Here is a 66,083-nt window from a genome sequence, read left to right on the forward strand (position 1 = left end):
GAATGTTATAAAGCCACATATGATACAGAGCCACATGAAGAGATATCAGGGCAGACGAACAAATGTTTAGTCAAAGAGGTGGTTTTAGGGAGTATTTTAAATGGAGGAAAGTGAGGTGTAGAGGCTTCAGGAGGAAGTTTAGAGCTTGGGATCTTGGAAATTTAAAGAATGACCAGCGATGGTGAGTGATTAAAATATGAAATGCTAAGGAGACTGGAATTAGAGGAGCACAATTATCTTGGCGGATTGTGAGGTTGAAAACAGGGATGGGAAATTTAAAATGTTGTTGCATTTTAAATCCAAGCCTTTGTAGGTCAGTGAGCACAGGAGTAATAGGTGAATAAGACTTTGTCTGAGTAAACACACAGGCAGCAGGGTTTTGGATGAGCTCAAGGTTGCAGAGACGTTGAATGTGAGAGGCTGGCCAAGAGTGTGTTCGGATAGTTAAGACTGGGGGAAACAAAGGAATGGATGAGAGTTTCAGCAGCTGATGAGCGGAGACTCGGATGGAGTCGGGCGATGTTACTGAGGTGGAAATTGGCCGTCTTGGTGATGATGTGGATATGTGGTTGGAAACTCAGTTTGTGGTGAACAGTCTGGTTCACTCTCAGACAATTGTCAGAGAACGAGATGGAGTCAGATTTTGTACTGGGAACTGAAGACAATGGCTTCAATCTGCCCAATATTTAAATGAAATACATTTCTATTGTTCCAGTACTGGATGTCAGTCACGTTGGTGCAGTGTGTGACTTGGAGGTGATGGTCTTCATCGACGCCTGCTACCCTGGTCCTTCTGGGTCGTGGCAGTTAGTGCTTCAGGAGATGCTGCCCAAGTTCTGGTCTTGTTTTAGGTCTATAAAAAATTTCCTCTTTCGTCCTGCCTCTCCCACAATTGCTCTCTGTCTCTTTCACTCTTCTCTTGTTTTTTCTATCTTATTACTCACGGTTGCCTAACCCAGCCGGTTGTGCATGCTCCATCACTAACTGTATTTCAGGCTGAGTGGAGAGATCTCCATTTGTTGAAGGATATGGGGAACTGGCAGGTAAATGGAGTTGAAGCCCAAGATCAGCCATAATTGTGTTGAATGACACAGCAGTCTCTCTGTTTGGTCTTCACATGTCATCATCTGATATTCATATAGAGTCAGAGTGTTGTGTCAGTCCAGGCTGGGTGGTCAGTTCCCTTCCCTGAAGGACATTTGTGAACCAGTTGGGTTTTTGTAACAATCCAGCCACTTTCATGGGAACGTTTTCCTCGTGCTGGCCCCACAAGTTACCAGATTCATTCAGCTCAATTTCACAACTGGCCTTTGTGTTTTTGTGGGTTCACTCATTCTCTTTTTTTCTGTTTTAAATCAATTTCACAGAGTATCAGAAGGTGAGGATTTGCAGTCGGGAAACTGAAACTGAAACAACACATCAGGATCTGACAGAGTTGCTCAATTTATCGGAAGCTGAATATTATGCGATTTTGAACATGGAAGGAGAAAGCATTGTTGACAGTGGTGAGAAACCATGGAAATGTGGGGATTGTGGGATGGGATTTGGATCCCCATCTGAACTGGAAACTCATCGGCGCAGTCACACTGGGCAGAATCCGTTAACCTGCTCCGTGTGTGGGAAGGGATTCGCTCGATCATCCAATCTGCGGTTACACCAGCGAGTTCACACTGGGGAGAGACCAATCAGCTGCCCAGAGTGTGGGAAAGGATTTATTCATTCATCCAACCTGCTCAGACACCAGCGCAGTCACACTGGAGAGAGACCATTCATCTGCTCCGAGTGTGGGAAGGGATTCAATCATTCCTCTCACTTGATGAGACACCAGCGGGTTCACACTGGGGAGATGCCGTTCTTCTGCTCTGAGTGTGGGCAGCGATTCACCCGATCATCAGGGCTGCTACAACACCAGCGGGTTCACACAGGGGAGAGACCGTTCACCTGCTCTGTGTGTGGACAGAGATTCACGCGATCATCGGGCCTGCTACAACACCAGCAGTTTCACACTAATGAGAGACCATTCTGCTGCTCTGAGTGTGGGAAGGGATTTACTCGGTCATCCACCCTACTGAAACACCAGATGGTTCATGCTGGGGAGAGACCATTCATCTGCTCCATTTGTCAGAAGGGATTCATTCAGTCATCCCACCTGCTGAGACACCTGATGGTTCACACTGATGAGAGACCTTTTCAATGCCAAGACTGCAAGAAGTGCTTTAAAAGTTCCGGAGAACTGATGTCCCATCAACGTGTTCACACTGACGAGAGACCGTTTAGGTGTTCTCACTGTGGGTGTGGGTTCAGGCAATCATCTAATCTCACTGTGCACGAGCGAGTTCACACTAGAGAGAGACCGTTTACCTGTTCCAAGTGTGGGAAGAGATTCACCCAATCATCTGCACTGCTGAGACACCAGCAAATTCACAAGTAACTACAGAGAATGTATTTTTCTGTTAATTGCATCCAGAATTGAACTATGTTCATTGGGTCTGTTTCTGCTGATGTTAATAAACTCCAGCCTCATGATAGAGTATTCTATTCTCGATGAAGTTCAAATAAATCAGGTTTGTGTTAAGTGCAGCATGTTGAATTTATTTAATATTCCTACCATAAGTTAATTCCTCGTAAAGGCTCTCCCTCTCCCCTGACTCCTCCATCCTCACCTCCAACAGCAAGTGTGAGGAGCTTGTGGAACTTCTTTGTCACTAAAATTGAGACAATCTGATCAGCTGCCTCTGCTGCTCCCCTCTCTTCCACTAACCCACCGGGACAAACTGTCTCTAAAGTTCTCTCATCTTAGGCCTGAACTCACATCTTTCTATAGTTTCTCTGGTATCTCTCCTCGAGCGGGTTTCCTTTTGTCTTCCCAGGTTGGATGATAACTTGAAGGCTCGTCCACACACAGCACAGATTCTTGGGTAAGAGCGGATAGATTATGGGCAGGTGAGGAGTGTAAGTTGTGAGGGGTTAAAATTGTGAGAGGGGAAGGGGCAGCCAGAATGAGGTAGGTGAGGTTGTTTTTCACTGACTTTTTCGATGAAGTCAGTGATGGCCTCGAATCTCATTCCCTTAACACCTGAACCATTGATAAGAAAAGAGGTGCACATGTCCATGAGCCTCTAACCCGATGGCAGGACTGCCCTGGGTGAGTGTCTGCTCCAAAATCATTGCTGACTTGGAGTTTGCAATCCCATTTCCTCAGCCCTTGCCCTCACTGGGAATCATGGCCATCTATTTAAGGGCAAATGTAGTTGCTATGAGTCTCCCGTCTGCACATCCTCTTCCTCAAAGTTCGTCACTGTCAGTGTTGGGGGCAGCACGGTAGCCTTGTGGTTAGCACAATCGCTTCACAGCTCCAGGGTCCCAGGTTCGATTCCGGCTTGGGTCACTGTCTGTGCGGAGTCTGCACATCCTCCCCGTGTGCGCGTGGGTTTCCTCCGGGTGCTCCGGTTTCCTCCCACAGTCCAAAGATGTGCGGGTTAGGTAGATTGGCCATGATAAAATTGTCCTTAGTGTCCAAAATTGCCCTTAGTGTTGGGTGGGGTTACTGGGTAATGGGGATAGGGTGGAGGTGTTGACCTTGGATAGGGGGTAGGGTGCTCTTTCCAAGAGCCGGTGCAGACTCGATGGGCCGAATGGCCTCCTTCTGCACTGTAAATTCTATGTAAATCTATGTAAATCCTCCCCGTGTGTGCGTGGATTTCCTCCCACAGTCCAAAGATGTGCAGGTTAGGTGGACTGCCCATGATAAATTGCCCTTAGTGTCGAAAATTGCCTTTAGTGTTGGGTGGGGTTACTGGGTTATGGGGATAGGGTGGAGGTGTTGACCTTGGGTAGGGTGCTCTTTCCAAGATGGGCCGAATGGCCTCCTTCTGCACTGTAAAATTCAGAACAGACGATTCCAGTTTCTGTGGAACATGTTTTCCCCTCTCTTTCCCTAAAAACTGTAAATCCCCGTCACAAACAATCTCCCTCCTCCCTGGGCTGGAATCCATTTCCATCTCACCATATTTGCTATTCCTTTACTCCACTCTCAGTTATCGTCTTGCCTTTACTCCGGCTGGGCTCAGTTCTCCAGCTCCTGCCACTCTTGTTCCGGTTCTCAAGCTAAGCCCAGCAGATCTCGGGTGGAACACAGGAGGGTGCCTCCTGTTCAATCTTATTCAGGCATTCAACATGGTGCCGGACAAAAGGCTGCTGCAGAAGATAAAGGTGCACAATGTTACGGGTAATGTATTAAGATGGATAGAGGATTAGTTAACTAACAGAAAGCAAAGAATAGGGCTAAATAGATGTTTTTCTGGTTGACGATCAGTGGCTGGTGGTGTGCCTCAGGGATCAGTGTTGGGACCGTTTACAATTGACACAGGTGATTTGGAGTTGGGGACCAAGTGTAATGTGTTAAAGTTCGCTGATGACACTAAGATAAGTGGTAGAGCAAAGTGCACATACAGTAAATGTGAGGTCATTTTGGAAGGAATAACAGCAAAATTAACTATTATTTAAATGGTAAAAAATTGCAGCCTGCTGCTGTGCAGAGGGACCTGGATGTCCTTGTGCATGAATCTCAAAAGTTGGTTTGCAGCTGCAGGCAAATGGAATTGTGTCCTTCATTGCAAGAGGGATGGAGTTTAAAAACAGGGAGGTTATGCTGCAGCTGTATAGGGTGCTTGTGAGGCCACATATGGAATACTGTGCACGGTTTTGGCCTCCTTACTTAAGAAAAGATGTACTGTACTTGAAGGGGTGCAGGGGAGATTCACTAGGTTGATCCCAGAGTTGGGAGGATTGGCTTATGAGGAGAGACTGAGAAGATTGGGACGATACACTGGAATATAAAAGAATGAGGGGGGAATCTTATAGAAACATATAAAATTATGAAGGGAATAGATAAGATAGAAGCAGGGAGGTTGTTTCCACTGGCGGGTGAAACAAGAAGGCATAGATTCAAAATAAGGGCGAGCAAATTTAGGATTGAGTTGAGAAGGAACTTCTTCACTGAAAGGGTTCTGAATCTGGAAATCCCTGCCCTGTGAAGCAGTTGAGGCTACCTCGTTGAATATTCTGAAGGCAAAGATAGATTAGAGTTTTGAACAGTAAAGGAATTAAGGGTTATGTTAAGCAGGTGGGTAAGTGGAGCTGAGTCTACACAAATATCAGCCATGATCTTATTGAATGGCGGAGCAGGTAGATAGATAGAACAGTACAGCACAGAACAGGCCCTTCGGCCCTCGATGTTGTGCCGAGCAATGATCACCCTACTCAAACCCACGTATCCACCCTATACCCGTAACCCAACAACCCCCCCCCCCACCTTACTTTTTAGGACACTACGGGCAATTTAGCATGGCCAATCCACCTAACCCGCACATCTTGGGACTGGGAGGAAACCGGAGCACCCGGAGGAAACCCACGCACACATGGGGAGGACGTGCAGACTCCGCACAGACAGTGACCCAGCCGGGAATCGAACCTGGGACCCTGGAGCTGTGAAGCATTTATGCTAACCACCATGCTACCGTGCTGCCGTAAGGGGCCAGATGGCTAACTCCTGCTCCTAGTTCTTATGTTCAATAACAGCAGAATCTGACCCCTGCAGTCACTTTTGAACTCACTGGTTCCTCAGCGGATGAAATGATCATTTAAATGCCCTCTCACACAGTGAGCAGTGGAATAGCTTGTCCATAGTCTGAAATCGCTAGTGTGTGTGGAGATTATAGTTTTCCCATGCACCAGTTGCCCCTGTCCTTTATGGGGTGTTGTGGGTTGGGAGATGTTAAAATTCTGATTGAGTTGCAAATGACACAAATTCCTATGCCTCCACCTCTTTCTCATACACACAAGTTCTCTCTCTCTGTCTTTCCTCCCAGAGAGGCCAGAGTCTTGTGTGTGTCTAAACTGGGTGGCAGGTTCCCGTCCATGAAGGGCATGTGTGCACCAGTTGGATTTTCACAACAATCCAGCCGTTTTCATGGTCGCTTTTTCTGATTTAAATTTGATTTGCAGGCTATTGGAAAGGGGGGATTTGCAGTTGGGAAACTGAAAGTAAACAGCAAATCAAGACCTGACAGAGATATGCAATTTAGTTTAACCTCAATATCTCTGGATTTTAAAAAAAATTTAGAGTACCCAATTTGTTTTACAATTCAGGGGCAATTTAGCATGGCCAATCCACCTACTCTGCACATCTTTTTTGGGTTGTGAGGTGATACCCATGCAGATACGGGGCGAATGTGCAAACTCTACGTGGACAGTGACACGCGGCCGGGATCGAATCTGGGCCCTCGGTGCTGTGAGGCAGCAGTGCTAACCACTGCACAGCCCTGAACATTATGATAGTTTAAGTGCTCAGCAACACACTTTTTAAAGTGAGGTTTTCTCTACTACCATTCCAGGCAGTGCATTCCAGACTCCCACCATCTAGGTGAAAAAATGTTTCCCCAAATCCCCTCTAAAACTCCTGCACCCCGCCCCCCACACCCCCCCCCCCCCCTGAAAATTATATCTCCTAGTTATTAACTTTTTCAACTATAATTGATCCAGAAATTGCGGAGGTGACTAATGAGTTAGATATAGATATATGGTACATTTAATCTATCTTCCTAGTTTTTGTCATGAATTTTTGAAAAAGTGGTTGCCAGTATGGGAAACTACTGGATAACAGTGGAGCTGGTAAAGTTTTGGGGATATTTTCTTGCAGTCAATGCATCAAGTGACAGCCCGGAACTGAGACAATGAATGTTTATATGGAGAAAACAGTGAAAAATCACCCGTGAATAGTCTCGATCCACCAACTTCTGGATTAATAGCCAAGCACACTAACCAATTGCACCACAAAGACTGTGACAGAAGATGCAATATCCTAAATGAGGGTGTCAGTAAGTTAAAGTTTCAGATTGCTGCCTCCAGAATGACAATTGTTCTCCATCAGTATTACTCCTCCAAAATAAATAGTGGGACATTAATTGTGGAAACATGGGAATAGTCTGATCCCACCCACTGCAGGTACATCCATGTCACCGGGAAGCAACTCTGCTACAACCGGTGCAGTTTCTTTTTGAGCCTTTCGGTGTCTTGTCTGTTACCAATGTTAGACTTGAAACAGTAGACAAGGATCAAGCGTTAAATTCAGTTCGTATGATTTATTAAAATTGTAAAACAGCCGGGAGACCGGGTCTGTTTTATCCTTCACGCAAGGAGTTAGACGAATTCTCTGTTTAGACGTGAGAGCACAGGTTACATACATTTTTAGACAGTCTTCTCACTCATCTTTGATCCTCTCAATATTCTATAGCCTAGCCGTTCCCTAACAAGTAATGTTTATTCAAGACCCTCAAGAACTCCATGGTGATGCTATTATCCTCAATGTTCCAGGAGTCTCCCATCACCTCCACAATTGGTAAAACGTCACGCTTCTAGATATTTGCTAGCCGGAGACTCCTTCATCTCATACGGGAGGAACTTATGGCATCAGATTTCTTCCCTCCAATAACGGCTAATGCCAGCAGCTTGAGTTCTTTCAAGAACAAAGACTCAATCTCCCCCTTACCACCTACCTGGCCATGCGGCGCCAACTAGCTTCTTACGGCGAGCCATTTTACTTACCCTCAACCATTTTACTTTTAATACAAAGGATAATATCGTCACCACTCCTAATTCGCAGAATATTTGATAATGGTGGTGCACTACAAATTATAGTTAAGGTTACACAAGGTGTGTCCTTCATTCATCCACGATTTTATAATGTGACATTCTACAGCACTCCTTACATATGGTTTAGTTAATACACAGTGTCCAATAATAATGGCCAAAACTTGTGTCATTATAAGTTAAAAAAATTTTTTTTTAAGAGTACCCAATTCATTTTTTTCTGAATTAAGGGGCAATTTAGCGTGGCCAATTCACCTACCCTGCACATCTTTAGGTTGTGGGGGCGAAACCCACGCAGATACGGGGAGAATGTGCAAACTCCTCATGGACAGTGAACCAGAGCCGGGATCAAATCTGGGACCTCGGCGCCATGAGGCAGCAATGCTCACCACTGTGCCACCATGCTGCCCTGTGTCATTATAAGTTAACCATATACTGTTACAAAGTCCAATACAGAGTTGAAAGTAATTATTTATTTGTAACACTAATAAGATAGATCATTACATTACATCTACTTAGGTCTCTAATATCACAGTCCTCTACGAATTGCTGATAGAAAAAGTGGAGCAGGCCAGTTGCCTTGACGGATTAACACTCCTGTGATAATTGTCCTTCGTTCACCTGGTCTCAGAATTTGAATCAATGGGTCTCATGAACAGGCTTCTGGTTTAATGAAAGCCTCATTCAGCTAGGCTACTCGGCTAACATGTATTCTGCAAACCCAACAAGTTCTATTCTCTAAAGTGGAGGACCATGTCTGTTGCCTCAAAGTTATTTCCACTAATTTACTAATTAACGCAATGTCAATTAGAGGGGTGCAGAGCTCTGACTTTGAGATGTGGCAGGTCCGGGAGTCTTCCAGCGTCCCTGATGGCTTGATCTGCAGAAAGTGCATCCAACTGGGGCTCCTCACAGACTGCATGGTTCGGTTGAAGCAGCAATTCGATGCACTTAGGAGCATGCAAGTGGTGGAAAGTGTCATAGATAGCAGTTAAATAAATGTGGTCACACCCAAGGTGCCAGCAGAGAGATGGGTGACCACCGGAAGGGGCAGACAGTCAGTGCAGGAATCCCCTGTGCTTGTCCCCCTCTCGAACAGGGATACCTCTTTGGATACTATCAGGGGGAATAGCCGATCAGAGGAAAACAGCAGCAGCCAGAGCAGTGGCACCACGGCTGGTACTGATGTTCAGCAGCGTGGGTCAAAACACAGAAGAGCAATAGACATAGGGGACTCTATAGTCAGGGGCACAGATAGACACTTCTGTGGACTTGAAAGAGACTCCAGGATGGTATGTTGCCTCCTTGCTGCCAGGGTCCAGGGTGTCTCAGAACAGGTAGCAGGCATCCTGAAGGGGGAGGGCAAACAGGCAGAGCTCATGGTACATATTGGTACTAATATAGGCAGGAAGGGGGATGAGGTCCTGCAGCAGGAGTTCAGGGAGCTAGGCAGAAATTTAAAAGACAGGACCTCTAGGGTTGTAATCTCGGAATTACTCCCTGTGCCACGTGCCAGTGAGGCTAGAAATAGGAAGATTGAGCAGCTAAACACGTGGCTAAACAGCTGGTGTAGGAGGGAGGGTTTCAGTTATCTGAACCACTGGGAGCTCGTCCAGGGAAGGTGTGACCTGTACAAGAAGGACGGGTTGCATCTAAACTGGAGAGGCATAAATATCCTGGCCGCGAGGTTTGCTAGTGTCACACGGGAGGGTTTAAACTAGTATGGCAGGGGGGTGGGTGCCGGAACAATAGGTCAGAAGATGAAGAAATTGAGGGAGAACTAGGGAATAGGGCCACTATGGCTCTGAGGAAGAGCAGACAGGGAGATGTTGCTGAAAACTGCAGGTCTGGTGGCCTGAAGTGCATATGTTTAATGCAAGAAGTATTACTGGTAAGGCAGATGAACTTAAGAGCTTGGATTAGTACTTGGAACTATGATGTTGTTGCCGTTACAGAGACCTGGTTGAGGGAAGGACAGGATTGGCAGCTAAACATTCCAGGATTTAAATGTTTCAGGCCAGATAGAGGGGGATGTAAAAGGGGTGAAGTTGCGCTACTGATTAGGGAGAATATCACAGCTGTACTGCAGGAGGACACCTCAGAGGGCAGCGAGGCAATATGGCTAGAGATCAGGAATAAGAAGGGTGCAGTAACAATGTTGGGGGTTTACTACAGGCCTCCCAACAGCCAGCGGGAGATAGAGCAGATAGAGAAACAGATTTTGGAAAGGAGTAAAAGCAGCTGGGTTGTTGTGATGGGAGACTTTAACTTCCCCAATATTGACTGGGACTCACTTACTGCTAGGGGCTTAGAGGGGGCAGAGTTTGTAAGGAGCATCCAGGAGAGCATCTTAAAACAATATGTAGATAGTCCAATTAGGGAAGGGGCTGCACTGGACCTGGTATTGGGGAATGAGCCCGGCCAGGTGGTAGAAGTTTCAGTAGGGGAGCATTTTGGGAACAGTGACCACAATTCAGTAAGTTTTAAAGTGCTGGTCACAAGGATTACAGTGGTCCCAGGGTGAATGTGCTAAATTGAGGGAAGGCTAATTATAACAATATTAGGTGGGAACTGAAGAACATAGATTGGGGGCAGATGTTAGAGGGTAAATCAACATCTGACATGTGTGAGACTTTCAAATGTCAGTTGAAAGGAATTCAGGACCAGCATGTTCCTGTGAGGAAGAAGGATAAATCTGGCAAATTTTGCGATCCTTCGATAACGAGATATTGTTGGCTTCGTCAAAAAGAAAGAGGAGTAATTTGTCAGGGCTAGAAGGCTGGGAACAGACAAAGCCTGTGTGGAATATAAGGAAAGTAGGAAGGAACTTAAGCTAAAAGGGTCACGAGAAGTAATTGGCAAAAAGGGTTAAGGAAAATCTCACGGCTTTTTACACGTACATAAAAAGCAAGAGGGTAGCCAGGGAAAGGTTTGGCCCACTGAAGGACAGGGGAGGGAATCTATGTGTGGAGCCAGAGGAAATGGGTGAGGTACTAAATTAATACTTTGCATCAGTATTCACCAGAGAGAAGGAATTGGTGGATGTTGAGTCTGGAGAAGGGTGTATAGATAGCCTGGGTCACATTGAGATCCAAAAAGATGAGGTGTTGGGGATCTTGAAAAATATTAAGGTGGATAGGTCCCCAGGGCCTAATGGGATCTACCCCAGAATACTGAAGGAGGCAAGAGAGGAAATTGCTGAGGCCTTGAGAGAAATCTTTGGATACTCACTGTCTTCAAGTGATGTCCCAGAGCACTGGAGAATAGCCAATGTTGTTCCTTTGTTTAAGAAGGGTAGCAAGGATAATCCAGGGAACTGCAGGCCGGTGTGCCTTACGTCAGTGGTAGGGAAATTACTGGAGAGAATTCTTCGAGACAGGATGGACTCCCATTTGGAAGCAAGTGGTTGTATTAGCGAGAGGCAGTACAGTTTTGTGAAGGGGAGGTTGTGTCTCACTAAGTTGATAAGAGTTTTTCGAGGGGGTCACAAAGATGATTGATGCAGGTAGGGCAGTGGATGTTGTCTATATGGACTTCAGTCAGGCCTTTGACAAGGTCCCTCATGGCAGACTGGTACAAAAGGTGAAGTCACACGGGATCAGCGGTGAGCTGGCAAGGTGGATACAGAACTGGCTAGGTCATAGAACGCAGAAAGTAGCAATGGAAGGGTGTTTTCTGATTGGAGGGCGGTGGTGTTCCACAGGGATCAGTACTGGGACCTTTGCTGTTCGTAGTAAATATAAATGATTTGGAGGAAAATGTAACTGGTCTGATTAGTAAGTTTGCGGACGACACAAAGGTTGGTGGAATTGCGGATAGCCATGAGGACTGTCAGAAGATACAGCAGGATTTAGATCGTTTGGAGACTTGGGCGGCGAGATGGCAGATGGAGTTTAATCCGGACAAATGTGAGGTAATGCATTTTGGAAGGTCTAATCCAGATCTAAGGGAATATACAGTGAATGGTCGAAGCCTCAAGAGTATTGACAGTCAGAGAGATCTTGGTTTCTAGGTCCACAAGTCACTGAAAGGGGCAACACAGGTGGAGAAGGTCGTCAAGAAGGCATACGGCATGCTTCCCTTCATTGGCCGGGGCATTGAGTATAAGAATTGGCAAGTCATGTTGCAGCTGTATAGAACCTTAGTTAGGCCACACGAGGAGTACAGTGGAGGCTTTAGAGAGGGTGCAAAAAAGATTTACCAGGATGTTGCTTGGTATGGAGGGCATTAGCAAGAGAGGTTGAATAAACTTGGTTTGTTCTCACTGGAACAAAGGAGGTTGAGGGGCGACCTGATAGAGGTCTACAAAATTATGAGGAGCAGAGACAGAGTGGATAGTCAGAGACTTTTTCCCAGGATAGAGGGGTCAATTACTAGGGGGCATAGGTTTAAGGTGCGAGGGGCAAGGTTTAGAAGATATGTAGGAGGTAAGGTTTTTACACAGAGGGTAGTGGGTGCCTGGAACTCGCTGCCGGAGAAGGTGTTGGAAGCAGGGACGATAGTGACGTTTAAGGGGCATCTTGACAAATACATGAATAGGATGGGAAGGGAGGGATACGAACCCCGGAAGTGTAGAAGATTTTAGTTTAGATGGACAGCATGGTCGGCACAGGCTTGGAGGGCCGAAGGGCTTGTTCCTGTGCTGTACTTTTCTTTGTTCTTGTTCTACTCCTGGGGATGAGCAGAGCAGAGAGGGGGGGGGGGGGGGGGGGGGGGGGCAGCCTCCTTAGGTTATGTCTAGTTTAGTTCAGCTGAATTAACACGCAATCTGTCCTGACCAACACAAAATGAAGGAACAATCCAAAATGGAGGAAAACCCAAATTCCAAATCCTTCACCGAATGTTCTGAAGGTCCAGAAGCTGATATATAAGGTTTGAATTTCTGATGTCCAGTAATGAGAATCCTTTCACTGTCTCACAAGTTAATTTACCTGATAACATCAGCGTCTTAAGGAAGGGAAAGGTGTCTTGACTGTCTCTGCTCAGTCAGACAGTTCACCCATCATTCTCCTCTTATTCCAGTTCCTAAAAAAGAGTTTCTAAAGTTTCACAAAGCTGGAGACTGGATTTTCTGGTTCAGTTCATAGGAACACGAGTAGGCCATTCAGCCCCTTGAGCCTGCTCCACCATTCAATGAGATCATGGCCTAACTCCATATACTTGCCGTTGGCCCATAGCCTGAATATCTTTGCTTCACAAAAATTCATCTCCCTCAGATTTAAAATTAGCGACTGATCTCACATCAATTGCCATTTGTGGAAGAGAATCCCGAACCTCTACCATCCTTTGTGCCTAACATCTCGCCCGAATGCCAAGCCCTAACTTTTACACTATGTCCCCCAGTTCTTGAATCTCCAGCCAGTGGACAGTTTATCTTTATCTACCCTGTCTTTTCCTGTTAATTGAAGATTGAAGACTTCAGTCAGGTCATGTCTTAACCTTCTAAATTATGGAGAAAATAGGATTAGTTTGTATAACCTCTCTTCATAATTTAACCCCTGAAGTCCAGGTATCATTCTTATAAACCTACGTTGCCCTCCCTCCAAGGCCAAAATATCCTCCCTCAGTTGCGGTGCTTAGATCTGCTCAGAGTACTCCAAGTGGGGTCTAACCAGGGTTCTGTAAAGCTGCAGCATAACTTCTGGTCCTTACACTCCAGTCCTCTAAATATAAAGGCCAGCATTCCATTTGCCTTTTTGATTTCTTTCTGCACTTGTTTCTGGCATTCTGAAGATCTATGCACCTGAACCCCAAAGTCTCTTTGAACGTCGACTGAATTGAGCTTCATACCATCTAGAAAGTATTGTGATCGATCCTTTTTGGTCCAAAATAGATAGCACCATGCTTGCTGACATTGAAATCCATCTGCTACATTTTTGCCCATTCGCTGAGTCGATCAATATCACTTTGTAATTTTATGCTGTCACGTGCACTGTCCACATTGCTACCCAACTTTGTGTCATCAGTTCCTTTTCCATTTCCCCACCTGTCAACTGACAATATTTGCCCAAATCTTCTCTCAGTCTTACATCATGTCCAGGGATGAGGTAATTCAGTTTTGTGGAGAGACTATACATAGGGATTGTAGTCTTTAGAGCAAAGAAGGTTAAATGGGGATTTCAAGGAGCTGTTCAATATTATGGGTTGGGGGCAATGGAGATGGGCGCTTTGATAGAGCAGATACAGAGGAACTGTTTCCACTGACAAGGGGCGGGATTGAAGATAATTAAAGAAAGACAGATTTGCATTTGGAAAGTACCTTTCCCAACGCGTGGATGTCATTGTTATAGTGGCCAACATGTGCTCCTATGTTTTATGGTCTATTCCTTTGTAACTGGGCTATTCCCAGACTCCCACATAAAGATGGGGTCATTCAAAAAGTAAAACCAAGCTTATCTAGTTGGTTTTTACCCCAAAATTAATACCTGAAACTGTGCTGGAGTTTATTAACATTAGCAGAAAAAGACCGCAATAAACATGGTTCTGTCCTGGAATTGATTTAACAGCAAAATCCAACCACTCTGGTTCTTTGTGAATTCACTGGTGTCTCAGAAGATGGGATAACTGAGTGAATCCCTTCCAACACCGGGAGCAGGTGAACGGTCTCTCCCTCGCATAAAGTTTTAAAATATATATTTTATTCACAAGCACATCAGCATAGCACAAAATAAACAAAGTACATACAGTTGGTTCATTTTTTCTCCCTTTTAAATCACCTCTCCAGCCCCCCCCTCCTCTCCAGATCCCCCCCATACCGCGACAAATAATTCCTCAAACACAGATAGAAACGGTCTCCAATGCACGTAAAACCTCTCGTCTCATCCTTTAAGGGCGAACTTTATCTTCTCCAGCCTAAGAAATTCATGCAAGTCGTGCAACCAAGCCGCGACCCCCGGCGGTGCTGCCAACCTTCATTTCAGTAGCATACGCCACCGGTTAATCAGAGTGATTGGGTGGCACGGTAGCACAGTGATTAGCGCTGTTGTTGTTTCACAGCTCAAGGGTCCCAGGTTTGATCCCCAGCTTGGGGCACTGTCTTGTGTGGGGTCCGTACGTTCTCCCCGTGTCAGTGTGGGTTTCCTCCCATAGTCCAAAGATGTGCAGGTTAGGTGGATTGGCCATGATAAAATTGTCCCTCAGCTGACGAAGGGGTGCGCGAGCGGCTGTATTCAGAATTACCTGGAGGTCAATGACACGGGGGAAATTTCGACAGCGGTGGTCTGGGAGACATTGAAGGCAGTGGTTAGAGGGGAGCTGATCTCGATACGGGCCCATAAGGAGAAGGTAGATGGGACAGAGACAGACCGACTGGTAAAGGAGATACTACAGGTCAACAGGAGGTATGCGAAGAACCCTGAGGCGGGCTTTTAAGGGAACGGTGGAGGCTACAGACGGTGTTCGGCTTGTTAACCACAGGGAGGACAGTAGAGATGCTGAGAAAGGCAAGGGGGGGCGATTTATGAGCATGGAGAGAAGACCAGCAGAATGCTTGCACAGCAGCTTGGAAAGAGGGAGGCAGCCAGGGAGATAGGGAAAGTAAAGGATGGAGATGGGAACCTGGTGGGAGACCCAGCAGAGGTGAATAAGGCATTTAAGGAGTTTCATAGTAGGCTGTATGGGTCGGAAACCTCACCGGGGCCAGAGGGGTTAGGCACTTCCGAGGAGGGCTGAATTTCCATAAGGTGGACAGGGAGCTGGAAGAAGGGCTGGGGGCCCCGATTGGGATCGAAGCGATAGCGGAGGGGCTGAAGGCTATGCAGTCGGGTAAAGCCCCGGAGCCGGATGGGTACCCAGCGGAATTCTATAAAAAGTTCGCTGGGATATTGGGGCCGTTATTTATGAGGACATTCAATGAGGCAATGGAGAGAGGGGTGCTTCCCCCGATGATGTCACAGGCCATAATCTCGCTAATTCTAAGCGGGATAAGGATCCGGTGCTGTGTGGGTCCGACAGGCCCATATCCCTATTGAATGTGGACACCAAACTGTTGGCCAAAATTTTGTCCTCTAGGATTGATGTCTGTGTTCCAGACGTGATTGGGGAGGAACAGACGGGGTTCGTTAAGGGAAGGCAGTTGGTGTCCAATGTAAGAAGGTTGCTAAATTGGATCATGGTGCCCCAGAAGGTATGGAGGTGGAGGTAGTGGTCGCAATGGACGCAGAGAAGGCTTTTGATCGAGGAGAATGGGAATATCTGTGGGAGCTACTGGGATGGTTTGGATTTGGGCGGGACTTTGTTGACTGGGTCAGGTTGCTGTATCAGGCTCCTGTGGCGAGCGTACGGACAAATAGGACGACATCGGACCATTTTAGGCTGCACCGGGGGACGAAACAGGGGTGCCCCCTCTCCCCACTGTTGTTCGCGCTGGCTATAGAGCCGCTGGCAATTGCGCTGAAAACCTCAAGGGGTGGGAAGGGTTTGGTCCGTGGGGAGTGGAACACAGACTCTCACTTTACGCAGATAACCCACTCCTGGATGTATCGGACCCAGTGGAGGGGATGGAAGAAATCATGAGGATTCTGGGGGAATTTGCCGGTTTTCGGGGTACAAACTAAATATGGGGAAAAGTGAGATGTTTGCGATCCAGGCAAGGGGACAGGCGGGACGACTGGGGAAACTGTCGTTTAGAGTGGTCGGGGGAAGTTTTCGGTATCTAAGCATCCAAGTGGCGCGGGAATGTGAACGGTTGCACAAACTTAATCTGGCCAGTCTGGTGGACCAAATCAAGGACGATTTTCGGAGGAGGGACGAGCTCCCGTTGTCACTAGCTGGGAGGGTCCAAACGGTGAAGATGACGGTCCTTCCAAGATTTCTGTTTGTGTTCCAGTGTCTCCCCATCTTTATTCTGCAGACCTTTTTCAAACGGGATAATAAAGTTATCACGGGCTTTGTATGGGCGGGTAAGGCCCCGCGAGTAAAAAAGGGATTGAACGGAGCCGGGAAGAGGGCGAGCTGGCGCTGCCAATCTTCAGTAACTATTATTGGGCGGCGAATATAGCCATGATCAGGAAGTGGGTGGTGGGGGGAGGGTCAGTATGGGAGCGTATGGAGGCGGCGTCATGGAAGGACACCAGTTTGGGGGCATTGATAATGGCGCCTCTGCCCTTCCCGCCGGCACGGTACTCCACCAGCCCCATGGTGGTGGAAGCCCTGAGAGTCTGGGGGCAATGGAGGAAGCATGTCAGAGCGGAGGGAGCATTGGTCTGGTCTCCAATCTGTAATTATCACCTGTTTGCCTCGGGAAGGATGGACGGGGGGGGGGGGGGGGGGGTTGGAGATGGCAGAGGGCAGGAATTGAGAGGTTGGGGGATATGTTTATAGAAGTGAGCTTTCCTAGCTTGGGGGAGCTGGAGGAGAAATTTGGATTGGCGAGGGGAAACAAATTTAGGAATCTGCAGGTGCGGGACTTCCAACCTAGATATGTCTCAACCTTCCCGCTCCTACCACCAAGGGAGATTCAGGATAGGGTAGTTTCCAGTGTGTGGTAGGAGAAGGGAAGGTCTCAGACATCAATAAGGAGCTCATGGGGTCAGATGACACTCAGACTGAGGAGCTGAAGCGCAAGTGGGAGGAGTTAGGAGGAGAGATAGAGGATGGTGTCTGGGCGTAGTAAGGGAGGAAGCAGGCTTTTTGCACTATGTTTATAGACTTATTTGTCGTTGTTGTCAAACCAGAAATACCTCAATAAAATGTTTATTATAAAAAAGGTTTTGTGGGGTTGCTGAGTTATGGGGGGGGGGGGGGGGGGGGGGGGTTAGAGGTGTGGGCTTGGGTGGGGTGCTCCTTCCAAGGGCCAGTGCAAACTCGATGGGACAAATAGCCTTCTTCTGCACTGTAAATTCTATGATTCTCGAGGCAAAGGGCACAATGTCAGTCCCCTTCCCCTCCTGCAGCCCCGACGCATCTAACATCCCAAAGAACACCACCATAACGTCCGGCATCATCCTAACCCCCACAAACCCTGACAAACTCTCAAACAGCACCTCCCAAAAGTTACCGAACTTATGGTTTGTCGCCCCCACCCTCTCCCACACCTCTCGCACTCATCTTCTACTCCCGGGAAAAACCATCCATCTGGGTCAGAGTCATATGTACCCTATGTACTATCTTAAACTATACGAGGCTCATCTTCGCACAGGAGGAGGCTGAGGAGATGCAATGCATTTTCTCGCTCCACATTCCCCACCCCATCTTGTTCCTCAACTCTTTCTCCCACTTCCGTTTCATCCCTTCCACTCGGGCTGAACCCTTCTCTCACAACCATCCACAGATATCCCCGATTTCCCCACTCATCAGGAACCAACAACTTCTCCAACCAATTGTAGTCCGGCAGCTGAAGAAACGAGGGCAGTTCCTTCCGTGCAAAATTCCTCACCTGCCAATATTTAAACTCCGGACCCGCAAACTTACCCTCAACAGGTCACTCTCCGCTCTATCCCTTCCTTCCACAATCTCATCCCATCCATTCCACCCGGTACAAGTCAACGGTTTCCACATAATGAGGTTAATACCGACATATGCACTAATTTAAAGTGCCTCCTCAACTGATTCCGGGTCTTAAATAAAGATTCCACCACTGGGCTGCTCGTATACTCCCCTGGGGAAAAAGGCAAAGGGCCATCGCCAGAGCCCTCAAACTGGTCCCACTACAAGATTTCCCCTCAAACCGGAACCAGTCCGCCCCCCCCCCCCCTTCCCCCCATTATCATCTTATCTTCACGGCATTAGCAGCCCAATAATAATGCAGAAGGTTAGGGAACGTCAGACCCCCTCGCACCACCTCCTCCTTCACCCATTGTAAAGTTTATGGTGTTCAGTGAGTTGAGATGATCACCTGAGCCCAGTCCCACAGTGAGAACACCTGAATTGTTTCTCGTCAGTGTGAACATGTTGATGGGACATCAGATTCTAGGAACTTTTAAAGCACTTCCCGCTGTCCGGTCATTTAAACGTCCCTCATCAGTGTGGACTCGTTGATGGGAGATCAGGTTCCCGGAACTTCTGAAGCACCTCTCACAGTCTGGACATTTAAAAGGTCTCTCATCAGTGTGAACTCGCTGATGAGACATCAGGTTCCGGGAACTTTTAAAGCACATCTCACAGTCTGGGCATTTAAAAGGTCTCTCATCAGTGTGAACGCGTTGATGGGACATCAGTTCCGAGGAACTTTTAAAGCACTTCCCGCAGTCCGGACAATTAAAAGGTCTCTCATCCGTGTGAACTCGTTGATGGAACATCAGGTTCCCAGAACTTTTAAAGCACTTCCCGCAGTCTGGACATTTAAAAGGTCTCTCATCAGTATGAACACGTTGGTGGGACATCAGGTTGCCTGAACTTTTAAAGCACTTCCCACAGTCTAGGCAATTAAAAGGTCTTTCATCAGTATGAACATGTTGATGAGACATCAGTTGCGAGGAACGTTTGAAGGACTTTTCGCAGTCTGGACATTTAAAAGGTCTCTCATCGGTGTGAACACGTTGATGGGACATTCGTTCCGAGGAACTTTTAAAGCACTTCCCACAGTCTAGGCATTTAAAAGGTCTCTCATCAGTGTGAACACGTTGATGGGATATCAGGTCCGAGGAACTTTTAAACCACTTCCCGCAGTCTGGGCATTTAAAAGGTCTCTCATCAGTGTGAACTCGTTGATGGGATATCAGGTCCGAGGAACTTTTAAAGCATTTCTCGCAGTCTGGGCATTTAAAAGGTCTCTCATCCGTGTGAACTCGTTGATGGGACAACAGTCCCCAGGACCCTTTAAAGCACTTCCCGCAGTCTGGGCATTTAAAAGGTCTCTCATCCATGTGAACTCGTTGATGGGACATCAGGTTCCTGGAAATTTTAAAGCACATCTCACAGTCCGGGCATTTAAAAGGTCTCTCATCAGTGTGAACCTGTTGATGGGCCATTAGTTCCCAGGAACGTTTAAAGCACTTCCCGCAGTCTGGACATTTAAAAGTTCTCTCATAAGGGTGAACTCAGTGTATCAGTGGGTCAGATCATGGAGTGAACCATTTCCCACAATCAGAGCAGGTGAATGGTCTCTCTCCAGTGTGACACTGTCTATGTATTTCTCGGAATGAGGGGTAATTGAATTCCTTCCCGCAATCCTTACATTTCAATAATTGCATCCCATTGTGACTGTATTTATGGCCTGATAGGTCAAATAATCAGCCGAATACTTGTCCACACAAAGAACATGTGTACGGTTGCTCCCCACTGTGAATGGTTGATTTTTCCTTCAATGTTCAAAATCCAATGATACTCCGGTTAGGATAAATTGGGCGACTATGTTAAATCCTGATGCGATGTTTGCTCGCAGTTTCCAAACTGCAAAGCCTTCCCTTCTAATACCCTGAAAAATTGATTTAAAACAGAAGGGAATGAGAGAGAACCCACAAAAACACAATGGCAAGCTGCGAAACTGAGCTGAATTAATCTGGTGATTTGTGGGGCTGGCACGAGGAAAACGTGGCCATGGAAATTGCTGGACTGTTGTAAAAACACAACAGGTTTATTAATTTCCTTCAGGGAAGGGAACCTGCCCGCAGTCTGGACCTACACAAGTCTGGAGCTTTGATGTAAGGAGAGGGAAGGTGGGCGAGTTTAAGAGATATGGGAGAAGAGGCAAAGGAGAGGAATTTTATATTTCAACAACCAGACAGAATCTCCCAACCCTCAAACCCCACGATCTAAAAAGATCAAGTTTGTGAACACCACCCACAAGTCATCTCGATTAGGCAAATCAAATTAGCGATAATGCCATAGGGGAGGAATTCCTGGAGTGTAAATGGGATGGTTTTCGAGACCAATACGTTGAGGAACCAACTAGAGAGCAGGTCATCCTAGACTGGTTGCTGTGTAATGAGATCGGAATCATTGGCAATCTAGTTATGCGAGGCCCCTTGGGGAGGAGAGATCATAATGTGATAGAATTTTTAATCAAGGTGGAGAGTGAAGTAGTTGATTCTGAGACTAGGTTCCTGAATCATAACAAAGGAAACTGCGATGGTATAATGTGCCAGTTAGCTATGATAGATTAGGAAACATTACGGAAAGGGATGACAATGGCAAACATGAAAGGAGTGCATGGGTGAAGTGCAACAATTGTTTATTGTTTAAGACGGGAAAGGTGGCCAATCTGTGGCTTACAAGGGAAATTAGAGATAGTATTCGATCCAAGGAACAAGCATACAAATTGGCCAAGAAAAGCAACAGGCCTGCGAATTGGTAGCAGTTTAGAGTTCAGCAAAGCAGGCCCAAGAGATTGATTAAGAAGAGGAAAGTAGAGTACAAAAGTAAGCTTGCAGGGAACACAAAAACTGATTGTAAACGTTTCTATAGATATGTAAAGAGAAAAAGATTGGTGAAGATAAATGTAGGTCCCTGACAGTCAAAACAGGAGAATGTACAATAAGGAACAAAGAAATGGCTGAGCAACTAAACAATACTTTGGTTGTCTTCAAAAATGAGAACACAAATCAGATACCAGAAATGTTGGGAACACAAAGTTTAGTGAGAGGGAGGAATTGAAAGAGATCAATATTAGTAAAGAAAGGGTGTTGGAGATATTGATGGGATTGAAGGTTGTTAAATACCTCATAAGGAAGTGGCTCTCGAAATACTGGTTGCATTGGTGGTCATCTTCCAGGATTGTATAGACTCTGGAACATTTCCTGCAAATTGGAGGGTTGCTCGTGTAACTCCTCTATTTAATAATAGAGGTAGAGAGAAAATAGGGAATTATTGAACAGTAAGCCTGACGTCAGCAATGGGGAAAATTCGTGGTTCCATTATCAAAGATTGTATCGCAGAACACTGAGAAAACAGTGGCAGGATCGGACAGAGTCAGCATGGATTTATGAAGGGGAAATCATGCTTGGTAAATCTGTTGGAATTCTTCAAGGATGTAACTAATAGAGTTGACGAGGGGGAGCCAGTGGATGTTGTATCTTTGGACTTGCAGAAAGCTTTTGAATTAGTCCTGCACAAGAGATTATGTAAAATTGAAGCACATGGAATGGGAATAATGATTGAGATTGATAGAGGACTGAGTAACAAACTGGAAACAAAGAGTAGGAAATAATGGGTCTTTTTCAAATTGGAAGGCAATGACCAGTGGGCTGCCGCAGGAATCGGTGCAATATATTCACAATATATATTAATGATTTAGATGAGGGACCAAAATATATCTCTAACTTTGCATATGACACCAAGGTCTGTGCGAAGGTGTGCTGTGGGGAAGATGCAGGGATCCTTCAGTGTGATTTGGACAAGTTGAGTGAGTGGGCAAATGAATGGCAGATGCAGTATAATTGATAAATGCAAGGTTATCCACTTTGGTAGCGAAAATGAGAAGGGAGACTGGCCATAAATTAGGAGGGGAATATGCAATGAGACTTGGGTGTCCTCGTACAACAATCAATGAAGCTAAGCATTCAAGTACAGACGGTGGTAAAGAAGGCAAACGGTGTGTTGCCCTTCATAGCGAGAGGATTCAAGTAGAGGAGCAGGCATGTCTTGCCACAATTATAGAGGGTCTTGGTGAGGCCACGCCTGGAATATTGTGTCAAGGTTTGGTCTCCTTATCTGAGGAAAGATGTTCTTGCTTCAGAGGGAGTGCAGCGAAGGTTTACCAGACTGATTCCCGGTACGGCAGTACTGACGAATGAGAAGATATTGAATCGGTTGGGATTGTATTCGCTGGAGTTCAGAAGAATGAGGGGGGATCTCATAGAAACCTATAAAATTCTAACAGAACTAGACAGGGTAGATGCAGGAAGGATGTACTCAATGGTGGGTGTGTCCAGAACCAGGGGTCACAGTTTGTGCATACGGGGTAGACGATTTAGGACAGAGATGAGGAGAAATTTATTCACCCAGAGTGGTGAGCCTGTTACCACAGGAGGTAGTTGAGCCCAAAACATTGCATGTTTTCAAGCAGTTAGACATTGCACTTTGGGTGAAGGGGATCAAAGGATATGAGGGAAAAGCGGGATGAGGCTTTTGAGTTGGATGATCAGCCATGTTCATAATGAATGGCGCAGCATGCTCGAAGGGCCAAATGCCTCCTCCTAATTTCTATGTTTCGATACACCGCTCTGACTGGACTGAGATCTCGCCCTGGATGAACAGACATTTCCATCATTTAAATATTGGGAAGACAGAAGCCAATGTCTTCAATCCCCGCTACAAACTTCACTCCATGCATAACAGCATTCCTCTCCCTGGAAACAGTTTGAGGCTCAGCCAGATTGTTCACAACCATGGTAAAATATTTATTTAAATTTGACTTTTCAGGGTCGCCAGGGCTGCGTTTAGTGTTGTCGTTTCCAGTGTCTGTGTCTATGCCTGGTGGCCCGCCCATTTCATACCTTTTTATTGATTTTGGAGCAGTTGAATACAACTAAGGGGCTTGCTCCACCGTTTCAGAACGTATTTAGGAGTCAGCCAGCTTGCTGCGGATCTGAAGTCACATGTCGGATAGACAAGCTAAGGATGGCAGATTTTTTTTCCCTAAACAGCATTACTGAACCAAATAGTTTTTATATGGCCATTAACAATGGTTACTTGTTCATATAAGACATAGGAGCAGAATTAGCCCATTCGGTCCATCGAATCTGCTCCGCCATTCAATCATGGCTGATATTTTCTCATCCCCATTCTCCTGCCTTCTCCCCATAACCCCTGATCCTCTTATTAATCAAGAACCTATCTATCTCTGTCTTAAAGACACTCGAGTGATTTGGCTTCCACAGCCTTCTGCAGCAAAGAGTTCCACAGATTCACCACCCTCTGGCTGAAGAAATTTCCCCTCATCTCTGTTTTAAACGATAGTTCCTTCAGTCTGAGGTGGCTTCCTCTGGTTCTAGTTTTTCCTACAAGTGGAAACATCCTCTACACGTCCACTTTATTCAGGGCTCGCACTATCCTGTAAGTTTGAATAAGATCCCCTCTCATCCTTCAAAACTCCAACGAGTACTCACGGTAGCATGGTGGTTAGCATCAATGCTTCACAGCTCCAGGGTCCCAGGTTCGATTCCCGGCTGGGTCACTGTCTGTGTGGAGTCTGCACGTCCTCCCCGTGTGTGCGTGGGTTTCCTCCGGGTGCTCCGGTTTCCTCCCACAGTCCAAAGATGTGCGGGTTAGGTGGATTGGCCATGCTAAATTGCCCGTAGTGTAAGGTTAATGGGGGGATTGTTGGGTTACAGGTATACGGGTTACGTGGGTTTAAGTAGGGTGATCATTGCTCGGCACAACATTGAGGGCCGAAGGGCCTGTTCTGTGCTGTACTGTTCTATGTTCTAGTACAGACCCAGAGCAAGTTTGCAGATGATACTAAGATTGGTGGAGTTGCAGATAGCGAGGAGGACTGTCAGAGAATACAACAAAATATAGATAAATTGGAGAGTTGGGCAGAGAAATGGCAGATGGAGTTCAATCCAGGCAAATGCGAGGTGATGCATTTTGGAAGATCAAATTCAAGAGCGGACTATATGGTCAATGGAAAGGTCTTGGGGAAAATTGATGTACAGAGAGATCTGGGAGTTCAGGTCCATTGTACCCTGAAAGTGGCAACGCAGGTTGATAGAATGGTCAAGAAGGCATACAGCATGCTTGCCTTCATCAGACAGGGTATTGAGTACAAGAGTTGGCAGGTCATGTAACAGTTATATAGGACTTTGGTTTGGCCACATTTGGAATACTGCGTGCAGTTCTAGAACATAGAACAGTACAGCACAGAACAGGCCCTTCGGCCCTCAATGTTGTGCCACGCCATGATCACCCTACTCAAACCCACGTATCCCCCCTATACCCGTAACCCAACAACCCCCCCCGCCTTAACCTTACTTTTATTAGGACACTACGGGCAATTTAGCATGGCCAATCCACCTAACCCGCACATCTTTGGACTGTGGGAGGAAACCGGAGCACCCGGAGGAAACCCACGCACACAGGGGGAGGACGTGCAGACTCCACACAGACAGTGACCCAGCCGGGAATCGAACCTGGGACCCTGGAGCTGTGAAGCATTTATGCTAACCACCATGCTACCCTGCTGCCCCCAAATTACCAGAAGGATGTGGATGCTTTGGAGAGGGTGCAGAGGAGGTTCATCAGGATGTTGCCTGGTATGGAGGGTGCTAGCTATGAAGAAAGGTTGAGTAGATTAGGATTGTTTTCGTTGGAAAGACAGAGGTTGAGGGGGGACCTGATTGAGGGCTACAAAATTATGAGAGGTATGGACAGGGTGGATAGCAACAAGCTTTTCCCAAGAGTGGGGCTGTCAGTTACAAGGGGTCACGATTTCAAGGTGAGAGGGGGAAAGTTTAAGGGAGATGTGCATGGAAAGTTTTTTACGCAGAGGGTGGTGGGTGCCTGGAACGCTTTACCAGCGGAGGTGGTAGAGGTGGGCACGATAGCATCATTTAAGAGGCATCTAGACAGGTATATGAACGGGCGGGAACAGAGGGAAGTAGACCTTGGAAAATAGGAGACAGGTTTAGATAAAGGATCTGGATCGGAGCAGGCTGGGAGGGCCGAAGGGCCTGTTCCTGTGCTGTAATTTTCTTTGTTCTTGAGACATTTTGATTCTGGAATTCAAGTGAAACCCAACTGTTCTCTGTGATCTATGCACTGTCAGTCTTTCTTTTCTCTGGCTATATTTTGCTGTATGAATGCAAAGGAGGCAAAGTTGAGACCCTCTTGTCTCGTTTTGAGTGTCTATAAATAGACTAACCTTTTGAGTTAATCCTATCCCAAAGGATTGGGATATTTGCCACCGTTTATAACCAAGGAATCATATCAAAGGCATCTTTAGTTTACAGATCGATGGTGAGTGAAGAAGTCAGTGTGGCTTAAATTGACACCCCTTCAGTCCCTAACTTATCCCAGTAACATCGCTCGGCATGGTTTTGCTCATGTTTCTGCAATTTTCTTGCATTTAATGCTGACTTGCAACAAGTCTTGTTTGTCCATCACGCCTGTGCTCACGAGCCAAAAGACGTCTCCTAGTTCATAAGCACCCAAAACTTAAAATTCCTTGTTTTCCTTCATGGTTGTGACCTTGAAATACATGTCCAAAGGTCTACATCTGCAGTGCTATAACCTGGCCAGGTGCTGGGAAATTAGATTAAAATGGGCGGCTCGTGCATTTTTTCTCTTTATTGGCCGGAAAACATGATGGACTGAATGGCCTCTCTGCACGGTCAGCTGCCTCAAAGAAATATGGCGGCTACGCCTGCCCTTTAGTCCGTGTGACCCGCACAAATATGACCGCCACGCATACGTCCTATTACATATTAACATGGCGGACTTGAAGCCCAGCCTTGAACTCAGGAAAAGTCTGTGCTCCCACTCAATGGAAACGGGAGACTGGAAAGTTCTTCTTCGGGATTGGAGGTTAATACAACATGCTTACGAAGCCTCTCCGCCCATCTGCCACATTCATCAATAGCTCTCGCTCCGTCCCGTGATTTCGCATTTCCTGCCTGGATTTCAGGATCAACTTCTTCCCGTCGCCATTCCTCATACTGCGCATGCTCCATTCTTAGTCCCGCCCCGCTATCTCTCCGATTCATGAGGATCCGCCCGGTCTTCCAGCCCCGCCCCCTCTCTCTGTTGGTCCGGAGCTGCCGTCAATCAGCCGGGCATTGTGACGCTCCCAAATGGTAACAGCCACAGACTCAGTCTGATTTACTGATTATTGCCAGCATTCTCTGGGGATGAGAACTAGAAATATTTGAGCGAGAGATGGATGTTCAGTTGTCTTCTAGTCGGGTCGGGACGGAGGCGCAGAAGAGAGGAGATTCACACTCATTTCCCGAGTGCTCTGATTATCATTTTTACTACATATGAGAAATTCCCCACTTCAAGCAAACTTTTGTGTTTAAAATTGTTACTGAGAAGGAGTACTGAGTCTCCATAGAATCCCTGCAGTGCAGAAGTAGGCCTTTCTGCCCATCGAGTCTGCACCGACCCCTCGAATGAGCAGTTTGCCCATCCACAAGTGTCCACGCCTACCTATCCCTGTAATCCATAGCTGAACCTGCCCAACCCTGGACACAAAGGGGCAATTTAGCATAGCCAATCCACCTTAACCTTCCTATCTTTGGACTGTGGGAGGAAACCAGAGCACCCAGAGAAATCCCACACAGACAAGGGGAGAACGTACAAACTCCACACAGTAACCCCAAGCCAGAATTGAACATGGGCCCATGGTGCTGTGAGGTAGCAGTGCTAACCACTGTGTCACCTTGCCGCCCATGTCGGACACAGTTATTGTCTCATTCTTTAAAATGTCCTTCTTCATCTTTAAACATGAACGATAAGTCAGAGAAATCTGATCCACTGTGACCCAAAAACAAGATACTGCAGATGCTGCAAATCCCACTTTAAAACAGAAAATGTTGCTAATACTCAAATCAAACAGTTTCTATGGAGAGGGAAACAGAGTGAATGTTTCAGGTTGCCTGAACTTTTATAACAACGTAAGACAAAGAAGCAGAATTAGGCTATTCGGCACATCGCGTCTGCTCGGCCATTTAATCATGGGCGATATCTTTCTCATCCCCATTTTACTGCCTTCTTTCCATGACCTTTGATCCCCTTATTAATCAAGAACTTATCTATCTCTGTCTTAAAGACATTCAGTGATTTAACCTCCACAGCCTTCTGAGGCAAAGAGTTCCACAGATTCATCACCCTCTGGCTGAAGACATTCCTCATCTGTTTTACAGGATCGCCCTTCAGTCTGAGGCTGTGCCCTCGGGTTCTAGTTTTTCCTACTGGTGGAAACATCCTCTCAATGTCCACTCTATCTCGGCCCCTCAGTATCTTATAAATTTCAATAAGATCCCCCTCATCCGGGGCGACATTGTGTCATAGTGGTTAGCACTGCTGCCTCACAGCGCCAGAGACCTGGGTTCGATTCTGACCTCCGGTTATTGTCAGTGTGGAGTTTGCATACTCTTCCTGTGTCTGCGTGGGTTTCCTCTGGGTGTTCCACTTTCCTCCCACAGTCCAAAGATGTGCAGGTTAAGTGGATTGGCTATGCTAAATTGCCCCTAGGTGGGGTTTGGTGGATATGGTGGAGAACTGGACCCTCGTAGGTTGCTCTATCAGAGGTCCAGTGCAGATTCGATGGCTAAAAGGCCTCCTTCTGCACTGTAGGGATTCCATGATCCTTCTGAACTCCAATAAGTACAGGCCCAGAGTCCTCAACTGCTCCCCATATGACAAGCTCTTCATTCCAGGGATCATTCTTGTGACACTCCTCTGGACCCTTTCAAAGCACACATCATTCCTTAGATAAACGGCCCAAAACTGCTCACAATACTCCAAAAAGGGTCTGACCAGAGCATTATACAACCTCACATGTCCATCCCTGCTCTTGTATTCTAGCCCTCTCGACATGAATGCTGACATTGCATTTGCCTTCCTAACTGCTGACTGAACCTGCACGTTAACCTTCCGAGAAGCTTGACCTAGGAGTCCTAAGTCCCTTTGTGCTTCTGAGTTCCTAAGCCATTTCTCATTTAGAAAATAGTCTATGCCTAAATTCCTCCTTCCAAAGTGCATAAACTCATTTTCCCACATTGTATTCCAGCTGCCACTTCTTTGCCCTCTCTTCGCCTGTCCAAATCCTTCTGCAGCCCCTCTGCTTCCCGAATACTACTTGTCCCTCTGCATATCTTTGTATCATTTACAAACTTAGCAAGTGCTCTCAGTTCCTTCTTCCAGATCATTTATGTATATTTTGGAAAGTCGTGGTCCCAACACCAACTCACTAGTCACCAGCTTCCATCCTGAAAAGGCCCCCTTTATCCTCACTCTGTCTCCTGTCAGTCAGCCAATCCTCTATCCATGCCAGTATCTTACCCTTAACATATGGACTCTTAACTTTTTTAACAGCCTCCTATACGGCACCTTATCAAAGGCCTTCTGGAAATCTAAATAGATTATGTCCACAGGTTCTCCTTTGTCAAAGAATTGTAACAGATTTGTCAGACATGACCTACTCTTGACGAAGCCGTGCTGACCCAGTCCTATTTTATCATGCACTTCCAAGTAGTCTGCAACTTCATCTTTATTAATCAATTCTAAAATCTTACCAATGATCAAAGTCAGGCTAACCGGCCTATCATTTCCCATCTTCTGCCTCCCTCCCTTCTTAAACAAGGGTCTTACATTAGCCATTTTCCAGTCCTCTTGGACCCTCTCTGCCTCTAGTGATTCCTGAAAGATCACCACTAATACGCCACAATCTCCTCAGCTATCTCCTTTTAAGCCCTTGGGCTGCAGTCCATCCACTCCAGGTCATTTATCCACCTTCAGAACCTTCAGTTTCCTCAGAACTTCTCCTTCGTGATTGTCACTACACTCACCTCTGCCCCCTGATTCTCCTGCAGTTCTAGTATCCCACCGGTTTTGTGGACAGATTATAAACAGGGATTGTTCCCTTTAGAGCAAAGAACAGACATCTTTGGGCAGCATGGTAGCACAAGTGGATAGCACTGTGGCTTCACAGCGCCAGGGTCCCAGGTTCGATTCCCCGCTGGGTCACTGTGCGGAGTAGGCACGTTCTCCCCATGGCTGCGTGGGTTTCCTCCGGGTGCTCCGGTTTCCTCCCACAGTCCAAAGATGTGCAGGTTAGGTGGATTGGCCATGCTAAATTGCCCTTAGTGTCCAAAAAGGTTAGGATGGTTATTGGGTTGCGGGGATGGGGTGGAAGTGAGGGCTTAAGTGGGGCAGTGCAGACTCGATGGGCCAAATGGCCTCCTTCTGCACTGTATGCTCTATGAAAAACAGCTTCTTCCCCACTGTTAGCAGACACCTAAACGACCCTCTTATGGATTGACCTAATTAATGCGACACCCCTGTATACTTCACCCGATGCCAGTATTATGCAGTTACATTGTGTACCTTGTGTGGCCCTATTATGTATTTTCTTTTATTTCCTTTTCTGTTCATTTACTTAATGATCTGTTAATCTGCTTGCAGAAAAATACTTTTCACTGTACCTTGGTACACATAACAATAAACAAATCCAAATCCAAAAAAGATGAAATGGAGATTTCATGGAGCTGTTCAATATTATGTGTTGGGGCAATGGAGATGGGTGCTTTGATAGAGCACATATGGAGAAACTGTTTCCACTGACGAGGATCGTGATTGAAGATAATCAAAGAAAGACAGATTTGTATTTAGAAAGCACCCTGGACGTCAGAGTGAAATCATTATTACAATGGCTAACATGTGCTCCTATGTTTTGTGGTCTATTCCTTTGTAACCTGGCTATTCCCAGCCTCCCACATAAAGATGGGGTCATTCAAAAATTAAAACCAAGCTTATCTAGTTGGTTTTTACCCCCAAATTAATACCTGAAACTGCACTGGAGTTTATTAACATTAGCAGAAAAAGACCATAAGAGGCCACAATAAACATGGTTCTGTCCATTGAATTGATTTAACAGCAAAATCCAACCACTGTAGTTATTTGTGAACTCGCTGGTGTCTCAGAAGATGGGATAACTGAGTGAATCCCTTCCCACTCCGGGAACAGGTGAACGGCCTCCCTCAATGTGAATTCGCTGGTGTGTCTGCAGGGTGGATGACCAAGTGAATCACTTCCCATAATAGGAACAGGTGAATGGTCTCTCCCCAGCGTAAAGTTTTAAAATATATATATTTTATTTACAAGCACGTCAGCATAGGACAAAATAAATAAAGTACATACTGTTTGTTCAATTTTTCCCCCTTTTAAACCCCCAACACCCCCTCCTCTCCAGCTACCCCCCACCCCCCTCCCCCAGCGACAAACAATTCCTCAAACACGGATAGAAACGGTCTCGAACGCACATAAAACTTCTCCTCCGATCCTCTAAGGGCGAACTTTATCTTCTCCAGCCTAAGAAATTCGTACAAATCCCCCAAACAAGCCATGACTCCCAGCGGTGCTGCTGACCTTCATTTCAATAGTATCCGCCACCAGTCAATCAGAGAGGCAAAGGGCACAATGTCAGTCCCCTTCCCCTCCTGCAACCCCGGACCCTCCAATATTCCAAAGATCACCACCATAAGGTCTGGCGTCATCCTAACCACCACAATCCCTACCAAACTCTCAAACACCACCTCCCAAAAGCTACCCAACTTTGCGCACCATCAAATCATGTAAACATGATTTGTTGCCCCCGCCTCCCACATCTCTCACACGCATCTTCTACTACCGGGAAACAACATCCATCTGGGTCAGACTCATATGAACCCTATGTATTACCTTAAACTGTACAAGGCACAGCTACCCACAAGAGGAGGTTGAGTTGATTCGGTTTATTATCTCGCTCCAAATTCCCCTCCCCACCTCGATCCCAAACTCTTTCTCCCACTCTCGTCTCATCCCTTCCACTTGGGCCGACCCCTTCTCCACAACCATCCACAGATCTCCTCAATCCTCCGTTCTCCCCACTCATCCGGGATCAACAGCTTCTTCAACAAAGTACAGTCTGGCAGCTGAGGAAACAAGGGCAGTTTCTTCGCTCACCTGCCAATATTTAAACTTGCTTTCTCTCGGCAACTCAAACTCGCAATTCCTCCAGCCCCGCAAACTCACCCTCAACAAACAGGTCCCTAACCCGCTCTATCCCTTCCTCCGACATCTCCTGTACATCCCATCCATTCCGCCCGATACAAGTCTATGGTTTCTACATAATGGGGTTAATACCGACATATGCACTAATTTAAAGTGCCTCCTCAACTGATTGCAGGTCTTAAATCAAGATTCCACTACTGGGCTGCTCGTATACTTGAAATGAATGAAACTTGCTTATTGTCACAAGTAGGCTTCAAATGAAGTTACTGTGAAAAGCCCCTAGTCGCCACATTCTGGCGCCTGATCGGGGAGGCTGGTACGGGAATTGAACCATGCTGCTGGATTGCCTGGGTCTGCTTTCAAAGCCAGCGATTTAGCCCTGTGCTAAACCAGCCCACTTCCCTGGGGAAAAAGCAAGGGGCCTTCGCCAGGGCCCTCAAACTCATCCCCCTACAAGATTCCTCCTCCAACCGGACACAGTCCCCCCCCCCCCCCCCCCCCCCACTTTCTACTCAATACCGTATCATCTTCTCGGCATTTGCAACCCAATAATTATGCAGCAGGTTAGGGAAGGCCAGGCCCTCCTCCTTCCCCCAAAGTAAAGTTTCTGGTGTTCAGTGAGTTCAGATGATCACCTGAGCCCAGTCCCAGTGAGAACACCTGAATTGTTTCTCGTCAGTGTGAACACGTTGATGGGACATCAGATTTCAGGAACTTTAAAGCACTTCCCGCAGTCCGGTCATTTAAAACGTCCCTCATCAGTGTGGACTCGTTGATGGTTTATCAGGTTCCCGGAACTTCTGAAGCGCCTCTCACAGTCTGGACATTTAAAAGGTCTCTCATCAGTATGAACTCGTTGATGGGACATCAGGTTCCGGGAACTTTTAAAGCACTTCCCGCAGTCTGGGCATTTAAATGGTCTCTCATCAGTGTGAATGCATTGATGGGACATCAGTTGCGAGGAACGTTTAAAGCACTTCTCGCAGTCTGGGCATTTAAAAGGTCTCTCATCCGTGTGAAGTCGTTGATGGAACATCAGGTTCCTGGAACTTTTAAAGCACTTCCCACAGTCTGGACATTTAAAAGGTCTCTCATCAGTATGAACTCGTTGGTGCGAGATAAGGTTCCCAGAACTTTTAAAATACTTCCCGCAGTCTGGGCAGCTAAAAGGTCTTTCATCAATGTGAACCCGTTGATGGGACAGCAGTTGCGAGGAACGTTTAAAACACTTTTCGCAGTGTGGACATTTAAACGGTCTCTCATCAGTGTGAACTTCTCGATGGCACATCAGGTTCCCGGAACTTTTAAAGCATTTCCCGCAGTCTGAGCATTTGAAAGATCTCTCATCATTGTGAACTCGCTGATGGGAGATTAGGTTCCAGGAACTTTTAAAGCACATCTCACAGTCTGGGCATTTAAATGGTCTTTCATCAGTGTGAATGCTTTGATGGGACATCAGGTTCCAAGAACTTTTAAAGCATTTCCCGCAATCTGAACATTTAAAAGGTCTCTCATCATTGTGAACTCGCTGATGGGACAACAGGTTCCGGGAACTTTTAAAGCACATCTCACAGTCTGGGCATTTAAATGGTCTTTCATCAATGTGGACGCGTTGATGGGACATCAGATCCGAGGAACGTTTAAAGCACTTCTCGCAGTCTGCACATTTAAAAGGTCTCTCATCCGTGTGAACCCGTTGATGGGACATCAGGCTTCTGGAACTTTTAAAGCATTTCCCGCAGTCTGAACATTTAAAATGTCTCTCATCATTGTGAACTCGCTGATGGGACATCAGGTTCCGGGAACTTTTAAAGCACATCTCACAGTCTGGGCATTTAAATGGTCTTTCATCAATGTGGACGCGTTGATGGGACATAAGTTCCGAGGAACGTTTAAAGCACTTTTCGCAGTCTGGACATTTAAACGGTCTCTCATCAGTGTGAACTTGTCGATGGGACATCAGGTTCCTGGAACTTTTAAAGCAATTTGTGCAGTCTGGACATTTAAAAGGTCTCTCATCTGTGTGAACTCGTTGGTGGGACATCAGGTTCCCGAAACTTTTAAAACACTTCCCGCAGTCTGGGCATTTATAAGGTCTCTCATCAATGTGAACCCGTTGATGGGACATCAGTTCCGAGGAACGTTTAAAGCACTTTTCGCAGTCTGGACATTTAAACGGTCTCTCATCAGTGTGAACTTGTCGATGGGACATCAGGGTCCCGGAACCTTTGAAGCATTTTTCACAGACTGAGCATTGAAAAGATCTCTCATCATTGTGAACTCGCTGATGGGACATCGGGTTCTGGGAACTTTTAAAGCACATCTCGCAGTCTGAGCATTTAAAAGATCTCTCATCATTGTGAACTCGCTGATGTGACATCAGGTTCTGGGAACTTTTAAAGCACATCTCACAGTCTGGGCATTTAAATAGTCTTTCATCAGTGTGAACACGTTGATGGGACATCAGGTTCCCGGAATGTTTAAAGCATTTCCCGCAGTCTGGGCATTTAAAAGGTCTCTCATCATTGTGAACCCGCTGATGGGACATCAGGATCCGGGAACTTTTAAAGCACATCTCACAGTTTGGGCATTTAAATGGTCTTTCATCAGTGTGAACGCATTGATGGGACATCAGTTCCGAGGAACGTTTAAAGCACTTTGCGCAGTCTGGACATTTAAAAGGTCTCTCATCTGTGTGAACTTGTCGATGGGACATCAGGTTCCCGGAACTTTTAAAACACTTCCCGCAGTCTGGGCATTGAAAAGGTCTCTCAGCAGTGTGAACTCGTTGATGGGCCATCAATTCCCAGGAGCGTTTAAAGCACTTCCCACAATCTGGGCATTTAAAAAGTCTCTCATTAGTGTGAATTATCTTCCAGAAATTTTGAAGAACTTCACGTAGTTTGAGCATTTAAATGGTCTCTCCCCACTATGGATCCGCTGGTGTGTCAGCATAATGAATTACTTCACATAGGTGTGACATCGTTGATGAATTTTCAGAACTGATGGGTAATTGAATTCCTTCCCACAATAATAATAATCTTTATTGTCACAAGTAGGCTTACATTAACACTGCAATTAAGTTACTGTGAAAATCCCCTAGTCGTCACATTCCGGTGCCTGTTCGGGTACACAGAGGGAGAATTCAGAATGTCCAATTCACCTAACGACACGTCTTTCGGGACTTGTGGGTGGAAACCGGAGCACCCGGAGGGAACCTACGCAGACAAAGGGAGAAGTGCAGATTCCACACAGACAGTGACCCAAGCCGGGAATCGAACCTGGGACACTGGAGCATTTGAAAAATTTCTTCCCGTTCTGACTGTGCTTTTGGACTGAAATGTCAAATATTCAGCTCAAACCTCGTCCATACACGGAACACATATTCGGTTCTCCCCACTGTGAAGGATGCTTTTTCGTTCCATATTCAAAATCCGTTGATATTTAGATTAAGATAAATTGGGCGACTCTGTCAGATCCTGATTGTGATGTTTGGTTTCAGTTTCCCGACTGCAATCCTCCCCTTCTAAAGCCCTGTGAAACTGAGTTGAACAAAAAAAATGGAGTGAGAAAGAACCCACAAAACACAAAGGTAGATTGTCAAATTGAGCTGAATGAATCTAGTAAATTGTGGAGCTGGCATCACCAAAAAGTGACCATGAAAGCTGCTGGATTGTTGTAAAACTCCAACTGGTTCACAAATGTCCTTCAGGGAATGGAAACAGCCACCCAGTCTGTGCCTTCACAAGACAAGGGCTTTGACATGATGACGGGAAGGTGAGCGGGGTTAAGAGATGTAGGAGCAGAAGAGGTGAAAGAGAGGAATCTTATATATCTACAACCAGTCTGAATCTCCCAAACACGCATCCTTCACTATCTAGAAAGACTAAGTTTGCATGTCAATGTGAACAGCATCACCTTCAGGTCACACACAGCACATTGTCCTGGATGACCAGAAATGTCCTCCGTTTAAATATTGGGAAGACTGAACCAATGTCTCCACCCCATCTCTCACCCTGGAAACTGTCTGAGGCAGAACAAGACTGTTCACAACCATGGTGAAATGTTTATTTTAAATTTAGACTTTGCAGGGTCGACAGGGTTCAGCTTGGCATTGTCGTTTTGCTTTTTAAAGTGGCGGAATCTATTTCTGCCTGAACAAAAAGAACTATCTGGGATTAACAAAGAAACGCACACTTCGTTGCCTCTGAAGAGACACTTTGGTTCTGGATGCCGGAAATCATGTGAAACACAATTATTCTCTGTGACCTATGAACTGTAAATCTTTCCTTTCTGGGTCTTTTGTTGTCAGAATGCAAAGGAGGCAACTTTCAGGTCATTTTGAGTTTGAGTTCATCCTATCTCAAGAGAATAGGAAATCCGTCACTGGTTATAAAAGAGGAATCAAATCAAAAATATCTTTCTGTTTACAGAGGGGTGGCATAAGGACACAGCAGTTAGCACTATTGCCTCACAGCACCAGGAATCCGCAGTCAATTCCGGCCTTGCGTCACTGACTGTGTTGAGTTTCTATGTTCTCAACCTTGACTATCAAGAAAGACTAGGTTTGCATGTGTATGTGAACAGCATCACCTCCAGGTCACACACAGAAATGTCCTCCATTTAAATATTGGGTGGGTTTCCTCGGGGTGCTCCGGTTTCCTCCCACAGTCCAAAAATGTGCATGTTATGTGGATTTGGATGATGTGCAGGTTATGTTAAGAGATTACGGGGATAGGGCAGGGTGGACGGGTGAGTGAACATGGGCATTCAAAGGGTCCATTCAATTTTCTGCACTCTAGGCATTCTGACATAAAAATAGATGGCGATGGGAGAAATCAATGTTGTTTAAATTATTACCCCTTCTGTCCCGAACGTCGCTCGACATGGCCCAGTCTTACCTCATCCTTCAGAAACTTTCATGCATTTCATGCTCACTTGCAATAAGTCTTGTTCGCCCATCAACCCTGTGCTTACTGACCTTCAAAAGATTCCTGGTTCAGTAGCACCAACATTTTTAAATTCTCATCCTTGTTTTCCTCCAGTGTTGTGACCATCTCTGTCTATCTCTGTAATGTTATCGAGCCACACACCCTCCGAGATCTCTACACTGATCTAATGCCAGCCTCTTGAACATTCTTGATTTTAATCCTCCACCATTAGCGACCATCCTTCCATTTGCCTGGGCCACAAACTCTGGAAATGAGAAACCTTGAAGTGCATGTCCACAGTTCTGCATCTGATGTGCTGTAACCTCACCAGGTACTAGAGTTGGGGTGAAGTTTATTTTTTCTCCAAATTGCCTGGAGCAGACCTGATGGGCTAAATGGCCTCTTTCTTCACCGTAACCTTTCTATGATTCTAAAGGTTTGAAAAACATTGCCCTAAATACACAGTGGTTAATATTGCCGCCTCAGAGCTCCAGGGACCCGGGTTCAATTCTGGCCTCGGGGGACTGTTTGTGAGAAATTTGCATTTTCCACCCCGTGTCTGAATGGGTTTCCTCCGGGTGCTCCGGTTTCCTCCCACAGTCCAGTGTGGGGGGGAGGGGCGAGTCCCACCACAGCAAATTGGAATCCAATAAAAATCTGAAATTGCAAGTCAAATCTGACCATGAAATCATTTTCAATTTTGTAAAAACCCATTTGCGAAGGGAATCAACTTGGTCTGGCTTACATATGACTCCAGGTCCATGCAATGGTTAACTCTGAAGTTGATGGCAAACCACTCAATTTACAGCCAATTAGCGATGGGCAATGTTAGCCCAAATGGTGGTCCAATCCCATTAATTCTTTTTTTTTTCTAAGTGAGACTTGTTTTTAAACTTGCTGGGCCAGAGAAGTAACTGATCAGATTGTCTCAATTTTAATGAGAAATAAGGTGAGGATGGAGGAATTGGGGAAAGGGAGAGCCGTTCAAAACAAACTAACTTGTCTTGGAAATTTTAAGGAGATTGTCTTCCGGTGGCTGGATTTACTGAGCAGTCACAGGAACGTGGCTCTCCTCTTTGTAACTTCAAACTATGCATCTTTAACCCGAAAATTGATGGCCAAGCCAACAAAAAAAAAAACCCCCGCCCCAAAAAACCACCACATACCCAAGGATATCGCCTGGAACCAGCAAAATGGTCAAAGAGAGAATAAGGACAGCAAGAGCCCGGGGAGAAAAGACGGGCTGGCGGATATAAAGAGCGAGGCAGAGCAAGATATGGTGGAGAGAGCAGAACCACCAATGCAAAAATTGATTTCCCCAGGAATAGGTCAATGGATGGAGCTCCTAACACAGAAGTTCCTAAAACACAGAGATGCCATTAAGAAATAAATTATGGCAAAGGTAAAATCGTGGTTGCAGATGCCTTGGCCTCCTTCAAAGGAAGAGGAGGGAGCGATGACTGGAGATGCAGGATTCAACAGTGTGAAAATTCTCGAGGACAGCAACCAACCAGGAAGACGAGATCACCTCAATGGAAGTAGAGGTGTCAAGGTTGGTATTGGCCCAGGAAGCACTCAAGGGGAAGGTGGAGGACCAAGAGAACAGGTCACGTCACCAGAACCTCAGGGTTGTGGGACTACCGGAGGGCACAAACCCAACTGAGTATGTGGCCCAGATGCTGGGTGAGCAGAAGAGATTGATGCGTCAAATTAAAGCACATGGAATGGGATAGTGAATTGAGATGGTTAGTGGACTGGTTAACAAACAGGAAACAAAGAGTAGGATATAGAGGGTCTTTTCAAATTGGCAGGCAGTGACTAGTGGGCTGCCGCAGGAATCAATGCAATATATAGTAATGAGGAAGGAACAAAATGTAATATCTCTAAATTTGCAGATGACACCAAGTTGTGTGGGAGGGTGAGATGTGAGGAAGATGCAGAGATCCTTCAGTGTGATTTGGACAAGTTGAGTGAGTGGGCAAATGAATGGCAGATGCAGTATAATTTGGATAAATGCGAGGTTATACACTTTGGTAGCAAACACGAGAAGGCAGACTATTATCTGAACAGCCAGAAATTAGGAGAGGGTAATGTGCAATGAGACCTGGGTGTCCTCGTACACCAGTCACTGGAGCTAAGCATGCAGGTATAGCAAGTGATAAAGAAGGCAAATGGTATGTTGCCCTTCGTAGTGAAAGGATTGGAGTACAGCAGCAGGGATGTTTTGACACACTTATATAGAGTCTTGGTGAGGCCACACCTGGAATATTGTGTCAAGGTTTGGTCTCCTATTCTGAGGAAGGATGTTCTTGCTTTAGAGGGAATGCAGCAAAGATTTACCAGACTGGTTCCTGGGATGGCGGGACTGACATATGAGATATTGAATCGGTTGGGATTGTATTCGCTGGAGTTCAGATGCATGAGGGAGGGGATCTCACAGAAACCTTTAAAATTTGATCAGAACTGAACAAGATAGATGCAGAAGGATGTGCCCGATGGCGAGTATGTACAGAATTGTCACAGTCTGAGGATACGGGTAGACCATTTAGGACAGAGTTGAGGAGAAATTTCTTCCCCAGAGAGTGGCGAGCCTGTTACCACAGGAGGTAGTTGAGCCCATGTTTTCAAGAAGCAGTTACACATAGCACTTTGGGTGAAGGTGATCAAAGTATATGGGGGCGGGGAGGGGAAAGTGGGAGTAGACTTTTGATTTGGATAATCAGCCGTGTTCATAATGAATGGCGGAGCAGGCTCGAAGGGCCGAAGAGCCTCCTCCTGCTCCAATTTTCTATCTTTCGATACAATGCTCTTGCTGGACTGAGATCCCATCCTGGATGAACAGGATTTTCTGCCATTTAAATATTGGGAAGACTGAAGCCAATGTCTTCAATCTCCCGTACAAATTTCACTCCATGCACACCAACACCATCCCTCTTCCTGAAAACTGTTTGAGGCTCAGCCAGACTGTCCACAACCATGGTCAAATATTTAATTTTAAATTTGACTTTTAAGGCTGCATTTAGTGTTGTCGTTTCCAGTGTCTGTGTCTATGCCTGGTGGCCCGCCCATTTCATATATTTTTATTGACTTTGGAGCAGTTGAATGCAACTAAGCGGCTTGCTCCACCATTTCAGAAAACATTTGGGAGTCAGCCAGTTTGCTGCGGATCTGAAGTCACATGTCAGCCAGACAAGGTGAGGATGGAAGATTTTGTCCCTAAATAGCATTAATGAACTGAATGGTTTTTATATTTTGTACTTTTATCAAATTGAAATTCCACCACATGCCATGATGGGATTCAAACTTGGGTCCCCAGAGCATTACTCTATGTCTCGACAATTACCCTGGGTGTCCCCACAAGATGACCTACAACCACACATCAGTGCCATCTCCAAATATGGGTGTCCTTCTGTGAGATGACTGAGACCTCACACTGCATTTTTTTTGGAAAATACATCTTGACATCCTCAAGGATATTTTAAAAAATGTATTAGCTTGACAAAGAGTTTTTAAAACCACTATGTCTGTCTGTGACTCCTGAACTAAAATAGCTATCTGGCTGCAACAAAGAAACTTCCTTATCTCTGAAGAGACATTTTGATTCTGGACTCTAGAACTCAAATGAAATACACTGTTCTCTGTGATCTATGCAGTCAATCTTTCTTTTCTCTGTCTATATTTTGCTGTATGTATGCAAAGGAGGCAGAGTTGAGACAGTCTAATCTCGTTTTGAGTGTCTGTAAACAGAATAACACTTTGAGTTCATCCAATCTGAAGGGATTGGGAAATTTGCCATTGTTTATAATTTACTTGCAACAAGTCTTGTTTGTCCATCACCCCTGTGCTCAGTGGACTACAAAAGACTTCTGGTTCAGAAGCACGATAAAATCAAAAGTCCTAATTTTCCTTCATGGTTGTGACCTTAAAGTGCATGCCCACATGTCACAGGGCAGCACGGTAGCATGGTGGTTAGCATAAATGCTTCACAGCTCCAGGGTCCCAGGTTCGGTTCCCGGCTGGGTCACTGTCTGTGCGGAGTTTGCACGTCCTCCCCGTGTGTGCGTGGGTTTCCTCCGGGTGCTCCGGTTTCCTCCCACAGTCCAAAGATGTGCGGGTTAGGTGGATTGGCCATGCTAAATTGCCCGTAGTGTCCTAAAAAGTAAGGTTAAGGGGGGGTTGTTTGGGTTACGGGTATAGGGTGGATACGTGGGTTTGAGTAGGGTGATAATTGCTCTGCACAACATCGAGGGTCGAAGGGCCTGTTCTGTGCTGTACTGTTCTATGTTCTACAGCTGCAGTGCAATAACCAGGTGCTGAAAAATTGTATTAAAATGGGCGGCTAGTTCATTTGTTCTCCTTATTGGCGGGAAAACATAATGGGCTGAGTGGCCTCCCGCCACCAACAACTTTGCCGGTTCATCCCTGTGGCCCGCACAATTATGACAGTCACGTATGCGTTCGACGACACATTGCCTGTTGAAAACGTGGCGGCCATAAAGTCCGGTCTGGAACTCGGAATTATTCTGTGTTTCCACTAAGTGCAAACGGGGGACTGGAAAGCTCTCTCTCGGGATTGGAGGTTTACACAACATGTTTTCAAAGCCTCTCCGCCCACGAGCCGGATCCACCCCCATCCCGCCATTGCACCCGCTTACCCATAGAACATCAAATCAGCATCTCCCCACCGCCATTACTCTCACTGCGCATGCTCTACCTTCCCTCTGGCTCCGCTCCTCCTTCACTCCGATTGGCTGGAGGACCAGCACCTGCCGTTCGGTCTTCCAGTCACGCCCCCTCTCTGTCTATTGGTCCAGACAACGAACCGGGCATTGTGACGTTACGAACTGGTGACAGCCACAGACTTAGCCTGATTTGCTGATTATTGTGCTGTGGAGATGATGACGTTGGATTGGGGTGGGCACAGTAAGAAGTCTGGCAACACCAGAGTAAAGTCCTGATGAAGGAGCTGCGCTCGGAAAGCTAGTAATTCCAAACAAACCTTTTGGATTTTAACCTGGTGTTGCTGATTATTGGCAGCATTTTCTGTTTGGGATTAGAGCGGTAGATAGATCTTCACTGAATAAAAGCAAATTATTGTGGATGCTGGAATCTGAAACCAGGAGAACATACTGGAAAATCTCAGCAGGTCTGGCAGCATCTGCAGGGAGAGAAAAGAGCTAACGTTTCGAGTCCAGATGACCCTTTGTCCTCTCTCCAGATGACCCAGTTGTCCTCTGTCCAGGAGGGCGGAGTGGAGGGAGAGGGAGATTCACACTCATTTCCAGAGTGCTCTGATTATCATATTTACATGAGGAATTCTCCATTTCAGTCCCCCTGCAAACGTTTGTGTTTAAAATTGTTACTGAGGAGGAATTTACAGTGAGTTTCCATGGAATCCCTACAGTACAGGAGGCCATTCAGCCCATTGAATCTGTACATCCCCTCGAACGACCACTCTGCCCATTCACAAGTGTCCACCCCTACCTATCCCTGTAATCCATAACCTAACCTGCCCATCCCTGGACACTAAGGGAATAAGGGGCATAGCCAATCCACCTAACCTGCATATCTTTGGACTGTGGGAGGAAACCGGAGCAAGAAATAAGATTGAGGTGGAAAAGGCAAAATTAGAAGAGAGAAGAGAGAGGACTTTTCAAAGGGAAATGGAATGGAATAAGATGGAGATGAAAGAAAAAAAAAGCAGGAGAGGGAGATTGCCATTGGCAGAAACAAAAGAAAAAGAGAATTTGAGCTTCAGAAATGGCACCGACAGGAGAGCAACAACTTAAAAGGTTGAAGTTAAAAGCAAGAGCTGAGGAATTTCTACAGGAGAAACACTTCCCAGTCAAAAGCGTAGTCGGGAAAAATGTTTGGAGGAATTTAAAGATTCACATCCCGCAGTAATGAGAACCCATGTGGAAGAGCGGAGAGTTAAAATGGCTTGACCAGCCGCAGACATGGCTGACAATTTTAAATTGGTTCATAAAATACAGTTTAATGTCCAACATCAATTTAAATCTGTGACGGCTATAAACTGGGGATATGAGATGTTCACAGGGTCCATGCAGAGGAGGTGTAGCTGCTGATGTTAAAGAGTGTGCCTCAGAGTAAAAAAAGAACCAATGTTAGTGGTAGAGAGACAAGAAAACTTGGTGTTTTCATTGCAATGAAGCTGGACATGTGAAGCCGCAGTGTTGGTTACTTACAAAAAGGGCTGGGCAGACAGACTTGGCAGAGCTAGTGGAAAAGCCGGAATGGTTTATAAAAGTGGCAGAACAAAGCATTGGTCTAGTGGAAGGGGTGCCACATAGTGTACAAACTGTGCAGGCGCTGGTGGTTATGCAGGCACCAGGTCTTTTGAAGAATTTTGTTTGTGAGAGTAAAGTTTACTCATGTGTAAAAAATGGAATAGGTAAGGCAATTAAGATTTTAAGAGATACAGGAACAAGACAATCTTTAATGATGAGAGATAAGGAGATATCCAGCTTGGAAGGAGTATTGCCAGAAATGGTGGTAATGTGTCCCATTACTGGTGAGAACCTCAGTGTGCCACTAATAAGGTAAGGTTAGAGAGTCCAATGAGAAGTGGTAGGAGGATGACTAGAACATACTATATATTTTTAGGGGCACAATTTATTCTGGGTAATGCTGCAGGTGGGAGTACAGCCTACTGTAGTTGAACAGCCAGTGGAAAGTCAAACAAAGATGATGCAAGAAGTATATCATTGAATTTGCAGTGCAGGAAGCCATTTGGCCCATGGAGTCTGCACCAACCCTTGGAAAGAGCACCCCACGTCTCCTCCACCCCATCCCCTTAACCCAGTAACCCCAATTAACCTTTTCGGACACTATGGGCAATTTAGCATGGTCAATCCACCTAACCCGCACATATTTGGACTGTGGGAGAAAACCGGAGCACCCGGAGGGTGTGCAGCCTCCACACAGACAGTGGCCCAAGCCAGGAATTGAACCTTGGTCCGTGGAGCTGTGAAGCAACTGTGCTAACCACTGTGCTACCGTGCTGTCCTGGGAGTGCTTCCTGATTGTGGGGTAACCCGATCACAAAGCCACAGGCTGAGATGGGGGGAAGAGAATTTGAGGAGTGCTAATAGGGAGGCTGAGATTGAATTATCTGAACCCTGTTCGATCAGATAGTTAGCCAAGACAAAGAGCCGGTAGTGGATGAATTGTCAGGAACCATATTTAATCAAATGGTTAGTGCAGCAAATGGTAAATGAAGCAGATCTCTGTATGTAGTTCAAGCAAGTTGGTTGAATTACAACAAAAAATTTCAGAGCTAAAGAAGTTACACCGTTATTTGTGATATATATAAATGATTTGGATGAGAATATAGGAGGCATGGTTAATAAGTTTGCAGATGATACCAAGATTGGTGGCATAGTGGATAGTGAAGAAGGTTATATAAGATTGCAACAGGATCTTGACCAATTGGGCCAGTGGGTCGAATTTGGATAAATGTGAGGTGATGCATTTTGGTAGATCAAATCAGGGCAGGATCTATTTAGTTAATGGTAGGTAGTTGGGGACAGTTACAGAACAAAGAGATCTAGGAATACAGGTTCATAGCTCCTTGAAGGTGGAATCGCAGATCGGGTCAGTCATACAGTGTGGAGCAAAGGCTGGAGGCGCAGCCTGTGTCGCTCCAGAAGATGGAGGTGTCCGTAGCTGACCACGAGGGTCTGTTGGCTTCATTGGAGGCAGAATTTGTCCTAGTGGCAGAGGGCCAGAATAAGTTAAGACAGTAGGTTGACAACTTAAGAGAATCGCTCGAGGAGGCAGAATCTTCACATTGTGGATCTGTCTGAGGGGATCGAGGGAATGCAGGCCACACAATATGTGGCAAGGATGTTCAAGAAGCTGGTGAGGGAGGGGGTCTTTGATTGATCTCCTGAGGTGAATCGAGCACACAGGTCACTGAGGAATCCGAAAGCCGATGAGCTGCCGAGGATGATCATGGTGCGTTTGTACTGTTATTTGCATAAAGAGAAGATTATGCGGTGGGTGAAGAAGACAAGAGAGTACACTTGGGAAGGCCATACCATGTGTATTTATGGGAGCGGAGTTGGCCAAGCGACAGACCGGGTTCAAGAGAGTCAAAGCAGCCCTATTTAGGAAAGATGTGAAATTCGGTGTGCTATATCTTGCTTGTTTGTGGGTCACGTACCGAAATCAGGAGTTTAATTTTGATACGCCGGAGGAGGCGAATAGGTTTATGAGAGACCATGGACTGGGGACGTGTGAGGACATTGGACTTGGGAGATACCTGTGAGGGAAGGGGTTGCGTTTATGCCGGGTTGTTTGTTTGCTCTTGCTGTTTTTCCCACTGTGTTTAATTGATTATTGGTGTATGTGGTAAATTGATAAGCTGTGTCTGTTTACCCGCCCACAGTTGGGATTTGGGATGGGTATGTCGGTAGTGGAGGGACGGGCGGTGGACGAGGAAGAGGGAGAGGGTGGAATGGGGGTCCAGGTAGGGCAGGAGGTTGGATATGGGTTTGGGAAGCGGAAGGACATTGTGGTTGGGGGAAGGTGGTTACTTTGATTGGGGGCCACTATGCTCTCAGGTAGGTTAGTTTGCGGGAGTGAAATGGGAGATAGATGTATGGAGGGAGGAGTGGAGGTGGTTTTCTTTGTTTGTGTATGGAGGGGGAGGGAAGCTTGCTGATGTAGTTGGAGCTGGGGTGGCGCAGTTGGTAATGAAGGAATGGCGGCGACCAGTTAGGGGGCCCCGGGGGTGATCAAGACGTGGGCTTGGAGGAGGCCATTAATGGGGGGAAATGGCTGATTGAAGAGCTGGGTGGGGGGGGGACTGGTATCTTGGAATGTTCAGGGATTAAATAGGCAGATTAAGAGGTTTTGAATCCAACAGTGTTGGATCCTAGGCTTGGCCGGTCATGTTCCAGTTTTTTGAAGGTATTGGTAATGGCAAAGGACTGTGGAGGTTAATGGAGCGGATGGGTGGGGTGGACCTGTGGAGGTCTGAGGGCGAAGGAATTTTCATTTTTTTCACAATTCCACCAGGTGTATTCCTGGATTGATTTTTTTTGTTCTGGACAAGGCGTTGTTAGCAGGGGTGGTTGGTTGTAATATTCGGCGATTGTGGTGTCCAAACACGCACCGCACTGGGTGGACTTGCGGGTGGGGCTGAGGGAGGTAATTGTATATCATAGTATTATAGAATTTACAGTGCAGAAGGAGGCCATTCGAGTCCGCACCGGCTCCTGGAAAGAGCACCCCACCCAAGTCCACGCCTCCACCCTATCCCCGTAACCCGACCTAACCTTTTGGACACTAAGGGGCAATTTAGATTCTATGATGCGGGCGGTGCCCAATGACGCACATTTAGGTTGGACCCTCTTAGCTGACGAGGTCTTTTGCCAGAACATGTCATGGCCATACGCGAGTACGTCACTAACGATGTGTGGGGCCAATTCAGTTGGGGAAGGCCCGGGCGCAGACAGGTTGCCGGCAGTTTATTTTGGATTGGGACCCATTATAGTTGACATGTACGAGACATTGAAGAATGGGAAACTCCCCCAAGCTGTCTCAGGCTTCCATCTAGCTTATTTTAAAAACAGGATAAGGATTCGAAGCAGTGTGTGTCGTACCGTCTGATTTCGTTATTGAACAAGGATAGAGCACAGTAGCATTGTAGACAGCACAATTGCTTCACAGCTCCAGGGTCCCAAGTTCGATTCCGGCTTGGGTCACTGTCTGTGCGGAGTCTGTACATCCTCCCCGTGTGTGCGTGGGTTTACTCCGTGTGCTCCGGTTTCCTCCCACAGTCCAAAGATGTACAGGTTAGGTGAATGGGCCATGATAAATTGCTCTTAGTGTCCAAAATTGCCCTTAATGTTGGGTGGGGTTACTGGGTTATGGGGATAGGGTGGAGGTGTTGACCTTGTGTCGGGTGCTCTTTCCAAGAGCCGGTGCAGACTCGATGGGCTGAATGGCCTTCTTCTGCACTGTAAATTCTATGAAAATATAGGGGCTGTTTAGCACAGGGCTAAATTGCTGGCTTTGAAAGCAGACCAAGGCAGGCCAGCAGCACGGTTCAATTCCCGTACCAGCCTCCCTGAACAAGCGCCGGAATGTGGCGATTAGGGGCTTTTCACAGTAACTTTATTTGTAGCCTACTTGTGACAATAAGTGATTTTCATTTCATTTTGGTGAATGTGCTGGCAATGCATACGAGGATTTGTGCCACGGGTGATAGGAAAGAACCAGGCCAAGTTTGTGAAAGGGTGGCAGTTGTCGGTTTGTATCTGGAGATTATTGAATATTATCTGGCGGGCCAGGATGTGAAAATGATAGTGTTGATGGACACGGAGAAAGCGTTTGATGGGGTTGAATGGGCGTATTTGTTTGAGGTGTTGGGAAGGTATCGGGTAGGACAGGGATTCGTAGATTGGGTGAGGTTGCTGTATAAGGCCCCTAAGGCGAGTGGACTGGAGGAATAATGTCAGTTTGGGGTACTTTAGATTACAGATACAGCCTGAAGGCTTCTCAATACACCGGACGGACCGCACGGCGTCATTGGGCAAAGTGAAGAGTGGAGGGGGTTCCCTCCTCATCTACTCCTCCTGGTGCTCCGACGTAGCAACCCTCGTGAACTACTGCTTCCCGGACCTGGAATAATGGACTGTTAAGTGCTGCCCGTATTACCTTCCATGGGAGATCACTTCTTCCATCATCACGGCGGTCCATACCCCACCCTTGACGGAAGTGAAGAAGGCGCTTGATGACATTAGGTTTGAATTGCTGATGTCCTGTAACAAGAATCCTTTCAGTGTGTCAGATTAGCTAATCAGATTAGTGACACCATCAGAGTCAATGTTCCACCGTGTTAAAGGGAAAATTTCCTTGATTGTCTCTGCTCAGTCGGACAGTTCACCCTTCATTCTTCTCTCGTTCCGGTTCTCAAAGTTTCTAAAGATTCACAAAGCTGGAGACAGAGTTTTCTCTTTTGTTTCCTTTTCCGATTTTCCCACCTGCCAATTAACAATAGTTTCCAAAATCTTCTCTCAATCCTCCTCCTCGCATCATGTCCAGGGATGAGAGGTGTGTGGAGAGAATGTACAAACCTGGATTGTTCTCTTCAGAGCAAAAAAGGTTGAAGAGGGATTTCATGGAGCTGTTCAATAGTATGGGTTGAGCGACAGGCGTATTGATAGAACAGATAGGGAGAAACTGTTTCCACTGATGAGAATCCATAACCAGAGGATCGGGACTGAAGATAATTCAGGGCCGCACAGTGGTGAGCACTGCTGCCTCACGGTGCCAGGGATCCGGGTTCAATTCCAGCCTTGAGTCACCTTTTCCCCATGTTGCGTGGGTTTCTTCTGGGTGCTTCGGTTTCCTCCCACAGACCAAGATGTGCAGGTTAGGTAGATTGACCATGTTAAATTACCCCTTAGTGTCCAAAGATGCGCAGTTGGGGTTACAGGACTTGAGGGGGATAGTGGACCTAGATAGGGTGCTCTTTAAGAGGGTCACATTTATCCGGATTGAATTTCATCTGCCAATTTTTGTATCATACGTACACTTATTGTTCAGCCCTCCTACATTCATGTCTAGAACAGCAAGGGCCCCAACACAGATCCCTGCGGGTCCCCACTGGACATAGGTTCCAGTCAGTAAAAACACCCCTTGACCATCACCTTTGTTTCCTGCCATGCAGCAAATTCTGGATCCAGTTTGCCAAATTTCCTTGGATCCCCTGGGCTCTTACCCTTGCAATTATGGTATATTCCTTTGTTCGCCCTTAAATTATTCTAATCCCAGCCTCCCACATAAAGTTGGGGTCATTCAAAAATTAAAACAAGCTGACTTATTTGCTTTTACCCAGAATATTAACACCTGAAACTGCACGAGAGTTGATGAACATCAGCAGAAAAAGACCCGAATGAGCATAGTTAAGTCCTTGATGTGATTAGCAGCAAAGTCTAATCACTGTAGTTAGTTGTGAACTCGCTGATGTGTAAGCAGGTAGGATGACCGAGTGAATCCCTTCCCACACTGGGAGCAGGTGAACGGTCTCTCCCCACTGTGAACTTGCCGGTGTCTCCGCAGGTGGGATGACCGAGTGAATCGCTTTCCACACTGGAAGCAGGTGAACGGTCTCTCCCCACTGTGAACTCGCTGGTGGGACAGCAGGGTGGATGACCGAGTGAATCTCTTCCCACACTGCAAACACGTGAACCGCCTCTCCCCACTGTGAACTCGCTGGTGTTCCAGCAGGTTCGATGACTGAGTGAATCTCTTCCCACACTGGGAGCAGGAAAATGGTCTCTCCCCACTGTGAACTCGCTGGTGGGACAACAGGGTGGAATACTGAATGAATCCCTTCCCACACTGGGAGCAGGTGAATGATCTCTCCCCACTGTGAACTCGCTGGTGTGACTGCAGGGTGGAAGACTGAGTGAATCCCTTCCCACACTGAGAGCAGGTGAATGGTCTCTCTCCAGTGTGAACTCGCTGATGTGACAGCAGGGTGGAACGGTGAGTGAATCCCTTCCCACAGTGGGAACAGGTGAACGGCCTCTCCCCACTGTGAACTCGCTGGTGTGACTGCAGGGTGGAAGACTGAGTGAATCCCTTCCCACATTGGGAGCAGGTGAATGGTTTATCCCCACTGTGAACTCGCTGGTGTTCCTGCAGGTGGGATGACCGAGTGAATCCCTTTCCACACTGGGAGCAGGTGAATGGTCTCTCCCCACTGTGAACGCGCTGGTGTACAGTGAGTTGAGATGACCACCTGAACCCAGTCCCACACTGAGAGCACCTGAAGGGTTTCTCATCAGTGTGAACACGTTGATGGGATATCAGTTCCGAGGAACTTTTAAAGCACTTCCCACACTCTGGGCATTTAAAAGGTCTCTCATCAGTGTGGACTCGTTGATGGGACATCAGTTTCCAGGAACTTTTAAAGCACTTCTCACAGTCTGGGCATTTAAAAGGTCTCTCATCAGTGTGAACCTGTTGATGGGACATCAGTTCTGAGGAACTTTTAAAGCACTTCTTGCAGTCTGGGCATTTAAAAGGTCTCTCATCAGTGTGAACTCGTTGATGGGACATCAGGTTACCGGAACTTTTGAAGCACTTGCCACAGTCTGCGCATTTAAAAGGTCTCTCATCAGTGTGAACTCGCTGGTGTGTCAGAAGGTTAGATGATCGAGTGAATCCCTTCCCACACTCGGAACAGGTAAATGGTCTCTCCCCAGCACGAATCCGCTGCCGTCTCAGTAGGTGTGATGATTCATCGAATCCCTTCCCACACTGGGAACTGATGAATGATCTCTTTCCAGTGCGAACTCGCTGGTGTGTCAGCAATGCTGATGACATAGTGAACCCCTTCCCACCTCAGAACAGGTGAATGATCTCTCTCCAGTGTGACACCGTCTATGTACTTCCAGGATTGATGGGTAATTGAATCCCTTCCACAATCCTTATATTTCTACAATTTATTCCCGTTGTGACTATATTTATGGTCTGATAGGTCAAATAATCATCTGAATCCTCGAACACGTGTATGGTTTCTCCCCACTGTGAATGGTGCTTTTTCCTTCCAGGTTCAAAATCCGATGATATTCAGACTACAATAAATTGGGCGACTCTGTCAGATCCTGATGTGATGTTTGGTTTCAGTTTCCCAACTGCAAGTCCTTCCCTTCTATACCCTGTGAAATTGATGTAAAACAGAAAAAAGTGAGTGAGAGAACCCACAACAACACAAAAGCAGGTTGTGAAATGATTCTGGTAATTTGTGGGGCCGGCACTAGGAAAAACTGACCATGAAAATCAAACTTTGCAGGATTGACAGGGCTGAGTTTGCCGTTGTAATTTCCGTTGTCTACGTCTATGCCTGACCTGATTAATAACTTTTTATTGTCTTTGGAGCAGTTAGATACAACAAAGGGGCTTGCGCCGACATTTCAGAGGATGGCAAGGTCATACCGCTCGGTTAGCACTGCTGCCTCAGTGGCAGAGACCGGGGTTCAATTCCGGACTTGGCTGACTGTCTGTATGGAATTTGCACGTTCTCTCATTGTCTGCGTGGGTTTTCTCTCTGTGCTCCGATTTCCCCCCAAAGTCCAAAGATGAACAGATTAGGTGTATTGGCCTTGATCAATGCAGGGGGTTACAGGGATAGGGTGCAGGAGTCGGTCTAGGTAGGGTGCTCTTTCAGAGGGTTGGTGCAGACTCGATGGGTTAAATGGTCTCCTGCACTGTTCAGATTCTATGGATTTAAGAGTCCACCAGATTGCTGCGGATGTGGAGGCACATGTAAGTCGGACAAGATGAGGATGTCATGTTTTTTTTTCCCAAAACTGTATTTGTGAACCAGATAGTTTTATGATCATTAACAATGGTTCCTTGTTCAGACTTTCACTTTCAAACTTTTATTAACTTCATATTTCACCACCTGCTGGGCGGGAATCAAACCTGGGTCCTCAGAGCATTACCCTGGGTGTCACCCCAAAATGACCTATCAATCACACATCTGTGCGATTCCCAAAAAATGGGATTCCATCTGTGATGGAACTGAGACCTCACACTATTTATTTTTGGAACATATTTCTTGATAACCTCATGGATATTTCTAAAATGTTATAAAATGAAATGAAAATCGTTTATTGTCACAAGTGGGCTTCAAATGAAGTTAGTGAAAAGCCCCGAGTCACCACATTTATGGCACCTGTTCAGGGAGGCTGGTATGGGAACTGATCCGTGCTGCTGGCCTGCTTTCAAAGCCAGTGATTTAGCCCTGTGCTAAACCAGCCCCTGGAAACTGGGAAACCAAACATCACATCAGGATCTGACAGAGTCGCCCAATTTATAAGCTGGATAAAGAGCTTGTTCTGCTTTTTAAAATGGCTAAATCTATTTATTTCTGTGATCCCTGAACAAAAGAAAGTATCTGGGATTTACAAAGAAACTCACACCTCGCTATCTCTTAAGAGAAATTTTGAATCTGGACTCTGGAATCCACGTGAAACACAATTATTCTCTCTGATCTCTGTAAATCTTTCTTTTCTGTTTTTTGTTGTATAAATACAAAGAAGGCAACATTCAGACCCTCTTATCTCATTTTGAGTGTGTATAAATAAACTAACCCTTTTGAGTTCATCCCACCTTGAGGAATTCGGAAATACGCCACCGGTTCTAAAGGAGGAATGAAATCCAAAGCATCTTTCTGTTTATAGTAAGATACGGTAAAGTCGCCAGAATCCGAAATGACCATGGGCTCCTTTCCCTGTTGAGAGGAAGTGCTGACTGGTAATGATTTAACCTGAAGTAAATTTGCAGACGACACTAAAGTCGGTGGAGTTGTAGACAGTGTGGAAGGATGTTGCAGGTTACAGAGGGACATAGATAAGCTGCAGAGCTGGGCTGAGAGGTGGCTAATGGAGTTTAATGTAGAGAAGTGTGAGGTGATTCACTTTGGAAAGAATAACAGGAATACGGAATATTTGGCTAATGGTAAAATTCTTGGAAGTGTGGATGAGCAGAGGGATCTCGGTGTCCATGTACATAGATCCCTGAAAGTTGCCACCCAGGTTGATAGAGGTTGTGAAGAAGGCCTATGGTGTGTTGGCCTTTATTGGTAGAGGGATTGAGTTCCGGAGCCATGAGGTCATGTTGCAGCTGTACAAAACTCTGGTACGGCCGCATTTGGAGTATTGCATACAGTTCTGGTCGCCTCATTATAGGAAGGACGTGGAAGCTTTGGAACGGGTGCAGAGGAGATTTACCAGGATGTTGCCTGGTATGGAGGGAAAATCTTATGAGGAAAGGCTGATGGACTTGAGGTTGTTTTCGTTAGAGAGAAGAAGGTTAAGAGGTGACTTAATAGAGGCATACAAAATGATCAGAGGGTTAGATAGGGTGGACAGTGAGCGCCTTCTCCCGCGGATGGAGGTGGCTAGCACGAGGGGACATAGCCTTAAATTGAGGGGTAATAGATATAGGACAGAGGTCAGAGGTAGGTTTTTTACGCAAAGAGTGGTGAGGCCGTGGAATGCCCTACCTGCAACAGTAGTGAACTCTCCAACATTGAGGGCATTTAAAAGTTTATTGGATAAGCATATGGATGATAATGGCATAGTGTAGGTTAGATGACCTTTAGTTTTTGACTTCCCATGTCGGTGCAACATTGTGGGCCGAAGGGCCTGTACTGCGCTGTATCGTTCTATGTTCACCATGCCTCAGGTGTGGGGAAAAGTTGAAAAGGCGGGCCTTTCTGTTTACAGGCAGATGGTGAGAGGATAAATCAGTGTGGCTTACATTAATGCCCCTCCTGTAACTAATATATCCCAGTAACATTGCTTGACATGGTCCTGTCTTTGCTCATGTTTCTGAAACTTTCATGCATTTCATGTTTATTTGCAACAAATCTTGTTCACCCATCACCCTTGTATTCACTAACCTACAAAGACCCCAGTTCAGAAGTTTAAAATTCTCATCCTGGTTTTCTTCCATGGTCATGACCATCGCTATCTCTATAACCTCCTCCAGCTACACATCCTCCCGATATCTCTATCCTCATATAATTCCAATCTCTTGAACATTCCTGATTTTAATCGCTCCACCATTAGTGCCCCCTCTTTCATTTGTCTGGGCTACAAGGTCTGGAAGTGAGAAACCTTGAAGTGCTGTCTACATCTAAAGTGCAGTAACCTGACCAGGTGCTGGAAAGTTGGATTAAAATGAGCGGCTAGTTTATTTCTTCTCCTTACTAGACGGAGCACATGTGACAGGCTGAATGGACACTTTATACGCGGTCACCGTTCTGCCCTAAATAAATATGGCTGCCACATATGTGCGTTACTGCATATTGCCCCGCAGAGAGATGGCCGCCATGCCTGCAACACATTGCCCGTTGGAAACATGGCGGTCGTGAACTCCGGTCTGGAACTGGGGGAAAAAACCGTGTTCCTGTCCAGTGTGAATGGGAGACAGTAAAGTTCTTCTTTGGGATTAGTAATTTACATAAGATGTTTACGAAGCCTCTCCGCCCACCTGCCGGATCCATCGCCCCCTCCATCCCGCCATTGCACCCGCTTACCCAGTGGACACCAGATCATCATCTCCCCACCGCCATTATTCTCACTGCGCATGCTCTACCTGCCGGCTGGCTCCGATTCTCCTTCACTCCGATTGGCTGGAGGACCAGTAGCTGCTACTCGGCCTAACTGCCACGCCCCCTCTCTGTCTATTGGTCCGGACAATCAACTGGGCATTGTGACGTTTTGAAATGGTGAGCGTGGCCAGAGACTCAACCTGACTTGCTGATCTTTGGCAACATTTTCTGTTTGGGAGTGCGCGCTCCGGGACATAAATTGCAGACCATCCTCGTCCTGTTTGGACTGTTTTCAAGCGGTTGAGCTTGTTGCAAGATTTTGCTGCTGTCTGTCTCCCGCCTTATCTACTTTGGCTGTGTGGAGACGGAAGGAGTGAGGGAGCGATGAGTCGGGGGACACTGCTCCATTGTGACCCGAAAACAAGGTACTTGCAGATGCTGCAACTCCCATTTTGAAGCGGAACATGGATTGGATTTGTTTATTGTCACGTGTACCGAGGTACAGTGAGAAGTATTTTTCTGCAAGCAGCTCAACAGATCATTCAGTACATGGAAGAAAAGGGAATTAAACAAAATACAAGAAAATACATGAGAATACATAATAGGGCAACACCAGATATACAATGTTGGAACATGTTGGAAATACTCAACGGGTGGATTGTTTGCTGCTGCCTCCTTTACTTCAGTCCGTGGACTTTGGAGTGGGAGGTGCCAGATGACCCGATGATGGTGCTGCAGGAGCGTACGGGGGAGGGGGAGGGGGGACCACTGGTGATCTTCCGTGTTGGTGGCTGTGTGCTGATCTCGGTTTGGAAGCCGTGTGAATTGTGTTGTTTACTTGATTGTATTTTATGTTTGGTAGCTGTATGGGGTTGGTGTATGAGGATCCGAGCGCGAGGCACTCTGAGGACAGCATCATGTCGACTGCGAGAGTCCTGTTTACAATGCATTTTTAAACTATGTAATTGTTTTCTTCGTGTGACTACAATGTTGTTTTCTGTTGATGCAGATATGTATCGGTGCCTGTGTGTATAGCATGGTGCTGTTTCCCTATGGATTCATGATCCTTGTGCTGTGAGGACGGTTCATGGACCAGGTTCGGTCTGTCTCCCTGTGAAGGTGAAATGCTAGTGCTTTCACTGTATTTTTACTGTTTCAGATTGTTGTTTTGTACTTTAAATGAACTATTAATAAATTAAAATATGCTGATATTCAGTTTGGAAGTTCGAGCTCGGGACATCAATTCCAGACCATCCTCCTCCTCCTCTTTGGGGTGTTTTCCAGCGATTGGTCCAGCTATGAGGTTCGGCTGCTCTTCTGGCTGTCTGCTGCCTATTGTTGTATGTTTTTCTTACGTTTACTGCTTAGCTGCCTTTCTGACTGTGGAGAGGGAAGGAAAGAAGGAAGGAAGAAAAGAGAGGGTAGGAAGGAGGGCAGGACTGAAGAGAGGTAAAAGTCACTCTTGCCTTGCTGATCTTTGTGAGGGATTTCCAACATGGAAGACGTAGTGATAACAAAGACACAAAGTTCTTTTAAATAACTCCTTCACTTATCATCTTCTATCCTGTCCCAAAGCACCATCAGTTACATGCTTTTGGGACTAGCTCCCTCTAGTGGCTGTCTGTAAACACTTCATTAATCCTTGCATTGCCTTCATGTATGATACCATTTTTTTCTTTCTAAAGAAACATTATTACACTTAGTTTAAGACTTTTTCTTTCACTCCTGTCATGCAATATTAATCATAAATGCATTATCCTGTTCCATTACTAATGACTAAACATGTCATACGACCCCCCTTGTTCCTGTTTTTTTGTCTGTAAGAAAATAGGAGATTGTTACAAACCTATATCAAAATCATTGTGTATTCATTATAAGCGATTGTGTTCTTGTTAACAATTGTTTAAACTGTTCAAACTTTTTTTTACAGTCCACAAATTTCAGAATGCACTCAGTCTTCAATGCGGTACTGTACCATACAGTACCAATGTGTTACGGTGCCAACAAGTCATCAGTCCAATCCACCAAATGTTTGAATGGTTGAACTATATTCGCTAACTGACGTGGTCTCTTTCTGTGCTTGTGATGTTGCTTTCGTATTTCCTTTGCCTTCAAAACCTGTTTGGAATCTGGTTTTTCAGCAAGAACCACCACTTCCAGACCATTGGAATGTCGTTGTTTCTTTCTAAACAATGTCCTGCTCTTCCTGACATTGCTGCCATTATGTGTGAATTTGCATTGTCAACACGGATCGGTTTGTTCTACCTTGAATGGTAATTGTGTTGCACACGCTGTGCTGCAGTCCCTTGTCCAGTTGTCATCTGGATTGCTTCCCATCGTGTATGGTTTGTAAAGCATGACTGCAAGTTTCAACACTTCAAGTGCCATGTGTCATTGAATTGCCCTTTGGTATCACCGTTGTACCCCTTGAGTATATTCTGTAGCACCAGAACTATTTTTGGTGCGCTCAGGATCAGTTCCTTGTTGCTTGGTTGATTAAATTTTAACTTGTTTACCATCCGTGTCCTTAGGATTATCTGATGTCGCGTCAGGCTTTGTAATATCAGTTCCTGTTGAATGAGCTGATGTATCTGTGATCTCTTGGTGCTTCTCATCTGGAGTCAACTTCTCCAAGATGTCATTTTCTTGTAGGCAGTTCACGATTGATGTGCTCTCAATTGATCTGATCACTGTTGCACTTCTGTCACTTTGTACAGTCCCGCTGAGATTTGTCAGTCTTGCTTTTGTACTGTACAGCTTGTATACCACTTATGATCACTTCGTCACTAGTTGCAAATAAAGTGGAAAGATCGTCATAATCTTATTTTCATTGCTCATTATCTGTTTCTTCACTGTTGTCCTTGCTGGCAAATACAGTGGATAGACTTTCATAGTCTTTTTCTTGCTTATCATCTGTACACGATAGACTTCATAGTCTTCTTGTTGCTCATTTGTCAGATTACTGCTATCCGATGTAGCAACGGTATTCAGCTTTTCAATCGTGTTGCTAAAGGAATGATAAGTTGAGCCGAAGTTCTACTATATCTGAATAATATTCTTCAATGTATGTGTTATTTTCTGTATGCTTCTTTCACTGTTGTCTTTCTGGAGTCTTTCAGTGCCTTCCCTGTGGAGTCTTTCATTGCCCTCCTTTTGGGGTCTTTAATGCTGTAAACTACTTGTTCAATGGTGCTGCAAAAGTGTTCTTCAGCTGTGGTTCAAATTCAGGCAATGTTCTGCCTTGTGAGTCAAAATGAGGCTGTTTGTTTCAATCTAAATCTGCTTTTTCGATCACCGGGCATTTTTTCTCTAAGTGGGCGTGGCCACAACATCCTGGATGTTATCACGTCAGTGATGTCATGTGCATGCGCAAATTGCTCATCGTCCGGACTGCGCTCTTTTCAAGTGCACACGTGCAATCTCCTGCGCATGCGCAGAATGGTCATCACCCGAGTCGTCGTTTTTGAAAGTGCACATGCGCAGAATGTTAAACATCTGAATCGCGTTTTTTCTTCAACTGCCCATGTCCGAAATGTTTTGTTCAGGTCCTGGCCTTTTTCAGCACGATGAATTTTTAGCTGCGACAGCATCAGCGACGTCGAGTATTTTCACGCCACTTTCTCGCACTAACATTTCAGAACTTCCATTTTTAGCAACTTTCCAAGCAGGGGATTTCTGACTAGATTCTTTTACTGTTCTTTTTCTCTCAAATCTTTTTTTTAAACAGAGGTTTCTGTTGATGTGAGGCTCACAATGCTGATCAAATATTTTAATTACCAACTCATAGTTTTATCATCTTCATTTTCAAAGTTAAATGATTTACATAAGTCTATGGCTTTTGGCCCAGCTATATTTAGGAGGAGGGTTATTTTTCTATTATCTGGAGCTGATTTAAGCGCAGAGGCAATTATATAAACTTCAAATTGTTGCCTGAAGTTTTTCCAATTCAAGCTTTGTTTACCATACATTTTGAAGGGTGCTGCTTTGTTCAGAACTTCCATATTGGTTTCGGTTCTTTTTTTTTGTGCAGCGATGCAATGACTTTTTCTTTTTCTTCTTTTCTTATTGCTTACTTTTTAGGAATACATGCCTGGTACCATGTGGCGATCTTTGTGAGGGATTTCCAGGATGGAAGATGCAGTGATCACAAAGACAGACAAAGCTCTTTTAAAGAACTAAACTAATTTTATTAACTCTACTAAATTTGATACATATATATATATGGGCTTTTCACAGTAACTTCATTGAAGCCTACTTGTGACAATAAGCAATATTATTATTATTATCTCTATCTATCTACTAACTATAACTATAATATCTTAACTAGCTCTGCAATGTTCTAATCTCCTCCTTCAGGGTGGACGTAATGATTGCCCAGATGGCGTCAACATCTATGCCAGTGGCAGGGCACTCCGAGGTCTCTATCCAGGGGTGGCAGCCTCTGAGACCTCCACAACTCTCATAGCCCCGTCACCCTTCTGTCTGCTCACCCAGCAGCGACTGATCAAGTGCTATTCTCACTTTACAATATCCATGTGGCCGCTTTCCGGATGTATGGAAAGATCGTGTTCTTTCTTTGGACCGAGCATGCGGTCCACCTTGTCCTCTAAAAAGAGCTCATGTTAGGCGGGACCCACTGGAGGCCACTGCCGAGAGGCTTATTCTTTCAAACGTCCCAACCTACCTCCGCAAGGAACTCCTCCTCCCCCACCTTCATGTATTGGGGGAGGCTAAGTTCAGGGTGGCGCCTCTTCCGCTCTACTTAAAGGACGCCTCCTATATCAAGTCGACTACTATCTATGCTATGTTTTATCTGTCTGGCCTGGGATGAGGTTGCAGAGGGGTGTTTAAAGCTCCCCTACCAGGGGGAGACCATTTGTTTTTTCTGGTCCATGGACAGCGTGCAATGCAGCGTTTGCAAAGGGGGGGGGCAGGTTCAGCAAAACTGCTCGGCCTCCATGACTGCCGCAACCACCAATGCGACCACAGCTGGCACTGCTGGCCCCTTTTGATCCTCTGATGCTACATCTGCCCCAACCCGGTGTCGTGTGAGTGTCCCTTTTTAGAAATAATTTTCTCTTATCAGTGATGTCATTGTGTTGGTGGAGCTGGGCTGTGGCTCTGGGAGTTGGTTTTACTTTCGCTTTGGGTTTGGAGTTGGTTTGTGGCTCGAGTTTTTACTTCCGTTTTCACATTTGGCTACTGTGGACTCGGGACAGAAGTATTTTGGCCTGTCTCTATTTTCAATTTTAAGAGTTATTCCAAGGAAGAAACCCAATTATTATCATTAGCTACTGTTTTGGTTGATGGGATCTTGTTATAGAATTAGAACAGTTAAAGGGGGAATTTATTAAAGGGTTATACATAGAATACTGTAGCTGTGTAGGGTCATTATGTTTATATTTGATAATTCTTACTGTGGACGTTTATACATATGTTAACTAAATTCGTAGAATAAAGCTTGTTTTTTGATTAAAAGTGCCTGAGAACTCTGTTGAATAACACCTGAAAGGCACGCTCTTTTGATCATCATAACCAAAATCAATAAACGGTTGCAGGCCAGGGGGACTCCATAATATACTTTGGAGTTGATAAACCCTGGCCCAGAACACCGGTCAAGGGAGAGGCCGCGCCGTTGCCTGCTGTCAGCTTAGCCATCAGCATGGAGGAGAGGGCGCATCTATGCAGGCGCAAGACACTAAAACAGGCGCAATGGAAGACTCGACAGGGGTCAAGCCAGGTTACCCCCAGCCCTGTAAGCCTTCAGGACCTCAAGCCACTGGCTCAGACACGGCCTCATCTTCCACCCTGCAAAATCTGCAGCCCGACAATACCTTACATCGGGTGCTAAGCTGTTAGTCAACCTGCGAGGTCTTCGGAACTCCTTGCAGATGCTGTCTGTCTTGTACCAGAAACTTCTGAAAGTCTGGAGCATGGTCACCATGCGCCGTAGCTCTCCCCTGTCAGGAGTAATGACTCTTGTTAGGGATCCACTCCTCTGGAATTCGCACTTCCTCCAATATCCACTCAGGTGGCTGGTGGAGTGGAAGACTGGCTGCCGGGGTGACCAAGATCAGGAACGTGCTGGGTGGCGGTGGAGTGGGCTGGATGATACCCTACAATTTGGTTGAAGGTACAGCGGTGGCCGTCCGACTCGCGACATATGCCATCCAGGCCGCACGGTCCCGAGGTTGCACAGGCCTGCGGTGGCCTCATGTCTGAGTGGATCCCTGCTCGGTCGGAATTCCATATTGGTCCCAACCCCTTCATCGAGCCCGACAAGTTCTGTTATCTCAAGCAGAATCCCGTCTGTTGCCGCTAAGTTATATTCACTGGCGAACTGGACATATGTTACTGAGGCAAAAGTTAATGAAGTTGCTGTCAGAAAACCATAAGTTATTTCTGAAGCAAATAGAGCAACAACTGTTGGAAGAACAAATGTCAGGTGGCCATGAGCAGCTCCTGGGAGTGAGCACAGCAGCTAAGAGGGGCCAGCCTACTTGGGTTATGTCTGGTTTGCATGCTTTGTCCAAAATTAAGTTCAGCTGAATTAACAGACAATCTGTTCTGATCAACAGTAAAAGGAGGAACAATCCAAATTCCGAATCCTTCATTCCCCTCGGTGAAGCGGGTATAATTCTGTAATGAAGACTGTTTTAGGCCGAGACTTAAATGTGAGGGTGAAATGAAATTGACACAGGCCATTTGAATTCGGTTTGCTGTGGTTGTGATTGCTGCATTTCTGTGTGTGACCCTCTCTCTCTCTCTCCTTCCCAAATACAGGGATGAGAGAGAGAAGGACCAAAAGAGTGGGGGGGGGGGGGGGGGGGGGGGGGGAAGGAAGTGTAAGAGGGAGATGTGAGAAAGGGAGGGGAGATAGACAGAGAGAGGGTGGAGGGAGAGGGAGGTTGTGAAAAAGAGAGGCTTTCTCTCCTTTTCTGCCTTCTTTCCATTCTTGTCTCTCTCTCTGTCTCCCCAGCGTTCTGCCAATATCTGTCCATCTCTCTCCAGCATTTGAGTGTCTCTTTATGGGATATGGCACATATCCCACAATTGCCCTGCCTCTGTGACTGCAGATGGCACTCCCGCCCCCCCCCCATATCTCTCCACTAACCCTATAACTGTCCACCCTGCGTCGGGGGACGTCCAGGAGCTGGCGCCTGAAAACTCCTCACAACTGCTGGCATGGAGGGGATGGCACCTCCGCGCAGTCAAAGGGCGCTTTGAAGAATGTGATGCAATATACCATGAAGGTCAGGCGGGGATATGCTTGTCCCGGTTGAGTCTGGTGATTCCGTGCCATTGGATGCTGGTTTGTGTGCCATTGTTCCACTCTGCCCTGCCATCACCTAGCAATATCCGCAGCCCTTCGACATTCTGTTGTCGGGTGGCCGGACTAGGCAATGCTTCTGCACGGGCCCCAGAAGGGGCGGCAGTGCAGCATACATCCCCGAGCTGGAGGGCAGTTCACCCCAGCCACAACCTTGGGGGATAGGCATCTTGGAGGGAGGGTACAATGCGGAGTGGCCTTCAGTGATGGAGGTCTCCTTGGCATGTGACCCCCATCCCCGCAGGCGGTGTCATTCGAAGAGGACGGAGTGATGAATGGATGACGCCCCAATACATCCCCATAGACCTTACGCCCAGCCCCGTAAGAAGAAATCTAAGGGGAAGGTCAAAAAGTCCCTGGTATCTCTTCTCGGCCTTTTGGCTAAGGTGAGCGCGAGTTCAGGTGTAATGCCTGGATCTGGTATGTCTCTTGTGAGGACCATGAATTGGATTCAATGTGAATTGTTTTTTGGAGCAGGTAAGGAGCTGGATTAGGGGTTTGCCCCTGTCCACACTCTGAGCTCTCGCTTTGTAACTCTGATAAAATAATAAAAACATGTTTTTAATCCCCAGGTATGTTGCTGTCCCCGAGCAGGATAATTTGGGGCCGATTGTGCACACCAGATACGTTCATTGTCTCTTCGAAGGTGGGGGGGAGGGGGGGGGGGGGGGGGGGGTCAGCAGTAGTGGTAACTCTCTTATTTTGGGGTCGTGTAGGTTGTGGCAAGGAAGGTGCCCCAACCTCTCCGTCCAAACTTGCGATGCCGACCTGCCTAGCCACCATCCCGGAATTTCTGGGGTTGCTCCCAATTCATTCCACGTCTGCGCAACACGCTCCTGGAGTATTCTATTTGTTTTGCCACGTGCACCGAGGTACAGTGAAAAATATTGTTCTGTGCAGTCTAGACAGATCATTCCATACATAAAAAAACATTGTACATTTATATATGCCCCATGTAAACACATAGACACAGGCATCGGGGGAAGCATACAGGAGTGTAGTACTGCACTCCCGTATGGGCAGCAAGGTAGCATAGTGGTTAGCACAATTGCTCCACAGCTCCAGGGTCCCAGGTTCGATCCCCGGCTTGGGTCACTGTCTGTACAGAGTCTGCACGTTCTCCCCGTGTGTGCGTGGGTTTCCTCCCACAGTCCAACGATGGGCAGGTTAGGTGGATTGGCCATGATAAATTGCCCTTAGTGTTGGGTGGGGTTGCTGGGTTATGGGGATAGGGTGGGTGTGTGGGCTTGGGTAGGGTGCTCTTTCCAAGAGCCGGTGCAGACCCGATGGGCCGAATGGCCTCCTTCTGCACTGTAAATTCTATGATTCTACTCAGTGGAGAAGCTGTGTGAAGAGATCAGATCAGTCCATAAGGGGGTCATTACAGATTCTGGTAACAGCGGGAAAGAAGCTGTTTTTGAATCTGTGCGTGTTCTCAAACCTTTGAATCTCCTGCCCGATGGAAGAGTGAATAGCAGAGGTGGGAGGGGGTCTTTGATTATGCTGCCCGGCTTCCCAAGGCAGCAGGAGGTGTAGACGGTCAATGAATGGGAGGTGGATTCGCATGATAGACTGGGCTGTGTTCACGACTCTCTGTAGTTTCTTACGGTCTTGGGCCGAGCAGTTGCCGTAATAGGCTGTGATGCAGCCAGAAAGGATGCTTTCTAAGGTGCATCTGTAAACATTGTAAGAGTCAATGTGAAAATGCTGAATTTCCATAGTTTCCTGAGGAAGTACAAAACGCTGTTGTGCTTTCTTGGTCGTAGTGTCGATGTGGGTGGACCAGGACAGAATGTTGGAGATGTGCACACCTAGTAATTCGAAGCTGTCAGCCATCTCTACTTTGGCACCATTGATGCAGACAGGTGTGTGTATGATGCTTCGCTTCTTGAAGTTAATGACTAACTCTTTAGTTTCGCTGACATTGAGGGAGAGATTGTTGTCATTACACCACTCCACTAGGTTCTCTATCTCCCTCTTATACTCTGAGTCATTGTTGTTCTAGATCCGACGCACTACGGTCGTATAATCAGCAAACTTTTAGATGGAAATGGAGCCAAATTGTGCTACACAGTCTTGTGTGTATAGCGAGTGTAGTAGCAGGCTAAGTATGCAGCATTGCGGGGCTCCGGTATTAAGGACTATCGTGGAGGAGGTGCTGGATTGTGGTCTATAGATTAGGAAGTTGAGGATACAGTTGCAGAGGAGCCAAGTCCTAGGTTTTTGAGCTTTGATATGAGCGTTGCTGGGATTATGGTGTAAAATGTGGAGCTGTAGTCAACGAATAGGGGTCTGTTATACGTGTCCTTGTTGTCGGGATGTTCCAGGGTGATTTGTCAGGCCAGGCATCTGCTGTGGACCAGTTGTGGCGGTATGCAAATTGCAGTGGATCAAGGCATTCTGGCAGTGTGGAGTTGATGTGTCTCATGAGCAACCTCTCAAAGCACTTCATAATGATAGGTGTCAAGGTCGCTCAACAGTAGTCGTTGAGGCACGTTGTCTGGTTATTTTTTGGCACTGGTATGATGGTGGTCTTCTTGAAGCAGGTGGGAACCTAGGAACAGAGTAGGGAGAGATTGAAGATGTCCACGAACACATCCACCAGTTGGTCCGTGCAGGATCTGAGTGCACGACCAGGGACCCCGTCGGGACCCGTCGCTTTCTGAGGGTTCAAGAGTAAGGATAGGGAACATTTTGATTGGCTGCGAATGCTGGGTAACAGCCCTGCCATTCAATGGTGTTGTATGTTCCGATTACAATAGGGGGGGGGGCGACAATATATCAAATTAATGAAGTAATTCATACTGCAACCAAAGTGCACAGGGCCTCCATGATATTTCTTCCCCGGGTGTTATTACAGGCAAAACAAACCACTGCAATTCGATGTAAACCAACTGGATTTTCAGCAGGTGGGGTGACCAGTGATTATTTTTTTCCCATTGAACTGAACATTTAAACCGTGTTTTGCCAGTAAGACTGCACTGATTGTGGATTAAGTGGGACATATAGGGACTGGGAATTGGTCTTGGACTGAGGGTAGGGGGAGATGGAAGATTGTATATAGTTCTATTTTCTATTTCATGTTATATGTGTTAATGGGGTGAAGTTGCCTGTTTGGGAGTAGGAGTTGGGATTTTTTGCAAAGGCGGTTTTCTGGGATTTTTGTGTCTCCACAGAGTTTGTTTGTTTCAAGGGAATTTCTTTGTTTTCCTGGGACTGGATAAGGGGTAGGAGATTGGAGCCTGACCAGGGGCCTCCAGACTTGCAAGCTCCAGCTGGCTAGTTAAAGGGAGTGTGGTGAGGGAAGGGGCTGCAGACATTGTAGCCTGGTCGAACAGGTTTTGATGGGCCTGGGAGGTGCGAAAGGTGGGGGGGAGGAGAGGACCGGTATTGGGAGTGATGTTTTCGAGAGGAAGTGGTTGGGGGATTCTGGGAGGAGGGGGGAGTTTGGGGTTCGAAGGCAAGAATGAAACGGAACCGACGAGGCCCAATGGACAGGGCCCGGAGCTATGATGATGGCGGATAGGAGGGACAGGGGAGTGAGAGACCCCCGGTTAGAATAGTTACATGAAACATGAAGAGTTTGGGGGGGGTGGGGGTGGGGGGGGGGGGGGGCAGTTAATGAGGCTCAGGACAGATTAGGTGAGCCAAGTATTTCTGGGTAGCAGTTTTGGTGGATAAGAGGGTGAGTTTCCAGATGGATAAGGTGGTGGTGGTCCAGGGGGGCAGATATGTGACAGCAACGGGGGGACATTGGAGGGGAGGTTGGTGGCATTGGCAAGTGTTATTGGCCCTAACTGGGTTGGTGCAAGATTTGTGAGGAATGTGCTCATGGCTATTCCGGACTTGGATGGCATGAGCTAACAGTGAAGGGGGATTGGAATCTGATGCAAGAGCCAAGGATGGACAGGTTGCAGCCTGGCTCACTTGTCCAGTCCGGGGGGGGGGGAGGCGGTTTGAAATTGACGATGCTTATGAGGGAAATGGGAGGGGTGGACGCTTGGAGGTTCTTGCACCCGAGGGAGCGGAGGTATTTATTTTTTCTCCTTTGCTCACTCGATGATAGACCCTTTTGTGGTAGGGAAGGCATTGCTGGCTGGGTATCAGTGATCAGAGTATTCGGCAATTTATGCATATGGGGAGAAGGCAGGACCAACTTCAGAGGGAGGCGGCGGTGATGTAAATTGTCCAGATGCGGGATAGGATGGGGAAATTGGTGGTGGCTCCCGACGAGATTAATAGGAGTTTTATGAAAAGCTGTAGAGGTCAGAACCACCAGGGGAGGTTCAGAGAAGAGGGAGTTCCTGGACGGATTGGAGTATCCCAGGCTGGAGAAGGAAGATGGGGCCAGAGGTCAGTGGGGAAACAGGAGGTAAAGGAGGCAATTGGGAGGATGCAATCGGGGAAGGCAGCAGGCCCAGATGGGTTCCCATGGGAATATTTACAAAACTTAAAGACAAATTGGCGCCACTGATGGTGGGGTTGTTTGAGGAGGCGATAGGGAAGGAGTGCGACCACAAACATTGGGCAGGCTTCGATCTCCCTGCTGCTGAAGATGGAGCATAGGGTATCTTTGTACCCGGCGATTTATTACTATATATATCAGAGTCGAGTATGTCGGTGGGGAACATAATGGGACTTCTCTGAAGATCTTTTTGAAGATATAATTTGAACTTGGGGAAGACTGAATATTTTGTGGTGTCCTGGTCGGGAGTGGGGATGGGAGGGCTGCCATTTTGGAGGGCCGCAACCCACTTCAGGTACTTGGGGGTGCAGGTGGTGCGGGATGGGGGCACCGTAGGTACAATTTTACTAGTTTGGTGGTGAGAGTGAAAGCGGACTTCGCAAGGTGGGACAACCTCCCTCTGTCACTGGCGGGTCAGGTGCAGGCGATTAAAATGAATGTGCTGCTGTAATTTCTGTTTTTATTCCAGTGCCTGCCGGTCTTTTTGCTGAAGGAATCCTTCAGGGAAGTGGACAAGTTGATCACCTCGCTTATTTGGGGGTAGGCGGTCAGGAAGATGGTCCTGCAGAGAGGGCGGGGTGCCTGGGCCGCCTGAATTTATTATACTATTACTGGGTGGCGAATGCGGAAAATGTGAGGGGTTGGGTCGTGGAGCGGGGCGGGGAAGAGAGAGAGAAGAGTTCCAGTGGGTTAGGTTGGAGGAAGGTCTGTGTAGGGAGTCAGGGTTGAGGGCGCTGGCAAAGGCAGCACTCCCGATGACTCTGGGCAAGTACTCTGGGAGTCCGGTAGTGCTGGCAACACTGAAGATTTGGAGGCAGCTGAGTCAGCATTTTAAGTTGGGAGTTGGGTCAGGGGAGATGCCGATCAGGGGGAATCACTGGTTTGAGCCGGTGAGGCTGGATGGGAGGTTTTGGAGATGGGGATCAGGGTATGAAAGGACCTGTTCCCGGGGGGATGTAATGCGACTGAAATATGGACTGGGGGAAGGGTTTAGGTACCTGCATCTCCAAGACT

The 66,083-nt window shown here is 46.5% G+C and overlaps 3 protein-coding genes across 9 annotated transcripts in view; 1 reads left to right on the forward strand and 2 right to left on the reverse strand.

Moving 5' to 3' along the window:
• The window catches only part of LOC119952303 (zinc finger protein 623-like), a 10,795-nt gene extending 8,220 nt beyond the window's left edge, over positions 1-2,575 (forward strand). For both annotated transcript variants that reach the window (XM_038775948.1, XM_038775949.1), the window contains one exon: positions 1,368-2,575. In XM_038775948.1, coding sequence (XP_038631876.1) covers positions 1,478-2,431 — 954 coding nt within the window. In that variant the 5' untranslated portion in view covers positions 1,368-1,477 and the 3' untranslated portion in view covers positions 2,432-2,575. The remainder of the gene's footprint in view (positions 1-1,367) is intronic.
• Positions 2,576-17,406: 14,831 nt separating this feature from the next.
• On the reverse strand, positions 17,407-26,415 carry LOC119952302 (gastrula zinc finger protein XlCGF7.1-like). Of its 3 annotated transcripts, none has more exons than XM_038775947.1 (2): positions 25,391-26,415; positions 17,407-19,482 (listed from the first exon to the last, which is right to left on the reverse strand). In XM_038775947.1, the coding sequence occupies exon 2, from the start codon at positions 19,473-19,475 to the stop codon at positions 18,552-18,554; it is 924 nt and encodes a 307-aa protein (XP_038631875.1). In that variant the 5' UTR covers positions 19,476-19,482; positions 25,391-26,415; the 3' UTR covers positions 17,407-18,551. The 3 variants fall into 3 exon arrangements, with proteins under 3 accessions (XP_038631875.1, XP_038631873.1, XP_038631872.1); XM_038775945.1 differs by having other exon boundaries at positions 17,407-20,005; positions 26,072-26,413; XM_038775944.1 differs by having other exon boundaries at positions 17,407-20,005; positions 25,391-26,413.
• Positions 26,416-31,744: 5,329 nt separating this feature from the next.
• On the reverse strand, positions 31,745-53,323 carry LOC119952299 (zinc finger protein 235-like). Of its 4 annotated transcripts, XM_038775935.1 has the most exons (4): positions 53,260-53,323; positions 49,254-49,870; positions 46,857-49,169; positions 34,146-34,781 (listed from the first exon to the last, which is right to left on the reverse strand). In XM_038775935.1, exons 2-3 carry the CDS (start codon positions 49,533-49,535, stop codon positions 48,150-48,152), a joined length of 1,302 nt encoding a protein of 433 aa, XP_038631863.1. In that variant the 5' UTR covers positions 49,536-49,870; positions 53,260-53,323; the 3' UTR covers positions 34,146-34,781; positions 46,857-48,149. The 4 variants fall into 4 exon arrangements, with proteins under 4 accessions (XP_038631861.1, XP_038631860.1, XP_038631863.1 ...); XM_038775934.1 differs by having other exon boundaries at positions 46,857-49,870; XM_038775933.1 differs by lacking the exons at positions 49,254-49,870; positions 53,260-53,323 and having other exon boundaries at positions 31,745-34,781; positions 46,857-48,129.
• Positions 53,324-66,083: the final 12,760 nt, after the last annotated feature.

The sequence above is a fragment of the Scyliorhinus canicula genome, chromosome 17 (assembly GCF_902713615.1).
Source record: "Scyliorhinus canicula chromosome 17, sScyCan1.1, whole genome shotgun sequence".
NCBI classification, from domain to species: Eukaryota; Metazoa; Chordata; class Chondrichthyes; order Carcharhiniformes; family Scyliorhinidae; genus Scyliorhinus; species Scyliorhinus canicula.

Excerpts from the sequence above, each read along its gene's own strand:
- LOC119952299 (XM_038775933.1), bottom strand. The coding sequence starts at position 34,150 with ATGCTCAAACTACGTGAAGTTCTTCAAAATTTCTGGAAGATAATTCAC.
- LOC119952302 (XM_038775945.1), bottom strand. The coding sequence starts at position 19,559 with ATGGCCCATCAACAGGTTCACACTGATGAGAGACCTTTTAAATGCCCG.